Source organism: Dromaius novaehollandiae, chromosome 26, assembly GCF_036370855.1.
Source record: "Dromaius novaehollandiae isolate bDroNov1 chromosome 26, bDroNov1.hap1, whole genome shotgun sequence".
Lineage (NCBI taxonomy): Eukaryota > Metazoa > Chordata > Aves > Casuariiformes > Dromaiidae > Dromaius > Dromaius novaehollandiae.
This window is the reverse complement of record NC_088123.1, coordinates 2,732,232-2,801,316: the sequence shown is the minus strand read 5'-3', so window position 1 is coordinate 2,801,316 and position 69,085 is coordinate 2,732,232. Positions and strand designations below refer to the sequence as shown.

Below are 69,085 nucleotides of genomic sequence, written 5' to 3'. Positions count from 1 at the left end.
TCCCAGTGTTCCATATGATATCCGTCAAGTCCCAGTATGAATAGTCCTGTCTCTGCTGGTTAAATATGGCTTTTTTCATGATTCTACTGGTGGATGATTAGTGTGTGATTAGCTGATGCTCTCAGCTTTGTAGCTGCATAAGAAATTCATGGTAACGTCCCCATTTACTGAGCCCCGGGTTAGAGGAGAAATCCCTGTGGTTAATCCTGGATACCAGAATGATGTTCCTGTTCTCTCCTCCTGGAGGCTCCCTGTGGGGATCGCTGCCCTATTCTTTGAGAACTCTAGGACAGAAAGGCAAGAGAGAGTCCTATATTCCAGGAATCTCTGTGGATGTCCTGCTTTTTGTTTTGCTAATCACTTTTTATATTAAAGTACGCTTCTGCTTTCTCATTGCTGTTCTATGGAAGGGTACAAGCTTGCAACGGAATTTGCCTATTGTGAAAATAAGTAAAACTAGAGGGTTGTTTTCCAGTGCTTCTTACTTGCTTTCTGCAGAGTAGAACTGTATGCCTATCTTTTGTGTAGATGCAGAGCCTTGATAAAGTTACTCTGTAGGCCCCAGGTGTGCACGTCAGATTTTCTGCATGGTTGTGTCTGATCCTTCTTGTTTCTTGTAATTAGGAATGCCTTGGTATGGACTCGCGAGGAGGAAAGAAGAAGAAAGAAACTTAGAGAACGGATGATGAAATCAGTGACCCTGAAGATGACAGTGTAGGTTTGTTCTGGCTTTCAATTTTCTTTCCTGTGTTCTGGCCAGACCCTCGTCTTGAAGAAATGAGCTGAACTCCTGGATAGTTTTCATCTCTTCATACTGCTGTATAGCCAAAGAGCTTCAAAGCCATAGTCATGGACTCCAAGGCCCTGCTAGTAAGCTCAGGACAGAGAGTCAGCAAAAAACCCCACCCAGTCGCTTTCCAAACTGCTAAGACAAGAGAAAAGGCAGCAAATGGCTGAGGGCAGGTGGGAATCCAAAGAAATGGACAGTCCTACTCTGACCGATCAGCACTGCTCTCACTACAGCAGCAGCCTGACAGTTTTTGTGGGTTTTGAGCAGCCCAGCAAGAATTTTCAGGAGGTAAAGCAGACTGCCAGATGCGTGTGAAAAGCTCCTCTGAAGCGTGAAGATGTCAGGGGAGAAGAGAACATGCTTCTGCATGTGTGTGTTGAGCAGGCAGTCAGTGGGAGGTGCGGTCAGGGCCAGTCTGGGATTCAGAGCTGTCCTGTGGGTACTCTGTGGGAAATAATGTAGGAATGAGGAGAAATCATGAAAAGCCTTAGCAAATGTATGTTTGCTGTGAGAGGAGAAACTGGAAGGGTTTGGGGAGAATGTTCTTTGTGATTGAGGCACTAAGCTCAGATTATGATCTTCGTGGCACCTTTCTGAGTGGCTCTGAGTATGGCAAGGCTGTATTTCAGGACAGAAAAGCATCTTGCAGTAGTTGAGCTGATGAGGCCTTGAGGGAGAGATGTAATTATGCAAAACCTTGTGAAGGCAGTTCCTCGCACATGTGCTGCAGGCTGTGCAAAACTTGAATGAGGGGAATGGAAACCTACGAAACAGTTGAAGGCAAATGTCCAGGTATGAGGTCTTCCTTAGCCGTGGGGTTGTCTGTTCTTAGTCATTGAGAGGCCAGGGAACAGTCCCCGGACATATTTTATGCATTACTTTAGACATAGCCTGGGACACCCAAAGAAGCACCTTGGCATCAGGACTCCTTGTAGAACAGTGGAAGATCATTTAGAGGCAAGGAGGAAACTAGGGAAGGTAGCCAAAAGGAATCGAGGTAGGGCAAGAGCTGAATAAAAAGAAACATGGTGAAATGTGCCAAAGGCAGTAGACTAGTAAGGAAGAAGGAGAGGTGACTAATGGTCTGGAAGTCTCATTCAGAAAAGTGACCATACAATTTTAAGGAGAGTGGCTTCAGTGCAAGGCATGGGCAACCTGGAGAGTGGAGCTTTTTTTTTTTTTCGTAAACTGAGAAATAATATGAAATTATTCTTAGTTGGTAAGTAACTTTACTTAGTAAGTAAACAGAGCATGTGTGTTCCTTTCCTGGCATCTGGCGCTTTATTTGAGAAGGTGCTATTAAAAGCTGGCTAGACAAGTACACTCAGTGTTTTGCATTCTTGCTGTCATCCCTGAAAGAATGTCAAGTTCCTTTACAGAAGCTAACGGCAAAAGCCTTTCCTGTGTGCATCATAATTAATGGAAGCTCTCTGAGGAGCTCCCTTCTTTGCTTTTCCTGCTGTTTTTGGTAACCACTTTGAGCATGAAGTTCAGTGGAAATCAGGAGGACTGGATTCACAGAGACAATACAGTGACTTTGCCTGGCTCTGGCCTACTATATGCAAAAGTCAACTTGAATAGAAGGGCAGTGTTCTTTTCTAATCCCTCCAATGCCAATACTAGTTTCTTCTTGGACTGTTTCTCTGTGGAAGCATTCTTAAACAAGAAGAAATCCCAAAAGAAGCAGTCATGCTGAGTGTGGTGGCAGAGGTTGTTTTGGATTCTGTAAGCACTTGGAGCCTGGCAAGTGCTATCTGTTGTGTGATATGAGCACTTTGTTTAGCCTGCTTTAGAGCAGTCCGCTTAGGAAAGGAGAGGGGGCATCAGTTTTGGAAGACAGGTTATGATGTTAAAGTGGCTTATGTTTCAGAGGGTGGATACTTAATGCTCAGTGAAAGTGGATGCTTTTTGTGTCAGTTTTGTTGGAGAAAGTGAGCAATTGGTAGCTGAATTTTGGTTGTCAATTTGACCTTCCCAACAAAGGCCGAATTTTGCTCTCACAAGGAAAAACACGTCCTGCTTTTTGAAATCCCATGCGTGAGGAATATAATGGGTGGGACAATTCGTAGATCTCCCAGTGCATTCCAAGGTAGGCTTCGCTTGATTTTTGACATAGTGTGTTCTTAACCTTGTGTTGTTGCTCTTGAAATGCTTGCAGATGGAAACATGCAGTCTACAGCAGCAATTCCCCATCAAGCTCCTCTGAGGATGAGGAACATTTTGCAAGGCGCAGGAAGCGCAGCCCTAGCAGAGCTTGCAGAAGGTGAGTGTGATTCGAGGACAGGGGAGGAAGGAATCTGCCTGACTGTGAAGGGCTCTCCTCCCTGCTCTTGTACAGATTCTAAATGGTGTCACTCTGGAATCTGTTGGCATAATATCTGCTCTCTTGGGACTGGTAACTCTAACTGGGCTGTCCGCACCTGGCCTGTCAGAATTGATTCTTTAAGAGCAACTGGACATTGCTTGGAGGGGCTGGGAGTAAGCTCTCAACGCTTTAATGTAAAATTCTCCTGCCCCTCTGCTTTCCAGTAGTTTCTTCAGAAAGAAAACTCCCGTAACAAAAATTTATAAATAGAGGCATTGATGGAGTTTCTTTACCTTTCTTTAACCTGTGATATGTGTCCTGTTGAATTTATCTTTAGGTACGGATGATGTCTCTGGCCAAAGTTGAGATTTAAAAAGAGAGGGGGTCATTTTTCCATTGCTTTATTCAGAAGTCCTATGACAGATTCAAAGTGTGACATCCAAGGTGACAGAGACTCTGTTACTACTATGCATGCAATCTCAGCTGTTTGCAGGAGAATATTAACTTGAGGAATCAGTACATTTGTGTGCTTGGAAAACTTCTGTCAGTACTGAGCTTTTCTAGTAGTAGTAAAAAGTAATTTCTTAAGGATGGATAAAAACTTGGAATATATGTAGAATCAAACTGTATGCGATGCCTTCTCATAGTTAAAGGCTTAGTGTCCTGTGTGCTAAAAGGAGACTCTACTCCAGAAGTGTCCTGGTTTCAAAAGGTGGGTTTGGCAATTTTGGGAGGGGCTTTTTGGAGCGTTGTATGTACACTTGATTAGCTTCTAAGCAGGAGAGGCTTATGTGTTGGAAGTCAATTGTAATTTGTTGCTTGAAAGACCAGGTGTTTGCTTTTATGGGCCCAGTATCTGTAGATGTAAGGCTTACCTGTGCATCTTCTCTGTCAGCAAAATTCAGCTCACAGTATGATGAAATGTGACATTAAATTCTTTGCTTTCAGGAACTTTGAAGGGATTGCAAGGCACAAACCCAAAAGCTTGGGATGGTTTTCTTCTTTCTTCATTGTAATTCATTTCTAAACCCCAGCAGGCTAGCTTTTCTTAGTGCTATTAACATCTTCTCTGGAGATGCAGAATAGCTTTTTCTTCCCCCCAGCTTTAGGCTTTCTGCTCACCTATTGCTGACAAATTCTGGGAGAGAAAATGCAAGAACTTGCATCTTTTTCAAGAGGAACCAAAGGCTTTACTCTCCTCTCAAGTCGTGCCTGTCTGTCTTCAGACAGATTAAATACCTGGCTGAGGGTTGACTAGTGAAGGAGTTTCCTGACCTGTTAAAGGTAGGAAATGGGAATGGGAGGAGGCAGATGGACCAGGGGAAAAGAGCAATAATATGGGGAGAAGCTGCCAAGTGGTAGGCAGCAGGAGAGCATTAGTCATGCTATTTCCTGCTCTCCTTTGCAGGACCTGCACGAGTGGCTTCTGGGAGAGGCTCCAAGATGTCAAAGTTTGAGGCAGTGCTACTTGGGCTGGAGTGCTTTGAACTCTTTGAGGAGGCCAAGATTAACTCTTCTCTCCTAACACCATTTGTATTCCTCCTCTTTGGAAAAAAAAGGTAGAAACTTAGCAGCGTGGCGGCTGGACTATTCCATCAGAGAACGACCTGGCTTCTGCAGTGCTGAGGCAGCGGAGGACTGTTTCCAGGGACGGCACTGACCCCTGCGCTGGGGGCTTAGTCCTGACCTGCTGGAGCCTTCTGTGAGAAAAGGGACCTGCCTTGATGCCAGGAACTGTTGACATTGCTGGAATTGCAGTATCCATTGTAGAAGGAATTTATTAGCAGTGGGACAACTTGGTGGGCCTTCCACGTTCCGCACTTCCAAAGCATTTCAGGATGTTTTCCTGCTGAAGTGTGCTGATGGGAATTGGTGTCATTGTCTTCCTGAAGTCACTGAAACACAAGATGGAATTGAGCTTCCCAATTTTTCAAGCTTTGGGCTTAATGAAGAAAGAAGTGACATTTTAGTTAAGTCATTGAAATGCTAAGTGGATTTCTCTTATGACCCAAGTAAGAACTCTACTTTGCAATGGCAGCCTGTCAGAAGGTAGGCTTTTGGTGACCATACCTCGTTTGCCTTTTACATTGCACATATTGCATACACTGGCCTCAGGATAGAAGTAACTATCTCAGAGTCCCTGGAACTATTCTCCTAGGCAAACTTATACACCTGCCTAGTAAGCCTCTGTGTGTGTGTGTGTGTGTGTGTGTGTGTGTGTGTGGGGAGGCTGGGTCAAAGTGAATCTCTTGAGTCAGAAAAGAGTTTAGCTCAATGTTTTCAGTATTGTTTTCTGCCTAAGCAACTTTTGAGAGAGTCAGGTAGAGTGATCCTAGTGCTATCAGTATCCATTTGCTTAGGAAAGCGCAGCATTCAGGTGCTTACAAGATACCTAAATGAATCTGAAACTGCAAAGGGAAAACTACCAATGAAAGAGCTCTTTGGGGAGATTTGCATGACATACATCTGATACTGCAAGCAACAGAACTGGTGCATCCGCTGGACGTATGTTGTGTAAAAATGTAGTAAATGTAGCTTGCAGTGAGACTCCAAGAGCCTCCCACTCTGCATGGACCTGTGGAGGATAAATGGCAGTTGGTGCTGTCCTCTGGGCTTCCTGCATGCTGTGAAAAGGAAGTTTGTACGGGAATTTTGAGGCACGTGGACTAGGCTGCTATGTAACTAAAAGCTGTGTATCTCTGCAAACTAACACACGGAAAGAGGATGGAAACAGGACGGAAACTGAAAACTGTGTCTCAAGCATACAGTAGGTACAGACAGTGTCAGAACACGCCTACCAAGGCAAAACAGTTACTTAATAATAGAGTATACTTTCTGCTTTGATTAAATTATAGACCTAGCTACACAGGCAGAAGTAGACCTTAAGCTCTGCCTGACTTCAGAGCTCCTGAGAGGTCAGGTGACTCCCAAGGAACCTCCCAGCTGGATTTGTGCGGGGGTGTGCTTGAGGAAAGAAGATGAGCCCTTCGGCAAGGTGTAGGACCTTGGGTCACTGCTGCACCTCTGGGACTGCCGCGTTTTCAGTTGAGGGTGGGCTTGTGTCCACGTCAGTCTGGAGCACCAGCAGCACAACATAGGCAGGAAGGGTGAGGGCAGGCACTGTCAAAGCAGCCTGGTTCTGAATGGAGATTTCAAAGCTCACTTTCGAGGAGGTGACCAACCTTCAGCCTGTGTGAAGCTCCCCCCAGCTCACCGCCTGCTGTCTCGTTTCCAGAGGCTCCTTTGGACCAGGCTACTTGCTCGGGAAGGCCACGAGCCATTGCCTGCAGGTGGTACCTCAAGCACGGAAGCAGAGAAGCCACTGCTTCATGGACAAAGGGGCAAGCATGCCTTCACAGGATGCATTTCTCTGTGCATCTGGTCAGGTGACCAACCCTGACGCGGTTCTGGTGCCCAGGGGGAAAGTGCTAGCAATATATGTGGGCACCGACTGGACATTATTGGTAGATGACCAGAGGCAACCGTGGCATAACCCAAATGGAGGTCATCCTTCTGTGTGACAGATGGGCATCCAAGCACGTAGCATGTCTGCCCATCCTTTCACGGCTCTCAAGTGCTTCTACTAAAGGTGCCGATGCTGTAATGCAGGGAGGCCGAAGAGCAGAATGGATTTGCTGCCTAAAAGTAAAAAGGAACAAAACAGCACTAGGTCTATTTGTGCTTTATCTTTCTCATTAAGAAAAGGACACAGAGGCAGAAACAGAAATGTTCTGTGAGTCAAAATGGTTTTAGTGCCTACAAGGCAGCATTAGAGGCTGCAGGGTCGTTTACTTTAGGTAAATGTACCCAGCTAAAGGAAATGTTGATATGAATGGAGAAATGTATTATGGAATTCTTGCCGTGGAGAGAGGTTTCTGAGCAGCATCTTCCAGTTCCCTGAGCTGCCAAGAACATCCTGACTTTTAGTTTGGAGTGGAAGAGAGAGTGTGTGTGTTTGCACATATATATGCATATATAGAGATATCTACACTTCATGGCAGAGCGCTTGTGTAGAAGAAGAGAGTCACCTGACAACCACATGACCTGTGTTTGTTGTAGCTCTGTGCTGTGCACGGTTCATTTGAATAGGCTGATAAATCTTTGCTTTCAAATGCCACAGCAGTCTCTTTCTTTTAGAGTGCAAATAGTCCCAAACGAACCAACCAAATCCCTGCTTGTGTGAACTCGGGGATGAGTCTCTTCAGCGGACTCCCCGCAGCCTGCGGGATGCACGGCAGCGGGAGCCTGGCACAAGCCCCCCAGCACAAACCCCCTTCCCAGTGCAGCCTGGGGGCGGCTCAGGCCTCCCTGCAGAGCCCCAGCTGATGAGGGAAGAGCCCTGCAAGGCCAGCGCGCTTCTGGCCTCTGGTCTTCAGAGCCAGAAGTGCCCTCCCAAGCAATTTCACAGCCATGTTCCTGCTGCTCAGCTGCTCAGACTGAAGTGACCTCGGAGCCGCTTTGCTGACGCTGCTCCTGCTGCTGGCCTATCCCAACATCACACAGTGAACATCCAAGCATGTTCCTGCTACTTGCCTGTGAGGTGCTCAGGCAGAAGTGACGGCCCAATAAATTTCACGGCCATGTTCCTGCCGTTGGTCTATAAGCTGCTGCTACTGAAATGACATCGCAGCCCCTTTGCTGCCCCTGTGCCTGCTGCATCGTTCCCTCAGGCAGCAGCGACCTCGCAAACAACAGAGAGGCCATTAACCTGGTTCTGGCCTCGCAGCAGCACAGACAGCGGTGCCTTGGCAAGAGCCTGCCGATGGCCTGACAGGTACGGAGGCAGCAGTGACCTCCGAATCAGCGTTGAAGCCCTGTGCCTGGTTTGTGTCTGTCAGGTACTGAGGCAGCAGTGACCATACAGCCCCGTCTGTGAGCCACGTGCCTGCTGCAGGCCTCTGCTGTCCTCAGGCAGCAGTGCCCTCCCAAGCGCCAGCTCCAGCCCTGTCCTGCTGCTGGCCTGCCATGTTCTCACACACAAGTGACCCTGCCATTGACTGCCATGAATGTGGGGAATGCTTGTCCCCCTCCCCAGGGATTTGCTTTCTCCTGCAGTGGCTTCGCAGGAGCTGAGGGAGGGCCCAGGAGGTAGCAGGGCCTCGGCCTCAGGCACACGTCAGCACGTTCACCTTGCAAGCCATGGGACCTGTCCCTCCTGCCTCCAGTCCTCTGAGCAGCCGGCTGCTCTCCAACAGGGTGGCAAGAGCCTGAGGTCTGCTAGCCCACCTGGAGCGCATGGTCCTGACGGACTCCCACAAGCAGTGCCGGCTGCCTGCCCCCAAGCGCCGGGCGCTGGAAGCGTTTGCAGGAGGGAGCTGGTCAGTTCTCCCAGTGATGGGCATTGCAGTGCCGTGGGGATCCCTCCAGGCCTGTCCTTCCAGCACGTCCTCCAATGACGTGCTTGGGAGGTCTCATGTGTCCCCATCCAGCTGGTGGCAGGGTGGAGGTGGCCACTGCTCCCGTAGCTCTGCCACTGCGTGTGTCCAGGCTGGCTGCAGCCAGCGAGCCCCTCTGTCCCCAGAGCTGCAACAGAAAAGGAGGCATTTGCATGTCCCTGGTTTTGCTTGCTTTGGACCCTCGTTTGGTGGTCCGCTTTCCACAAGGGCTAGCCTTCCTCCAAATCTGCTGGAGCGACAGGGAATGCTCTCTGTAAACACAAGAAGGAGCTGGCTAAAGGGACAGGCTGCTGCAAGAGGGAGCAAGCTTTCAAGTGCCTGGAGTGCAGCGCAGCAGCTGGGTCTGGGAAAGAGCAAGGAGGAAGAGGAGGAGTGACAAGGTTGCCATGTCCAACTAGTGTGCTGTCAAGGTGCTGTTTGAAATTGTCAATGCAATCAGGGCCTGCGGAGAGACAAGAGAGAGCCACAGAGCTCTGGAGGGTGGCAGGCCATGCCACTGTGTGGGGCATGGCCATGTGCCAGACTAGCCTGCACGAGGCCTTCAGCTCCACAGGGTGTCACAGCTTCAAGTGAGCTCTCTAAAGCCACACTTGTGTAATCTGAAGCCGTGGCCCTGGTGCCTGGAGGAGACTTTGGGTAGACCTGCAGGAGCCCGGGGAGAGAAAGGCCAGAGAGCCCCGGGGGCAGAGCTGTGGCTCCCAGCATCAGAGAGAGGGGGCCACGGGCTGACCAAGCAAGCCAACCAAGTGAGCGAGTCCTGCTTTTTGCAGTGCCTTGCAAAGTCCCATCTCAGCACATATTGAAGGGGGACGGAGTCTGCCTTCTGCAAGAGTGGCCCAGGACTGTGTTGAGACAAGGAAGAGCAGGACGGTTGGCTGTAGGGCCGTTCTCCCACTGCGGCTGCAGCTGCAGAGCTGGGAGCTGGTCGTCTCACAAACATGTGCCTGAGCCGCAGTGCAGGTCCTGAGGCATCGCACTGCCTTGCCTTGGGCTCCCCATCCTCCCACCCAGCCCAGGAGAAAGGAGCACAGGCAGAGGTGGAAAAGGCCTGAAAAGCCTCCCCCAGTGGAGGAGAAGAAAGCAGCGGCCAAGCTGGAGACAATCCAGCCCCAGTAAGTGTGCGCTGCGCCCAGACCCAGGGGCAGCCTGGGGCAGATGAGCGGCCGTGGCCCCTGCAGGGTGTTATGGCTCCAAATCCCTGAGGCCTGGGGTTGTGTACAACACCCTTGGCGTTCTGGTGACACGGGAATGGCCTGGGTTACACCTCCTTCCTCCCAGGGGCCTTTCTGCAGCCCACAGCTAAGCCCGAACACTCCCCCCAGGTTGAAAGGGGCTGTGGGTGCGCAGGGGCCTGGGTGGGTGCAGGGGCTGGAGCAGGGCAGAGGCAGGCAGGGGCCCAGCCAGCCACTGAGACCGTTTTGCCCTGTTGTTGCAGCCACCTTTCCCCTCGAGCAGCCCAGACTCTCCAAAGACTGGAGCCCTATCAAGCCCGGCGGGAAACATTCAGGTGCATTGCCCAGAGGAAGAGACAGCAGCAAGAGGAGCAGCAGCAGTTGCCCTGGTAAATAGCTGCAAGGAGGGAGGGGGCTTCCCCCCGCTGCAATGCCCCTGCTGCCCCTGGCAGCAGCAGCCGGGCAAGGGGCTCTTTCTCTGGCAGCCCTCTGGGGACAGGAGCAGGTTGTTGGCTCTGGCCTTGACCTGGATGTCCCTGAGCTCCAAGGGGCAGTTGTCAGGCACCACCAGAGGTGTTCAAGATGGCCCATGCAAGTGCTGCCTGAGGATGAAAGGATCCCTCTGCTGTTTGGGCACAAGGGGCCTCTGTCTCACCACAGAGACAGTTTTGTCATTTAAAGTTCAGTAGTTTTGCAGCCAATTATTGAATAAAAAGCTGTTTATTATTTTTGATATATTACTTTATTATGTCTTATTGCTTTAAAACACTTAGTTTAATCCTTTGCAGGGATAGCTCTGCTTCGGCACTGCGTTTCTGAGCAAACAGTCCGAGCTGTTGGTGGTGGGGAGTGTGGCTGACTCTGCCCAAACAATATTGTCATCAAGTTCACTTCAGTTGTGTAAAGTTAATGACTAATGCTACTTATGATACCTATAACAAATAATTGACCCAAGGGCAGACGTTGGTGCCTGGCAGTCAGGGGCGGGCCAGGAGGTGCCGCGCAGCCCGGCGCTCCTCAGCCTCCAAGCCCGGCGCCTTGGGCTCGGCTGCCCCGGGCTGAGTGCCAGCCCCAGCCTGGTCTTGCTGGGGGGCCATGCCCTGGCTTGTGGGCAGCGGGGGCCTTCTGCCGGGCTAGCGCCTCCTCCTCCTCTTTGGCCCCTGGGGCAGGTCCAGGGGCTGCGGGGCGGGCTGCCCCTCCACAGGCTCCACCTGCATGGGCTCCTCCTCCTCCTCCGCGCGCTCCACCTCCATGGGCTCTGGGGCGGCTGCGGCACTCGGCAGGAGGGCGGTGCGGCGGTCCCAAACGGTCGGGCCCACCTTCCTCCTGATGCGCAGCGCCGCCTTCCTCCTCATCCACAGCCGCTCCGGCTGGTGCATGGCGGGCAGCAACGGAGAGCACCATCTTGGCCTTTCTCCCACCAACGGTCTCCCAACGGCTCTGGAACACCTCCGCCAGAGCTCTAGAGACAAAAGAAGGACAGAAGAAAGGCTTGTCACAAGGCCTTCCTCCCAGCCAGGAGGCCGAGGCGTCTCCGACGGCAGAGCCTCTTCCCCGCTCTGCGGGCACCAGCACAACCAGGGCCGAGAAACCAGGGGCCGTGACTGCGCTTCCCAACACGAAGCCAAGCTCAGCAGCAGGAATCACAGGCTCTGGCAAAGCAAACGATCCCGCTCGAACACGGGCGTTTCCAAGAGCCTCTCCAGAGCCCAGCAGCAGCACCAGGACACCTCAGCCTTCTGCCAACAGCACTCCTGTCCTTTCACAGCCTCCTCGCAAAGCCGGACCCTCTCCTGGCAAAAACTGCCCCTCCGTCCCCAGCCCGGCAAGAGCACAGGCCTCCGCCCACGGGCACCTCGCGGGCTCGCGGAGCTCCAGGCCTTACCTGCCTTCCGGAAACGCACAGGCTGCCGAGACAGCGACGGCAGAAGCGGAGCAAGGCAGAAACGGGCCGGTTCCGCGCCGTCGCCCCCAGCTCTGACGAATCCCCTCCGCGCTCAGCAAGGCTTTGGCCCAGCTCGAGCCGGCCGCACCCCCGCCCCACACACCCCGCCTGCCCGCCCCCAACGGAAGTGACGTCTCCCGCCCCTCCCTCTGCGCGCTCCCCATTGGCTGCAGCGGCGCGTGGCCTGCCGGGGCTGCACAGGCGGGAGGGCAGGGGCGAGCAGGGCAGGGGAGGGGAGGGCAGGGCAGGGCAGGGCGGGCGAGGGGCGGGGCTGCGCGCATACGCGGAGGCCGCAGGCACTGGGGAGGCAGCAGCAGCTGCGCGTGCGCGGCCTGGGGCCTGGGCGAGGCGTGGGGGGGGCTGCTGAGGTGCTGCCGCGGGGGCAGCAGCTGCCCCGGAGAGACCTTCCCGCGTCTCTGCCGGAGAGGATCCCCGAGGGCCTGGGGAGGGAGAGCTGCGCGGCCTGGATGCTTTTTGTGAGACTTCCAAAGCCAAGTGGAAGTGGGCAGTCAAAGCAGGGAGTCCCCTGCATCGCTGATGGGGAGCTCCAGAAGGCAGCTGCTGGAAGCTGCCTGGGACTGCACACGCCGGGTGAGCTGGTGTGAGCACCAGAGGGGTTTGGTCTCTGTGCCCTGCTGCCGAGCTGTGCGCCTGCCTGCGCAGCAGCAGGTGGTCCTGCAGGAGAGGGAGGTAGATGCGACTGCAGGCGTTGAAATCCACAAAGCGAGGGGCAGAGAGACAGAGGCACAAGAGGAGGCTCTAATTCCTCGTCAGGAGAAAAACGCAACCGATGGCAGAGTCTCCCCAAACCCTGGCACGCGCTTGCCCCTCCCAAGGAGACGTACCTCCCTGGGCCAGGTGCCCATCACTGTTGCCAGGTCACACAGCTGTTGTGTCCGTGGGAATCACCTCACTCCCCCATGGAGCACACGGCCCCCCTTTTCCCTGGCCCAGACTCTCCCCTGGCAGGAGGCTCTTTGCCCACCCCTTTCTGCCTGTTGCTGCCTCCAGATGCATGGCAGTTATTGCGGGTGGAGGAGGCCCCCCTTGAAGGAGGAGGTGCAGCAAAGGGCGATTCCCTTTCTGACAAGGGAAAGCCCTTGGGACCTGTGTCTCAGTGACTCTATGAGCAAGGACGCCAGGCATCCCTGCTTGCACCAGGGGTAAAGGTGTCTGCAGTGGCCATCCGATTTTCCTGAGGCCAAAGGAAAGGAAGTTTGGGCACTTTCAGACTCCTCCAAGGAAAGAGCAGTTTGCAAGGCAGGCGAGGCAGCGGATTGCCATGGGAAAAGATCCCTTGGAGGGTAGGCTTCTCTAAGTATTTGTGCTTAAAGGTGACCTGATAGGCTTCTCCGTGGAGATGCCTAGCTTACTGCCTGAGGGGAGAGCAGTGGAGGTTGTTGCCCTGGACCTGAGTAAGGCTTGCGAACCTGGAGGCTTTCAGCTTGCACAAGATGGCCAGAAAGTGTGTGGAAAGAATCAGGGACCAGAGTGGAGTAAGAGAGTGACTGTTCCCCTTGGACAACCCTGTTATTTTTCATACATGTAGCACTCTTGAAACAGTTTGTTTAAAGAACAGGATTCTCTTCTGTTGCTTGCTTTCCACAGGCTACTAGTCACATTACAGGAAGCAGCCACTCCCCTGCCCCAGCGCGGGTTCCCCCCAAGGCAGCTGTCCCTCAGGCGTGTGCCTGCTCCAGCGTGGGTCCTCCCCGGGCGGTGGTCCCTCGGGGCTGTCCCTGCCGCAGCGTGGCTCCTCCCCGGGCCACGGTGCCCTCAGAGGAGGAGCAGCTCCAGCATGGAGCACCTCCTTGCAAGAGTGCGACTCCAGCCATTTGCCTGACAATGTCCCCTGCCACGTAGCTCCTGCCTTTTGTTTCTCCAAACATGGCTCATGACAGTTCTCCTCACGGGGGCCCTCTCGTGGCTCCCGTGTCTCCTCCCATGTGCCTCCTCCTGTGTCTCCTGCCTGCAGCGTCTCCTGCCCGCTCTTCAGCACGTTGGAGCAGAGGCACCATGGGCTCCTCTGACTGCCTGAAGTCCTGCTGCGCAATGGGCTCCTGTCGTCTGTGGCAGAGTTGGCTGGAAGGGGCTGAGCCTGGCCCAGGGCAGCTCGTGGTCTCCTCGCACACAGGGCCCCTGCAGAGCCCTGCTCCCAAACCCAGCCATCTGTGCCCAGCACGGCCCTCACTCACACACACACACACACGCACACGCGCACACACCCGCACTGTGGCTCCCTCCAAGAACTGCCCTTAGACACTCAGTCGGTCCTGTAGTTGGCCCTGGATCCCTGGTTTCCCAGTTGCCTCACGCACAAACCACACACAAATACACACACACATTCAGCAAGGCCCTGCCCATGGGGGCCCCTCCAGCCCCCAGGATCCCCCCGCGGGGCAGAGCCCGGCAGGGCCCCCACAGGTGGGGACGGAACCAGGCGTGCTGTCACCACGGCCCACCTATGCCATCATCAGTGACCTCAGCACCGCTGTTCCAGAGCCGTTGGGACACCGTTGGTGGGAGAAGGGCCAGGAAGGTGCTCTCCGTTGCTGGAGAGGTAGTTAGTGTAGGTATAGTTCTTGTAGTCTTAGTGGGTTCTTAGGCAGTTAGAGAATTCTTTGAGCAGTTGTGGGGGGGGGTGGTCTTAGTTCATAGGTATTTGTCTAAGTGTAGGATAGTGTTCTTGTTTTTAGTTCCCCTTGGGTCAATTATTTCTTAGAGGCATCCTAAGTAGCATTAGTCATAGTTCTTGGTTAGAGCTATTTGGTACCAGTAGGAGCATTAGTCCTAGTTGTTAGTTCTAGTTCTTCTTAGTCAGACTTAGGGCATAGTTCTTCTTCCTGTAGGACAGTTCATGTTAGAGTGTAGTATGAGGCTGGGCAGCTCAGAGCTGGTGACAGTAATCTGAGTGTGCAGTTAGCTCGACTCAGTTACCGTATTCTTAGGGCAGCTGGAGGAGTCTTAGTTCCCAGGTGGCTCTGTTCTTCTTGGGACAGAGTTGGTGCCTTTGTATCCCTCACGGGAGAGGGAGGCAGAAGCCTGGAGGGACTAAGCTGGGCCCGACCTTCACAGAGCTGGTGCTTGCAAAAGCTCCTGTAGCAGGGAGGCGGCAGCACTGCCACCAAGGAGCATCTTGCGCACACATGCATGGGCTGCCCAGGCCCCTGGGCTCAGTCACCTGGGCTACAACTGGAGGCAAGAGTGCATCTGTGTGCAGCTGCTTGTAGGACTGGGCCCCCCAAACCACCCTCTTGCCCTCTGCGGAAAAGCAGCTGGACTCTGGCGTCTCCTGCACGGGGACGTGAGGTTAGAGAGTTTCACCAAAGAGGCCTCTAACGCCAGGATTTAGGAACAGGGGAAGGTCCCTTGCAAAGTGCCTGCGGCCACGAGGCTGTGGTTCATTTCTGCCTTCCTACAAAACCTGCTGAGGAGCCTTGGGGAAGCGCAAACAACAGGAACTTGACTCCCTGTCTCTCCTGAAACCTTGCATCTCCATCTTCGGCAGTCAACAGCACAGGCAGAAAGGACTTTTCCCCCTTCGCTGCTCCAGCATCTCCTCACAGGGCTTCCATTTTGCCTATGTGCACAGCACTTGCTGAGGATGTCTGCACCGCACACTCGGGATTTGCTCTTCTCTTCAAGACTGGTGGCAACAGGGTGGGAGCTGATGAGGCGGCAGCTGTCCCAGCCCAGCAGGCAAGACTGGGCGTCCTGGCGAGCAGAGCCCCGATCCCAGCGGGCTGCCCTGGTGCGTCCCAGCAGTCGGCAATCGCCGGGGGTGTCCACGGCCTGAGGCACCCCACTGCAGGGCTGTGTGGGACCGGAGTGCTGAGAAAGGAGATGGCCCTGCAGAAACTCTCCCCTCTGGTAGGGCAGTGGGAAAAGGAGTGATAAAGAAGTCAAGCAAGGGAATTGTAAGGCATAAATGACTCCCAGCTGCATAAGAAGATGATTCAGCTGGTGACTGCTTTAAGCTGCTACCTTCAAGGGGAACAAGGGGGAGAGCTATGAAAGAGTAATACCATCCCACCTGGTGTGGACCCTGCGCTGGACAGCTGGACTGACCCCAAGACCCCACGCGGTGAGAAGGGGATGCCTGCACTGCGATTTCTCCATGACTGATGGGGCATCAAGGGATCGGGATCCCGCAGACAGCCACTTGGGTGCAAACCTGAAGCGTGTGCAGAATAAAATGTTAGTGTTTGGCTCTAGCTCTGGCTTTAGCTCTAGACCAGCCTGTTAGACGGAGATGAACGACTAACCCAGTATGTTCTAAGTATGCAAAAAAGGTTTGAAAATCTTTTTTAAAAAAATACATGCTCGATGATATCAATCCACACCACCTGAAATACAAGTGCCTGATATACAGCCTGGGGATGAAGTGTTAGTTAAAGTATTTTCACAAAAATCCAAGTTAAAACCTAAAAAGGGGACGCCCTTAGCCAAAACTTTGGAAAACTGGAATAAGATTGATGGTACCAAAACTTAAAAAAGAACCCAACAAAACAGTTGGTCCAACTGTGTCAGGAGGATTGCCCATTCCTGACAAAGGAGGGAAACCCAGCGGAACGGTGGCCACCGCAAGGGACTTGTGATCAGCAGGAACTAACTGTCTTGTGAAATCGTCTGGAAGGCAGGTTTCCAAGTCAAATGGATTACTGGTATGTTTGGGAGAACTGGGCATGGGCGCGGGAGCATTTGAGCCAGGAGGGAGGGAGGAAAGAAACCTGCCGAAGGTAACACTCGTGTGAGCAGATACTAGGACCCCGGACTGTGCTCCAAAAGTTTCTGCTCCACCTTATATGCCTGATGATCTCTCTGTCATTACTTCTCCTCCTCCTCCTCCTTCTCCCTCTACTCCACCGGCTGCCGGACTCTGTCCTATGATCCCCAACGTGCTGACTAACCCTGCCGCTTTACAGCCAGGGGAAAGGGAGGGGCCAGTCCCCCTCCTCCTGTGCCGCAGGTATTTACTAATCGACCCCGGGACCCTGGCGATCTCGCCTGATGGGGGGGTAAAATGCAGAGATTAAGAAAAGATGCAGAACCATGTGTCCAGTTCTTTTCTAATATATGCACCGGGCACAACCCGCTCTGGAGTGATACCCAAATTCTTCTGAGGGAATTCTTTCAACCAAATGAAGGGGATAAGATAATTAAAGATGCGGAAGTAGCACAGCAAGCCGGGGGAAATAGAAACCTCTGGCTAGCAAATGATCCAAACTGGGATTGTAATAATGCAGGAGATAGAGCTGTGCGTCAAACAGGACTTTGAAATTTAGCAGAAGCAATTAGAGCATGCAGAGAGTGAGGAGTAAATTGGACTAAAGTACGAGAATGCAGACAGTGATTAGATGAACACCCCCACGACTTTTGGGGACTTCTGCGGTAAGCCCTGCTAAAATATGGAGGAATGACCCCACAAAACTTCAATGATGCTCTCGCAATGAGTGTTTTTATAGATCAAGCAGCCCCTGATACACAAAAGTCTTTTAAAGAGCATATGCCAGGCTGGCAAGGGGAGGGGGCACGGCAGAACCAGGGGAGAGAGATGGAATCAAAGTGAACGTGCTGTACAATCAAGAGTTAATGATGTTTGTCATTATTGCGGGGAACAAGGGCACTGGCAGCAGGAATGCCCAGCGAGGCCCTGTGTACTTGGGAATAGAGGGGCCAGCAGGAGAAAATCAAACACTAAGAATGAGACCAGGCAATTCCCAGTCAGTCCACAATGACAGGAGAGAGGAGGCTCAGAAAATACTGTGGAAATTGGGGTAAATATATGGGATATAGATTTGGATTTGAGGGGCAGGTAATGGCAAATAGAGAAGGTTTAGAAGTTCCCTTTCTGGTGGGTACTGGAGCCACCCTTTCCCTTTCAAATTTGGAGCCTAAAGGATGCAAGTCATCAGATAAAATAGTGACGCGAGGAGTAATGGGAAAAGGTGAACGAATGTTATCTAAGCCCTTATTGCTCACTTTTGGAGGTAAAAGAGTGTGGGGACGTTCTATAATTTCCACAGACTCGCCCTCTTGCCTCTTAGGGAGAGATCTCCTGCAAGCCTCGGATACTCACATCTGTTTACAGCCAGAAGGGATAAAATTCATAATTATGGGCTCATGTGTTCTGGCTAAGACACCAGAAGCAGAGTCGACTAATCTGCAAATTCCAATGAGTTTAGAATCAGTTCCTAAAAAGTTATGGAGCTCTTCAGGAATGGATGCTGGACTACTGAAATCAGCTAGTCCAGTCTCGATAAAAACAAAGGGGGGATTGCCTCCCACAGTTAAGCAATACCCTATCCCAAAGGAAGCAGAGAAGAGCATCCAAAACCAGCCTTTTTTAGTATGCCCATAGCTGAGGACAGCCAAGATCTCTTTGCTTTCACTGGGAAGGGACGACAATTAACTTGGATGAGGCTGCCGCAGGGATTTACTGGGTCTCCAACTATCTTTTTCGCATATACTCAAAAATGATCTCTCAGATAGCGAACTTCCAGGACATTCAGTGTTAATACAATATGTGGATGATTTGCTATTAGCAAGTAAAGATTATGAAGCATGTTTAAAAGACACTATTTCTCTATGTAATGCTCTTGCAGAAAAAGGGCATCCAGCATCTCTGTCTAAACTTCAGCTGTGTCAAGGAGAGCTAAAATAGTTGGGTTTTATTTTAAAGGAAGGACGCAGGTTAATTGATTCAGAATGAGTAAAGACAATTCTTAATATGCCTCGTCCTGTAACAAAAAAGCAACTTAGGGGATTTTTAGGAGCTGCAGGATTTTGCTGACCATGGATTCCTGGGTTAGGAGAACTTACTAAGCCTTTAGTGCAGGTAAGAAAAGAAAAAAAAAAGAGGAGATAGAGCCTTTGGCCTGGGGTCCAGAAAGGGAGAAAGCTTTTACATCTGTAAAAAAGGTGTTGGTTTCAGCCCCTGCTCTAAGGTTACCAGATTATAGCAAACCATTTGAATTATTTGTCCATGAACGACAGGGAGTAGCAAGTGGGGTACTCACCCAAAGACTAGGTCCTCACCATAGACCAGTGGCCTATTTACTCCACACAGCTAGACGTGGTAGCTAAAGGCACTCCAGGATGCATCAGAGCAATAGCAGCTACTGCAGCTCTTATTGAAAAAAACAGGACCTGTAGTTTTGGGTCACTCATTGACTGTGTATGTGCCACATGAAGTAGAACTGTTAATGAAACAATACGCGACTCAAGCACTATCCCCACAGAGAGCTCACCGCTATGAACTGCTAATATTGCATGCAGATAATGTGACTTTAAAGAGATGCAATATCTTAAATCCAGCAACGCTACTGCCTCTACCTGAGGATGGAGAGCCGCATCATTCCTGTGAACAGGTGGTCGTCAGCTCAAGCAAGCCCCGGGAGGACCTTAAAGACGAACCTTTGGGAAACCCGGACTTCGTTCTGTCTACAGATGGATCATCCTATTATTTGGAGGGAAGGCACCACTCAGGTTATCCTGACACCAACATCTTTGAGGTACTTGAGACTAATCCTTTGTCTCCGTCTGTAAGTGCTCAAGGAGCAGAATTAATAGCATTGACCCAAGCAGCAAAAATCGGTAAGAACCTGCAGGTAAATATCCATACCGATTCTAAATATGCATTTGGAGTATCTGATGTAACAGGGATGTTATGGAAAGAACAAGGATTTTTTTTTTACGTCATCAGGAAAGAAAATAGCTAATGGAGAAGAGATACGTTGTGGAGGACTGGCTTGATGGCAGAGGTCATGTGAAGATTGAACAAATAAAGGAAGCAGAACTAAGTGCATATCGCACACAGTTGATGTGAGCCAAGTCCCGTACGAGAGTAAAAACAGCTAGAGCCAAGGACACATTGTCCTTGGCTTCAATGTGTTATCAATGATTAGTCCTGGGAACTTGCGGGTGATGTAATGCAGAAGGCGTTGGGGTAAACAAAATTGCTATTACCAATAAGGAGCTCAGCCTTTGCAATATGTATGAGCCTGATTAGTCCTGTGCTATATAAAGGAAGATCACGCCTAATAAAGAGGAAGTACGCTGATCACTCATATTGAGCGTCTGGGTCTTCCCTCCGTCGGCTCCTCCCGTGCAAGTTTCCAACAAATGGCGCCCGAACAGGGACCCTGCCGGTCAGGGACTCGGTGATTAAAAACTCAGAAGTCGACGGAGTACTAGAGTCAGCTGGTCCTGCTGTGCTAAAGGCGACGAGACACAAAAGGGGGTCTACGTGCCAGAGTTACAGAGGAGGTGGAGAGGACACAAACAAAGGGGGTCCGTGCCCAGGACGAGAAGGGGTCCTGCCGGAAAGTCTCGCCGCAGGTCTTGCAAAGGTTGCAACGGTAAGTGAGTAACCACGGAGCGACAAGCGGCTTATGATTTATTAAGATGCTTTTTAGAAAAGCGGGGTACTCAAGGAATAGAATGTCATAAGGAACTCCCAGGGCTATTAGCTTACGGAGTGGCTAAGGGGTGTTTTGTTAACCCAGATAAGGAACTCCCAGGGCTATTAGCTTACGGAGTGGCTAAGGGGTGTTTTGTTAACCCAGATAAGGAACTCCCAGGGCTATTAGCTTACGGAGTGGCTAAGGGGTGTTTTGTTAACCCAGATAAGGAACTCCCAGGGCTATTAGCTTACGGAGTGGCTAAGGGGTGTTTTGTTAACCCAGATACCGTGTTCGAACAAACTGAATGGAAAAAATTTGGGGACAAGTTGTTTGATGAAGTAATAAGTGACAACAAGACAGCAAAAAAGCTGATGAAGCCGTGGAGGGCAGTTACTAATGCTCTCGTACCTCAAAAAAAAAAAAAAAAAAGAAAAAAAAAAAGAAAAAAAGTAGCTGCCGCTGCCGCGGAGCGTTTGGGAAGCCCCGATGGGTTCAAGGAACCCCCGCATGCAGAGGTGTCCCCATACCCATCGCCCCCCTCGATCCGAACCTTTACTATTGCCCAGGGAGGGTCTGGGAACACAGGCCTGCCAAAAGGAGCAACATTGACCATGCGGCTCTCTCTCTCCCCCCTCTCTCTCTCCCCCCCCCCCCTGCCCCCCCCCTCCCCTCTCTCTCTCCCCCCCCTCTCTCCCCCCCCCCCCCTTTTTTCTCCTCTCCTCCTTCTCCTCTTCCTTTGGCCACAGTTATCTGAGGACACCCATCTCAGGCTATCAATGTGAAATAAGTTTTTCTCTATGATATTAATGGTCAGAAACCACTAATAAAAGCAGTTTGAAAAAAAAAAAAATTCGGGAATAAAGGGGGAACCAACCCGACAGATGTTGGATTATATTTGGGGGACAAATATATTGTTGCCGGGGGACATACGCAGTATAATGAAGTTAATACTAACACAGCATCAGCAGCTGCTGTTTAACGCGCATTGGCACACAGTATGCCAGGAAGCGGTAGCTGTTATAAGGGCTCCAGGGGACCCGTTGTATGGAGTAACCTTAGATGAGTTGATGGGGATAGGCGCGTATTTCCGCTTAGAAGCGCAGGCCCTGCTGGGACCAGATAAAGCTAAAGAATCAATGAAACTAGCAAGGCGGGCGCTTGATCAATTAAAGGAGCCAGGGGGTATCCCATCTTATATGGGAATAAAGCAGGGCCGGGAAGAGCCTTTCGGCTTGTTTATTGACAGAGTAGCCAATGCTATACAAGCAGCAGGGGTACCAGATTATCTGAAAGGGACTATCTTGAAACAATGTGCAATACAGAATAGTAGCCCTTCAACGCGTAGTATTTTAGCCACACTCCCGGGAACATGGACTATTGAGGAGGGGCTAGAAAGAATGGCGCAGGTACCTGTAGGACCGCAAGCTATGCTAGTAGAGGCGGTGAAACAATTAGGAGAGAGCATGAGAGAGCAAGCACAGGCGTTGCGGGATAATATGCAACAGAATCAAAGACAGATATTCGCTGCCCTTGCTCCTTTGCAAAATCCCGGCGGAAATACCCCCCCCGATCGACGATCGGCACGCTGCTACCGATGCGGCGTTGCGGCACGCTGCTACCGATGCGGCGTTGTTGGTCATCTTCGCAGAGAATGCCAAGCTAGTAGAGTATGGTGTCCCAACTGCAAAAGCAACAAACATGATGGAGCGGCTTGTTGGAAGGCTGGCTCGGGAAACGCCCGGAGAAACGGGACGAGCCGCCCCGCGACGACACAAAAGGCGGCATTCACCACAACAACTCAGCAACCCCCGCAGTTAACACAACCACCTCAGCCGGCGCCCAGCTCCACTCCGAACGGCATGAACCCCTTTGTCTTCGACCAGCCACCAGAGGGAGTCTCGGACTGGACTTGGCAACAGCAGTAGACGCCACCTTATTGGATGCAAAGCCAACAAGAATCCGGACGAATGTCTACGGACCAGTAATTATTAATCATGAGCCAGTAGGTGCCTTACTGATTGGAAGATCGTCCGCTACAATGAAAGGATTACAAGTTTTGACAGGATTGATCGACAAGGACTATTTCGGGGAAATACAAATTGTGGTTTCAGCAATGTTTCCACCTATGCACATACCACAAGGATCGAGAATAGCCCAGCTTATTCCGCTTCCCCACCTGACTGTAGGGGTAGCACCAGCGAAAGAGCAACCACGAGGCTATGGTGCTTTTGGTTCCACTGCAAGTGTAGTATTACTGACTGTCGGAATGCATCAAAGGCCCCGACAAACTGTGACTGTAAAGTATAAAAAAGAATCTATACGCCTTAATGCCTTATTGGACACTGGAGCGGATGTATCAATAATTAGCACTAAGATCTGGCCCCAGCATTGGCCAACCCGAGAGACCAGCTCTACGGTAGCTGGAGTAGGCGGGGTCACCCTCGCCCGAAAATCATCGACGCTACAATGGACTATAGGGAACAAGGTGGTTAATTGCTCCGTCTCCATTTTACCCCTACCTGAAGGAGTGCAAGCATTAATAGGGCGCGATATCCTTGCCCAGATGGGTATGGTGCTTACCTCGGAACACCCTTTATAGCACCGGCCATTGCCTGGACTTTCCCAATCCCACTCAGCTGGAGGACTGATCAGCCTGTGTGGGTAGAGCAATGGCCGCTTAAACGGGAAAGTCTCATTCAAGCACATGAACTAGTAAAGGAACAGTACAAACAAGGTCATCTAAGACTACCTACCAGCCCTTGGAATACCCCAATATTTGTGATCAAGAAAAAATCCGGCAAATACAGACTTTTACACGATCTACGTGCTGTAAACAGACAGATGCATGACATGGGTGCTTTACAACCGGGGTTACCCAACCCAGCAATGATCCCAGAAGGCTGGCACCTGCTAATCGTAGATTTAAAGGACTGTTTCTTTACCATAGCCCTCCATGAAGATGATAAACAGCGATTTGCATTTACACTCCCTGCTATCAATAGAGAGGGGCCAGACCAAAGATTTGAATGGACAGTACTACCGCAGGGTATGCGAAACTCACCAACCCTCTGTCAACTCTATGTCGATGCGGCACTTCAACCGTTACGTCAACAGTGGCCAGAGACCATGATATATCACTACATGGACGACATATTGTTGGCACAAAAAACCCCCTTTTCTCCTGAACAAAAATTTGATCTAATCACACAATTAAAGAAAAAGGAACTTGTGGTGGCCCCGGAAAAGGTACAGGAATCCAGCCCCTGGCAGTATCTAGGTTGGCATATTTCGAATGCCACCATCAGACCACAGAAATTGACAATCAGGACTGACATAAGAACACTCAATGATGCTCAAAAACTATTAGGAGACCTTCAACGGATCCGTCCGGTTGTCGGCATTCCTAATGAACTTTTAAATCTGCTACGCCCCTGCTGAAGGGAACAGACCCAGCGGCTGCCGTCACGCTCACAGAGGAACAGCAACGGGTACTCCAGGAAATTGCATCGCTAATTACTACGCGTGCTACGCACCGACGCCTGGAAAATCAGCCACTTGATCTTACTATTTTATGTGGCCCACAATACCTAATGGGAGCCATTACACAACACAAAATAAAAACGGGGGAAAAAAGAGGGTTGGCGGAACCCATTGTACTAGAATGGATAGCACCACCGTTACAACCAAAACGAACTATTCAAGAAAAAATTTCAACGCTGGCCGAACTCATTAGGAAAGGAAGAAACCGAATATTACAAATTGAGGGAGCACCACCGAATACCATTTGGCTGCCATTGAAACCCAACGACCTAGAATGGTCAGGCGGTTGTTGAACGAGCAAACAGCACTGTCAAACAATATATAGAAAAGTTTAAGGACATCCTAGACATCAAGGAAAAAATTGATAAGACCCTATTCGTACTAAACTATTTGTGTGTATTCAGGGACGACAAAGAACCACCAGCAATCAAACATCATATAGAAGAAGAAAAGGCTGGTAGCCGGACCTTTAGAGTAAAATACCGGGACATGAAAACGGGAGTATGGATAGGTCCAGCAGAGGTAATATATGTAGGGCGCGGTTATGTGTGTATATCTTCTCCCACAGGACCGGTTTGGGTTCCCAGCAGATTTACGAAACCTGTGATAGACGAAGGAGCGACTGTGGACAAAGACCATGCTCGGAATCGGACAGACAACTCTGCGCAAAATTGTCCTATTGATTCTGATAATTGCTGAAGGGTCTACGATGTTGTCTCAGATTGATACTCAACAGAATATGTGGGTTACATGGGCTAACGAAACTAACCAGCGCACCTTTTGTTTGTCTCTAGCCTCAGGAAGCGATCCCTTCCGGACGTGTCTATTTGGGGTGCCTATAGGAGCTCCAAAGGAATTGGTCAAGCTGTTAGGCCCATACTCAACTTCACTCACTCTCTTAAATGGGTCCTTCTCGAGCAACCTCTCAGACGGAGTGGTTGCTGCACTGCAACATCTTAATATATCGTTGCCATGGGATCCACAAGAATTAGATTTGTTAGGGTCAGTAGCAGTAGGAAACACTAGTGATAATTGGACACAAACCTGTTTTATACTAAATAAAGGTAAACAAAATAAGACTCATTGGACGAACATAACGTCTAGAACTTTAGGGTTTAACGCCAATGGTAATTATTGTGGGTGGAATAACTCCAATAATAGTGAGCCACTTGGGGCCTATGGAGTAAATGATCACAACTCAATGTGGCCTATGAGTGCCTCTAAGGCACTGCCTCCTGGTATTTTTCTAATTTGTGGTGACAGAGCATGGCAAGGTGTGCCAGGAAACGCTTATGGGGGACCTTGTTATATAGGACGCCTGACACTCTTTGCCCTTGACTTACATGATCAGCGTTGGTCAAATCTGACTGCAGCAATCAGACATAGAAGAAGTGAGAATCGTCGAGGCAAGCGTGAATTGAAAAAACTAGGTTCAGATTGTGCTGATGATGTAGAATTATGGGGGCCTGCGGAAAGGTTTTTCGCCGCAGCTTTAGCTCCTAACGTTGCAGTTGCGCATGCCATGTCTAATCTAAATAAACTTGCTTGTTGGGCTGTTAAGCAATCAAATGTTACTACACAAATTCTCTCTGAAATGTCACAGGATATGGATAGCCTGAGACATGCAGTGTTGCAAAATAGAGCAGCTATAGACTTTCTGCTTTTGGCACAGGGACGCGGGTGTGAGGATTTTGAAGGAATGTGTTGTTTTAATTTTTCTGATCATGGACAGTCAATCCATGAGCAATTGAAATGGCTAAAGGACCACACCCAGAGAATCACCGTACAGTATAATTGGTTTGATGATCTGTTTAGAAAGATGTTTGGTAATGTGAGTACCTGGATTTTGGGCTTGATCAAAGAAGGGCTACGTATTCTATTCATAATTGTATTAATTTTAATTGCTGTAAGAGTGATTTTTGGCTGCTTAACACAAAAGCTTGAACAATTAACTAAAAAAGTCTTTCTCGCACAAAATAAAAACGGGGGAATTGTGGAGGACTGGCTTGAGGGCAGAGGTCATGTGAAGATTGAACAAATAAAGGAAGCAGAACTAAGTACATATCGCACACAGTTGATGTGAGCCAAGTCCCGTACGAGAGTAAAAACAGCTAGAGCCAAGGACACATTGTCCTTGGCTTCAATGTGTTATCAATGATTAGTCCTGGGAACTTGCGGGTGATGTAATGCAGAAGGCGTTGGGGTAAACAAAATTGCTATTACCAATAAGGAGCTCAGCCTTTGCAATATGTATGAGCCTGATTAGTCCTGTGCTATATAAAGGAAGATCACGCCTAATAAAGAGGAAGTACGCTGATCACTCATATTGAGCGTCTGGGTCTTCCCTCCGTCGGCTCCTCCCGTGCAAGTTTCCAACAATACGTAATCTGCTGGAAGCAGTCCAACTGCCCCAAAGAAATTGCTGCAATACACTGCCCAGCCCATACTAAAGACACTACAGAAATTAGTAGAGGAAATGCATTAGCTGACGCTGCTGCGAAGGCTGCAGCCCGACAACCTCTGAGAGAAGGTATGGTGGCAGTTCCAAGGATGAACCAAAGTCAGTGGCCAAATTTAATAGACCCCCAAAACCATGTATGAAAAGGACTGCTCAGTGGAAGAGAACCAAAAAAACAGTGGGAGTAGTGGGAAGCAAAACAAGATGATGATGGAATATGGACAATTGGCGGAAAACCAATTCTACCAAAAACATATTTAATTACTATAGCTAGGTGGTTTCACGATAAAGCTCATGGGGGAGCCGAGGCAATAGCTAAACAGGTACAGAAAGTATGGGCCGCTCCAGGAATTTATGTGGCTGCAAAAAGAATAACAAATAGCTGCCCGACCTGCCAGAAGTTTTCAAGTAGCAAACCAAGCTCAGAGCTAGGGGGATGACCATGGGCCCACTTCCCTTTCCAAAAGCTACAAACAGATTATGCGGGTATGCCATCTGCCAATGGGTACAAACACTTGTTAGTGATAGCAGATCAGTTATCAGGCTGGGTAGGAGCTTTCCCAACAAGAAAGGCCGATGCAGGAGGGGTAGTAAAAGCCTTACTGAAAGAAACCATACCTAGGTAGAGAGTCCCAGAAGCCATTGATTGAGACAGGGGTGCCCATTTTACGGCAAGCATAATCACTCAGTTATAGAAATCATTAGGCATAAAAAGAAACCTATGTACCCCTTATCACCCACAATCTTCAGGACAAGTAGAGAGAATGAATAGAACCTTAAAAGGAAAAATAGCAAGAATATGTACACGTGCTAGCCTAAAATGGCCAGAAGCATGAAACTTAGCTCTATGGGATGTTTGAAATGCCCCACAGCAACCCATAGGACTAACGCCAGCAGAAATTCTCTTTGGGAGACATTTAGCTGTACTAGGGACTTGTTATTCCAGCTAAGACCAGCCTGTTAGACAGAAATGAATGACTAACCCAGTATGTTCTAAGTATGCAAAAAGGATTCAAAATCTTAAAAAAAAAAATATATATATACATATATATATATATGCTCGATGATATCAATCCACACCACCTGAAATACAAGTGCCTGATATACAGCCTGGGGATGAAGTTTTAGTTAAAGTATTTTCACAAAAATCCAAGTTAAAGCCTAAATGGAATGGGCCATATACTCTCATATTATGTTCTTATTTTGCTGTTAGAGTTGAACTGTACTTGTATATGCTAAGAAAGGATGTGTATGTGTAAGAACACTTTGTAATCTTATATTCATAGATGGCATTGTTGTAGATACAAGTAACCATTCCAATATTTGTATTTGTAACTTTACCAGAATCATGGGATGTGATTTTAAGTATTTAGCTCCTATCACATCTTATCAGTTGTTACAATCTAATTATACATTGATTCAAAATTTACTACCTACCCCCATTGGAATGAATCTCACCCTGGTAAGGAAACTCCTACAACATGAGGACCTGCGTCGACTGCTAGAACGCGTCCAAAACAGTGGACAGAAAGCGCTAATCACTGTTCATCATGATGCAGAAGAGAGACACCACATCTTGGAAAGGGTAAAAAGGGACGGAGAACATCATGGCTGGGAAACTCTCCTCGGATGGTCACCAACTGCAACAGGGATTTATAATGGCATGTTGCACCCAGTAGTAGTTGTGTTAACTGTGTTATGCCTATTACTTACGATCATATTATACAGAAGATTATGGAAAGTGATAGTATGCCTCGAAAGGCTTCAAGAACTCCCTTTAAAGGATTAGCAGGGATGCTTCATAAAAACAAAGGGGGGACTGTTAAAGAATATTGAGCTGAAACTGTCTAGAGATAGCTGCTTAGCACAACTTCTATAAAACTTGCTCAGCATGAGGAGCTAAATTTGCTGAAGCCTTAGGCCGCCCTTAGATAAAATAATGAACTTTTACTCAGTCCAGTAAGAAAAGGGGCCTGAGAGCTGGTTCAAACTGGAATGATAAGGGAGTTACAAGCAGTTTGCATTCCTGTGCTTCACACTCCGAAAGGGAGGATGTCAAGGCTGTGAAATAAGGTGTCGTTGGGCGCCAGGACCCTGGGAAACAAAGCCTCCTCTCACTGCTGAAACAGGGTTAATTTGGGAGGTCTGGACTATGTCGGGGTCTGGATTATATCCCCTTCCTCAGGACCTCGGGAGATAACACCTACTGCCACTGCTGGGGCAGTGCTAATTGCTGGAACAACACCTCTCTGTCAGGGCCTTGAGAGACAAGGACGGGACCCGAAGAATTAAGACACATCTGTCAGCAGAAACCGCAACAGTAAAGATAAACAGCCTGCCTAGGGACAGGGATGAGACCCGATAAGGAGCAGGAGACCCCAGACCTAAATATTACTATTGGTCCAAACTACCGCGTGAGGGGTGGAGAGCCCAGACTGGAAAGTATAATTGCCCAGGGATTTCCTTGCTCGGGGTCCCTCTTCGGAGGCACCCAGCTCGAGCTGTAATTACTGCACGTGTGTCATTAAAATGTAATTATTTAATTTGCTTTGATTTGGCTCTGAACTTTTCTGCGGGAACCCAGGGTCGGGCCCTGTTATGGTGGCCGACAAGCCTCATTTCCATAACACCAGACACACCAAAGTGGGGAAGGGATGCAGCAAAGCGGGGCCCAGCGGGGACAGAGGGGCCGTGCCACGGCCTCGCGCAGGGGCACAGTGGCAGGCAGGCTGTGCCAGGGCCAGCACCGGGCAGCGCAGCGGGGCGGCACCCTGTGCGGCCCTGGAGCAGGCAGCCCTGCCGGTGCCCACTGGCCCCGGGCGCGGGCCCGGCCAGCCCCGGCCGAGGCGCAGGAGGCGGCGGCGGGGGTGAGGGTGGGGCTGCAGCCACCACATGCTGCGCTGTCGCCCGGGCCCTGGGGGAGCAGGGCCGGCCCGGGCCCATGCAGCAATGTGACTGGGCGCGCTGCACGTCGCTCGTGGCGCTGCCCGCCCCTGCCGCGCCCCGATTGGCTCTGTGCCTCCACCTCGCCTGCCGCTCGGCCAGCCAGCGCGGAGATGGGCGGGGCCCGGCAGGCGGCCCGCGGGGCCCGGGCAGCCTGGCGGGGCTGGCGCGGGCCTGGCTGGCTGCTGCCCTCTCGGGGCCAGCCCCGAGCCCGGAGCCTGGCGCCAGCCCGGGACTCCACACGCCAACCGCCCACGCTGCCCGCCAGTGCTGGAGGCAGGCACGCCAGGGCACACCGGGCATCCTCCCCTCCGGAGAGCTGCGCCCACGGAGGCGGCAGAGCTGGGGGCCGTGAGGGGCCCTCAGGTGAGGGCGAGGCGGCTGGCACAGCTCTGGTGAGACCCCTTCGGTTCGGCCTCCGCCCTGACTCCAACCACTACCCTGCAGCCCTACCCCGCCCCAAAACCCTTCCCCCGCCCCACCCCCCAGGCCCCTGCTCGAATCTCTAGCCCCACGCCCTCACCGCCCAGCCAAAGCCCAAAGCGGTCAGCCCTTAGCCTCCCTCTCACCCCAACTCTCAGCCTGATCCCTCACCCCAGTTCCCAGCCATGCAGTGCTCGCCCTGAGGCCTCGCCCGAACCCAGGAAGCTGGCCCATGCCCTAGCCGCTTGCCAGCCACCCTGAGCAGAGCTCGGAACCCTCCCTCAAGCCTCCCCTGACCCCTACCCCGAAAAGGCAAGTGCCAACCCATAGCCCACAGCCAAAACACTGGGCCCTAACCACAAACCCAAAGGGCAAGCCTAAACGCTAGTCCTCTCCTGGTAACCCCCTGACAGTGAATGGCGATGTTCGAGGGAAGGCGATTTCTTTCAGGTTATGCCTGATAAAGTATGCTTCCCTCTACGGTCACACTAGCCATGCGATTCGTGTTCCAGAAGGCCTTTTCCCCACCCACATCCTACTGACAGCGTTCAGAGACATGGTGCCTTTTTTTCCTCCGTTTCACAGCCAAACTGTGAAATGCAGTCTTCATTAAAGTCTGAGCGGGCAGAAGACATTGTTTAGGGAGGCCAGGACTTGAGGGAGGGAGTTACCTTTCCTACCTGCTAAGCACTTGGAATACATCCCCAGCCGCATGAGGATCTCCATTATCAAGCTCCCAGGAAACACCAGATCCACCCTCCAAGCGTGCCCCACACAGTAACAGCTCGGCCATGCTGGAACTGTGAGCGTTATCATGACCAGTTTGGTCCAAACGGAAGCTACCACCAGGTGCTTAGAGGAAGGGGGGGCGGGGGTGTGGGGGTGTGTCTCAGAGAGCCGTTCGCTCTGCACAGAGCTCCACCAAATTAAAGCAGTGTCATCCCACCAGTAATCTGTTACCATCTCTCTCCTGGGGAGATTACAGATTATGCCCCTCACTACTACGAATACGAGGGGGCTAACATGTTCAGCTGGCAGAGTCAGAGCTAGACATCTGTCCATAGTCTAAGCAGCTCCTAGTAAGACTTCACACAATGCACCTTTGCTTTAAATGACCTCCTTCCTCTTTTCTTCCTCTTCCTCTTCCCCTATTAGGAATGAAATGCTGGCTGGCTTCAAAAGCATCGCTTTGCACTTGCAGATCTGAGCCCTTCCCTCAGAGCAGCTCAGAAAGCCAAGGTCAAAGTGGAGTACCATTTGGATCCTTGGGTCCCCAAGAGGGGAAAAGACAACCCGCACCACCGTGAACATGCCAGCGCAAACTGCACAGCAGGTACGGTGACAGCAGCATGCCCGTTTTTCTGAGTAGGCTTATTCTGCCTGGGAAGGAGGTGTGAGCCGTGCCGGCGGAAGCACAGCCCCCGCCCCCGTCCCTGCCGTAAGCAGGGCTGGGCAGCAGCTGCGGCCCCGGGTCCTAAAGGGGGGCAGGGCCACGCCACCCCTGGCACCTGCCTGTCACAGACACGCTGCGATCCGATTGGCTGCGTCACATCAGGACCGGCCCACTCAGCTGCTACGAGCCTTCTCATTGGCCGAGCTGCCCGCCATCTCAATGGCCCACAGAGCTGGGGTCACTGCGGCAGAGAGGGCGGCGGCGCAGCAGCTCCTTGCGCGCTCTCTGCCCGGGTGCTCGCCGTTGCGCTGGCGGAAGCAAGCGTGGGCTCAGCGAGCCTTCTGGATAACTGGGCTCGTTCCTTTTCCAATTGGAATTGCGTGTGACAGAAATGAAGTCATGCTCTGCAAGTTGGGGTCGGGCCCCACCTGCAGGAGCTGGCCTAGAAAGGAGCTACTCCTGTGAGTAAAGACTTCAAGAGTAAAGGTGAATTTTGTGACTCCCCAAAGGCGCTGGCAGTGGCTAAGGAAAAAGGCCAGCATAACTGGACTATCAGCTGAGCGCCTGGGGATGGAAGGGACTTGGCAACAGTTCCTGAAGGCCAAGTAGTCATGGTTGCCCACGAGAAAAAGTCAAACAGATGAGTAAACTCTTCTTCCCCAACTGTGCGTTGACCAGCCAACGTGAGTGGCAGCCTTCCTGGGCTGTCTCTACTACGTGCTTGTGTTCTCCAGGGCAGCTGGTTCTTGTGGGGGCTGCTCTCCAGAACACTGCCTTTGGAACCTCCGTTCCTAAAACAAAGGCCAGCAGTCTCTTTTACAATCTAATTTCCTTGCAGTCATTACTGATGGAATTGCTCCGCCACAAAGGATGCATTTCCCACCCGAGAAGATTTCTGTGGCTTGGCGGCAAAGGCAAAGCGTTGGAGCTGGACTCCGCAACCTGGGCAATACGTGTTTCCTCAACTCTGTTCTACAGTGTTTGACCTACACGCCCCCTCTGGCCAATTACCTGCTTTCTGGGGAACACAGCCAGTCGTGTGAGTACTTGGGATCACGTTCCTTGCAAGCTGCTGGACAGCTCTGCAGGTGAAAGGACAGCAGTGACTCTGTGAAGCAGACTCTGGGTTTTCCTAGTGTCCCTGCAGGGGCTCCCTTTTAAGAGCGCATGCACGGCAGGCTCAGGATAGCTGAGGGAGTGCTTGCTTTCCTTTAATGCCCCGTGCTCCGGCGTCGAAGGAGGGTTCTTTCTTCCCTCCTGTGAATGATCAAGGGCATTGGGAAGTAAGGCGCTTCATGAATATTTGGCCTGTGGCTTTCCGGCTGCTCGAAAGACGATAAAATTTCGGAGGAGGGCATCACAGGTTCTTGGTATTCCTTCCCAGCCGGGTTTCCCTAATGCACGACCGCTGCGAGACCTGATGTGGTCACTGTTGAACCGGGAGAAGAGGAAAACTACTACAGAGCACCGTGAAAGCAATATGAGCTAGTCGGGCTATTCCCGTGCACCTCCCTGCAGAAGAGGGCTTGGCAGTAGTCCTTCAGGTGCTTCATCAGAAAATGCCTGCTAGTGCAGGCTTACTGGTTAATGCTTATGCGCACAGACTGGGCTGTTGGCACCTTTGGAGAAGAGAGCGTGGAACGGAGAGCAGAGACCGCACTTCCAACTTGGAGATTGCTGGTGCTTAAGGTTTTCCACAGGTACATAGGTATCTCGCACTAGCCAGAGGTGGTTTCTTCCTTGACTCTTCACAGGTCGTGAGCAAGGCTTCTGCATGCTGTGTACGATGGAAGCTCACGTTAAGCATGTCCTGTTCTGCTCTGACAATGCCGTCGAGCCTACGGCTGTCTTCAGTGACCTTAGACGTAAGTCATTTCAGATGGCGTTCTTTGCAGAAACGTCTGAATTTTCAGAGGGTTATTTCACGGGTGCAAAGGGCTTGGAGAGTTTAATTGTTGTAGGAGAGAGAGCTTTTAGAAAAGTAGGTTTTCTGTCCCTTTTGAAGAGATAAGCATTCTGCCCTTTGTATTTATTAGGAATAGGGGAGCATTTCTGTTTTGGCAGACAGGAAGATGCTCACGAATTCTTATGTTACACCGTGGCTGCTATGCAGACTGCTTGCTTGAATGGAAGCACCAGGTAAGCAGAACCAAGTTAACCTTGAAGTGTTCTCTAGCACTTTTGACGCCTTCCTTTCCTACCCTACGTGAAAACCTTTGTCCAGGGTTTTCATAGAAAAGAAAAGCTCTTTGAAGAAAGAGCTACCTCTCCGCCTCAGCTCTTCTGAGCGCTGATGATAATTTGTTTCCAGCTTGGACACGTCGTCGCAAGCCACCACGGTCATTCACCAAATATTTGGAGGATTCCTAAGATCCAGAGGTACTTTTGGAAACTACTACTGTCCTTGGAACTGATCTGTGCCTTTGTGCCCGTTTGTTGCAAAGAGCTTGCGGTGTGCCAAGAAGTAGCGGCTCTCAATAATGTAAACGGGCAAAGTGAGTCTCCTTCCCATTTTGTGAAGTGCTTCTGTTTGGCTTCCAGTAACGTGCTTGAGCTGCCAAGCAGTTTCAGAGTCCTATGAGGCCTTCCTCGATATCCCGTTGGAGATAAAGGTAAGACGTCTTGGAGCGGTGGCTGACGATGCCGTCGAAGGCCCCGAGCTTTCGGGGGCTGTTCTTTCTTTTTGTGGCTTTCTAAACTCGACGGAGTTCACGTAGGCATGTATGCTGTTCACGGCAAAAACGCTTGGTGGAGGCTGGGAGGTGGATTGGACTTGGTCCTCCTCTGGAAGCCCCGTGAATGGTCTCCATGTGTGTGGGGGGGTTTAAGCCGGAGAGAGAGCAATTAGCGTATCTCCGCACGCGTGCTCGTCCTATGATACTTCCCAGTTTTGGACTACCCCGATACACTTCTGATTGGTACGCGATGGCTTTTTTTGCTCTTGTGATTTACGCAAAGGCATACCACAGATAACTTGATTGTGCGCTACCGCAGACAGGTAGCTCTTGGTACCAAAGTACAGTCCTTTTCAAACAAGGTCAGTGTTCAGCATACTCTGCTTCTGCCTCCTTCTTCACGGTGTTGGCTGCTTCGCAAGTAGGTCTCCCACGTGTGCACGAGGGAGGCCCTGCGGCAAAAGAGGAGTTGCGGGTTGGCATTTGAGTTTCCAGCAACTCAGTGCCTTCCTTTCTTCCTCCTCCAGGCAGCCTCCTCTGTCCCCGGGGCGCTCAAAGAATTTGTGAGACCTGAGCTGCTGGATGGTGAGAATTGCTACAAATGTAGCAAGTAAGTAGTCTTCCTAATGCCATCGGACTAGGAGATAGTGGCCGAACCCATTGCCCGCCTCAGAGCAGAAGTTACCCTTTGCTTTGCTTCAGAAAGACAAACGAGACGAGGAGACGCAGCTCTGGGTTGTGCAGCTAATGAACCCTGAAGTCACCCAAAGCTTGGAAAAGAGTACCTTTGCTTCTCAGAGCGGAATCTGTGTCATTCTGTTCAGCTAGTTGGAAATCTTTGATAAGAAGCGCAGGCGCTAGCTCGCATTCCGGAACCGCGCTCCGGTGAGAGAGTCACGTTCCTGCTGCCTTGCACGTTGTCGGCAAGCCTTACTTTTGGGCCCAGGAAAGATACATGCTCAGGCATTTGCTTGGCTACCGAAAGACAACGTTCCCGATCCGTATCGAGCTGGCCTCCTACATCCTGCCAGGTTCTCTGCAGGAGCAAGGCTGAAATGCAGGGTGTGGCTTTAAGGAAAGAAGCCCCGTCTTAGGCAAGGAAGTACCATTCAGCTAGGATGAGCGTGAGAGAGACATGGAAACTTGCTTGACTTTTGGCGTGAGGGGGAGGGGGGAAGATGCCTTGAAACAATTGCCTGTGCTTGCTTTGAAGGTGTGAGAAGATGGTTGCTGCGTCCAAGAGGTTTACAATACATTGCTCTTCCAACGTTCTCACCATAGCCCTGAAAAGATTTGCCAACTTCACTGGTGGAAAGATTAGCAAGGTATCTATGCAAGTGTAATGCCTTCTTGGGAAGGGAGATTTCCCAAGGCGGAACACTCTCTTCAACGTTGTTAATGTCGGCCAACTGTAACCGTAGCAATGGGAGATGTCTAGGCAAAATCAGCGCAAGAAGTAGGTCTGACTCTTTCTCTTCCAGTAACAGCAAAGCTCCCTTGTGACAATAAGCGTATGCTCCGCTCTGAAAGAGCTGGTTTTGCGTTGAGCAGTTCTCTGCAATGGAAGTGATTAAACGTTGTCTCTGGGAAGACTGATTTCTGAGGAGGCAAAACATGTCTGTCTAAGCTTCCAGCAGTGTTCTTCCCCGGCTCTTTCATGAAGTGTTCCCAGATGAGTTTTGAATCCTCTTGCTCTGTCTTCAGGATGTGGAATATCCAGAGTATTTGGACCTGCGAGCATACATGTCTCAGCCAGTTGGAGAACCAGTCCTCTACGCCTTATATGCAGTCCTGGTGCACAGAGGTGCCAGCGGTCGTGCAGGACACTATTTCTGCTTCACCAAGGTAAGCATCAGCTTCATTTCTTGCAGGGCAGAATCTGTGCTGGTGAAGAGAAACTTGTCCCAGCATGTTACTGACAACCATTGTTTTGAAGGGGAAAGAGCTCGTTACATGTCTCCTTTGACTAGTCTTGGTGTCTCCTTTGTCTGCTAGTGTTCTGTCTGGGTTTTCCTGTAGAGAGCACGCTCTAGAGTTGCTCTAAAGGCATCGTTGCCTTTCATTGCAGGCCAGTAATGGACTGTGGTATGAGATGAATGATGCCTCGGTAGTCCTTTGCGACCTCCAAACCGTTCTCAGTCAGCAGGCATATTTACTTTTTTATATCTGGTAAGAGCGAGCATTCAGATGGGTTTGGGGTACCTTTCCTTTTCGCGCTGCTGAAACCTCTCTTCTGCTCCTCTGACGTGTTTTTCCTTCTGTCCTGGGCGGAAAGGACTATTGGTAGAATTGCGTTCTGTCCAGTCTGGAATTCGCCATGTCACGCAGTGTCTTTCATTGCTTGGCCTTCACCTGCTGCACTTGCGTAACTTGCTACGTACGTGCTCTGTGGAGCTGGCGAATGCCATAAAGGAGGAGAAATTCAGGCCAGAGGTGGTGTAAGGATGAGTTCTTGCTCTGCAAGGGACGGCCGTGGTAGGAAGAGCAGCATCTAATTTTCAGCTTGTAGTCTTGGTTACGTTCTCAGTATGACGTATCAGCTGCTCCTAGATGATGGCAGGATGGGATTCAGCCCAAGAGGAGGCTGACAGGGCATGTCTCAACTGAGATCGCTGTTGTTTCCCAAGGTGCGATGGTGAGACACTTGGAGAATGCACTTCTGATGCGCCCGTGCCATCTGATCCCCCTTCGTGCCTTGGTCAGCCGGGGGCTAATAAGAAGGGGGCTGGATTTCTGAAACCGCAGCTTGCTCCTCATATGCTGAAGGTAACTGGGAGGGGGGAGGGGGGAAGAGAGGGAAGGAGAGAGGCAGCAAATGGGTAGTGGGAATTGCCTTTTTCTTCCTTTTTTTTTTTTCTTTTTTGGTAGCGTCTGCATTGCATTTTCCCTCCCACCCTGCAGCTTTCTTCACAGCTCTCCTGCTGCAGCCGGAATCACTCAAACAGTGGCTGCTGCTGAATTGCGTGCAGCCCTGCTGCTTCTTTACTTGCAGCTCCGCTTCCTGAAGCACAGTGAGACATTGGAAGTAGAGCCTAGTCATGCTCAAATCCTGGGAAAAAAAAGGGAAAGACTGCTTGGTTTATTGTTAGTGCTGTCACTTGAGCTGAGACAGCAAAACCAGAATGGCTTATTCCTGAGCACTGGAACAAGTATGCTGGGGGTTTCAGGGAAAGTTGAAAGGGGAAAAATGGATGCAGGTACATAGCTAGAGACAGAGAGAGAGAGCGAGCGCGAGAGCGAGCGCGAGTGATTTGGGGCCATCTTTAATCCGTGCTCAGCTGTTTGGATGGGCTTTCAAAAATGATGCTCATTTGCTTCCAGTCGGCCAAAAACCAAAAGTAGGAATGAACAACACTTGCTGGCCTTGCACTTCGAATTAAAGCAGAGTGGGGCATTTTTTGTTGTTGTTTTTTTCCTCTTCATCTCCTGAGGCAATCTGTGGGACTCCCTGGTAGGAGGGGTTTGTGTTTGGGGCTTCTCCAAGCTGTGTGTTTGCACATAGCCATCTCACGATCTCTTCTTTTGAAATACAGAGCTCAAGTCATTTAAAGAGAAATGGAGCCCTGAAAGAGGATCCCAGTACCATTGGCGTCACAGAAATGGGCGGTGATTCCCACAAGAGGAGGTGCTCTCGCAAGCTGGAAAGAAACAAGCAAAACTGCCACCTGCAGCAGGATTGCCCTGGAAGCAGGCGCACATCTTCCCGTAGTGACAGAAACTGCCTGGATAAGGGCAGAAGCTCCGGAAAATGTCCTCCTTACCGATCCCGAAGCAGAGGACAAACAGAGCAAGAGAGGTCACACGAGCATTCTTGCAAAAGCAGGTGGCTCCACCTGTCATCACACGCCAGAGGGGAAGGCGGGCATCACTTCAGCAGCCACCGAGCAGATGCACACTGCTGTCCAGTCCCGGAGCAGCAGTCTGAAAACTATTCTCCTCAACGACGAGCACCTTCAGCTGTGTCAGTTCCTTCCGGTTTTGAGGGCTCTTCCCGGAAGACTGAAAAGCAAAGAAACAGAAAAAGAGGACATCCTCACGCCGGAGGGAGCAACAACAAAATAGAAGGGAAACGGAGAAAGACCGAGAAAAGCGATTTCCCCAGTTTGCTCCTCGTTCTTCTCTGGCTGTTCCTCCTGTTTGCCAGTTGGCTTTAAAGAGCTCTCAGTAGCGTGGCGTCTGTCTGGAGATCACGTGGGTAGGTCGATCAAGTGAAGGCAGGAAAGATAGTGCTGAGCACTTCAGAAGGGGACTGCTAACGGTGCTGACTGCTGCTTGGAATACGCAGGGGTAGAAGACACCGCTCTGGAATAAAGTTATTAGATGTTTATTACCTTGAAATCCCCAAACCACAAGGGGAACCCCAGGAACCTTGCGGGCAGACGACTGGGCTGCCCCAGGCACCATAGAGCATCGGCCCCTGGCGAGGTTCGGGGGGGTGGGGGTTTGAGGCAAAAGAATAGGCTACAATGTGGCGTAGTGTGCATGCGCTGGAGATAACAAGGAGAGCGGTAGTTCTTTAGATGTACAGATAACAAGGGAAGCAATAATTCTTTAGGAATACGTGAGTCCAGGTTGATGCCTGTGTGGTGCACCTAAGGGTCGCGACCTGCTGTTCCCCTTGGAGTCTGAACACCAAGTGTTTTGGCAGCTGGAATAGTTGGCTGGCCAGCATGCTCCTGTCTCCTCGCCAATATTCCGCTTTTATTTACCCACTAACGGGACCAATTTACCCACTAACGGGACCATACAGTTAGAGGCACATGTGCACACGCTTCTGGATCAGGCTACGAGAATGATTGTTTTCTTTGGCACCTCTTCCAGAACTAGCCTCAATTAAGGATGTGTGTACAAGCCAGGACCTAATGTCCGCTCGACCTCTGAGGGTGTGCGTTTCTTAGTAAGGCAGACGTTCAGAAATTACCACAGAGCAGCTGCAAATCATCCCCTGCAGTAGACTTGATAAAATACAGTCCCATGTAGGCATCGAGTGCCACATCTGTTTTTTCTGTTCTTAACTTGCCCCTTTCCTTCCGACAGTATGATTTGGATTTCTCTGCACTCCACATGGACAGTCGCAAGCATAAGAGCAAGAAGAAAAAGAGCAGACCCATCAAGAAGCTGGAAAGCTGCTTGGAATGCTCAGATCCTCCTTTCCAGAAGTACCCACGGGAGGAGAAGGAAGAAGCCCATCCTCCAGACAGCTCTCTACGGGAGCAATACAGCAACCGTGGCAGTAAACAACTCCACGGGGACGGGCAGCCTTCCCGTGCAGCTGGAAGCCAGCAATAGAGCTCCATCACATCCCGCGGGGAGCTGGAAGGTAAGGGGCCGGAGGAAGTTTGCAGGATTCCTTTTGATTCAAGCAGAGAGTAGTCTTTCAAATACTTTTCAAGGGGTTGCGTCAGGAAGGCTGTGCAGTACGCCCTGGCTTCCAAATATTCTGCCTCAATTCGAAAAAGACACAAGTTTTCCTCGTGTGTGTGTTTGTTTCCAGTTTTGAATGGCCGCTAGGAAAGGAGGCAAAACTGCCACCAAATGTCACGTCCCTAAGGTCTACCGTCGGCCAGGGGAGCAGGTAGCCGTGTCCTGCTCTTCTGCACAGTACACCCGTCCTAGCACGCAACCGACAGGCAATGGCTTTTCCTGGGAGGCTTTTGGAAGCCTCCTTCTCGAGGTCGCTCCAGTCCCGGAGTCACAGCGCACGTCAAGCTGCGGGCAGGCTCAGCTCTTTGCTGTTTAGAAAGCAAACCGCTGAGCAGATGGGTTTGTGCTGAATGTCATGACAGGGAGTGAGCCTGCTTCCTTTTGTTGTTCAGATGCAGAGCTTGAGGACGGGATCCATCAAGACTCTGACTAACCTTCCCATCTACACCACCACTTACCATCCAACCCAGCAGAGAGCCGTTCTCCAAACAATGCTAACCAATCCGAGCTTGAAGAGTGTTCTCAGAGCAATAAAGTTGCCGTGAAAACAAAACCCAGTCCTTGGCAGTGCTTCAGATTTCTGTGCGGAATTTCACCATGAAAAGCAGAAACACTTTTTTCCCAGTCCTTTTCCCTTAGGCGTCCTTTTCTAACAGGTGCCAGTAATGCCGACGGGCGGCAGAGATCGCGCTGGCGCACTGGGCCTGGCAGTAGCCAAGGCGCGAATGGGGCGCCGCAGGAGCGCCCGGCAGCAGTGCGGCAAGCAAGTCGCTCTGTTGCTCGGGCAGGTGAAGTGTCAGCACGGCTGCTCAGAAGCTGCTAGCGCTTCCCTGGGCCTGGGTGGCGGGAGCGAGGCTGAAGGGAACTAGTGATGTCTAGCAACTGCCTAAGGTAAAGGGAAATCGGCGGAGGCCCAGCTGGAGAACGACGTGGTGTGTTGGGGTGCAGGGCCACTCACAGGCAACTGGTGCTGACAACACAGCCCCGTGCGGCCATCGCAGCCAAAGCAGAGGTGCCAGACACACCAAAGTGGGGAAGGGATGCAGCGAAGCGGGGCCCAGCGGGGACAGAGGGGCCGTGCCACGGCCAGAGTGAATGGCAATGTTCGAGGGAAGGCGATTTCTGTCAGCTTATGCCTGATAGAGCGTGCTTCCCTTGTTAAAGAATAGCGAACTGAAACTGTCTAGAGGTAGCCGCTTAGCACAACTTCTATACAACTTGCGCGTCATTAAAATTTAATTATTTAATTTGCTTTGATTTGGCTCTGAACTTTTCTGCGGAAACCTAGGGTCGAGCCCTGTTATGGTGGCTGGCGAGCCTAATTTCCGTAACATTAGTAGCGCAATGGCCTTGGCTGTGTTTGTTCTTCCAGAGGCACACCCAGTCTTTGGGCTGAAGGCATACCATGAATCTTTGGAAGGGCCTCATGCAATTTCGTGCTTGGCTTCTCTGTTCCTTTTCTAATAGCATTTGCTTTGCTTCTTTTGACTTCTTCAGAGCAAGGAGCATGTGCTTTCATGGCCATGTCTGTCTGAGTGGTTGGGTCTCCTTGACCAATAACCATGAGGTGTCACAGTGCATGTAAAGGTAAGATTTGGGGTTTTTCTGCCCCAGATGCTTTACTTGCCCTGCAGTGAATGTCCTGTGACACTTTATTGCCCAGCCAGGCAATGTCCTCTGATTTTTTCTGTTGGCCTGAGATAGGGAGATGAGTGAGTCGGGGGGGGGGGTTGTTTGTTTTTGTTTTTGTTTTTGTTTTAAGCAGCCACTCGCTGCCAGAAGAAAGGAAGGCGCAAGGGCATCTGGGGCTGTCTTCTTCAGAGGGGGTTCTTCCCAGCCTGGAGTCACATGCATGTGAGCACTACTTGGCTTGGGAAAGGAACGCCTGGAAAGCCTCCTCCTAAGGCCTGAACCCATGCTAATGAGGCTAAGCCATTAGAGAAAGCCCAAAGGCATCTCGTCTTGTTCTTGATGTACCAGCTGAGAGGACAAGAGGGCCAGGAAACCAAGAGAGAGGAAAATTCTCCCTCTGTTTTCCACTCCTTAGGAAATTCCACCACAGCAGAATGGAAGTGACTGGGGTTTTTTCTGTGCAAGCAGGCAGCTTGTGTGTCCAGAGACAAGCGAGGTGAAGGAGAGCAGAGACTCGCCGAGGTGAGTGAAGCTGCTCCACAGCTGCAGATGTCTTAGCCCAGTGCAAGGAGTGGGGAAGTGGTGTAGCTGTGAAGTGTGTGGGGCAGGGGCTGGGGTTTTGTAGCTCTGTCCGTGTGTGGTGTGTAGGAGGAGGGCTGGGAGCTCCCGAGGCCTCTGCAGGTCAGAGCTGTGCTGTCTGTCTGGATTTCTGAACCTTCTTGCCAGCAGAAGCTGGCAACGGGCACAAAGTGAAACATAGGGAGTTCCGACTGAGCATGAGGGAAAGCTCCTTTAGTGTGAGAACAGGAACAGGTTGCGCAGAGAGGTTTGTGGAGTCTCCTTCCTTGGAGATATTCTAAAGCCATCTGGACGTGGTCCTGGGCAACGTGCTGTCGGTGCCCCTGCTTGAGCAGGGGGGGTTGGACTAGGTGATCTGCAGAGGTTCCTTCCAACGTCAACCGTTCTGTGATTCTGTAATCCAGTGACGGGGGTGAGGCTTCCCTAGGTTTGCTGCTCTCTATAAGGGAAGGATGCTTTGTGTTTTGCTGCTGGGGGCTGAGGATGATGCTAGTCAGTGAAGCTGCCTGTGCTCTCTCTGCTGCGTGTAGGCAACCTGCAACATGCTTGGTCGGTCACTGCAGAGTCGCACGTGGATGTTTGGGAGCCTGGCGTGTCGGCATCTCTGAAGTACGGATGTGCTTCTTGGCAAGAGCCTGATCTTCATGGTAGCAGAATGTCAGCAGGTACTGTGTAACCTTTCCGGGGGCTTTCCCCTCAAGTTATGTCAAGGAAGGCTTGTCAGACCTCGGGAATGACAGTGCCATTACAAGATCCCCCAGGAGACGAGGGGCAAAATGTTACTCTGGTCCTTCTCTTGCTGGTGCTCTCCAGAGCACACTGGGCACTTTCTCGTGCTGTGGACCGAGTTGCTGGAGAGGGGCAGATCTGCTGTCAGTACAGGCAAACTGAAGAGTAGGCCCGGCATTTCAGGTAAAGGCATGATGTAATGGACTGTACAGCTTGTTGATGTTTGCCAGGAGCTTGATGCAACTTGTCCATTGGGTGTGAAAATATTTTTTCCCAAATGAAGCAGGCCAGTTGATTTCTTGTCTTTCAGAGCACCTTGTTCCTGAAAGTCCAGCTCATTGTGATGGAGGCCATGGGCACTTTCTTTTTGCATTCTCTCAGCCTGCCTCAGGAAAGGTGCTGCAGAAGTGACAGAAGCTTACCACAGTACAGATCTCAGGGTAAGTCCAAGGATAACTTGTATTTTGCTCTGCTGGGTGTCTAGGTCTGACCGTCATAATGCCTCTAACATCCCTTGCACATTGCACTGAGTAATGCCAGTAGATGAGACAGCCTGAGAATAATTTCATGTGTGGACACCTTTAAAATTCCTGATTCTTCTTTTTTCCTCCTTCTCTTCCCTTGTCTTGTTGCTTCACACCTTTTGAGTTGCTTGTCTGCTGACACGTGGCTGTGGTTTGATGGACTCAGAATTCATGGAGCGGTGCAAGTGGCTTAGTCGCCAAGACACCTGCTGCAGTTGGTTTGGAGCAAGAGAATTGAGTGTTAAATGGGTGTGTTGCAGAAGCAGGCAGGATGCTGTGGCTAAGGATGCCCCTTAAGAGCTGTGAGTGGGAATGGGGAGGAGAAACCTATCATCTGCACCATGGATGCTGCACACAGCCCTGCTGCACACACATGCCCCAAGAGAGCGGCGCGTGCACTCCCCCATTGCCCAGAGAGCACAGTGCCGAGCCCAGAGCTGCGCCTGCTGTGCCCACAGCCCTGGGGCAGCAGGGCTGTGTGTGGGGGTGGTGTGGGGGCTGGTGCACAAAGCCTGCCCTCCTCCTGTGAGGTTTGGGTGGGAAGGGGAAGGGCAGGGGTGTGTGGGGTGGAGGAAGGGAGGGGCTGCCTGGGAGCCCGAACCCTGGGTTCTCTCCCAGCTCCAGCGCACTGCTGGCAGGCAGGTCTGGGGAATGTCGCTTGTCCCCTGTGGGCCTCAGCCAGTCCCTGGGCTGTGGAGTGTTGGCCCTGGGGCAGTGCTTACCTTGGGGGAGGGTGCCTGTGGGAGGGCCCCTACAGCACCCAGAGACCCTCGATTCCCCAGTCCAGGGTCTGGCTTGCAATTCTTGCTCTTGAGCTTCCTAGCTGAAAGGGGAGGTGATGCAGAGAGAGCTATGCATGCTGCAGTGGCCATAGAAATGCCTGTGGGATAGCCCATGGGGTTGACCAGCTCTTGCCTTTTCCTGCAGGGAAATCCAATGCAAGGAAAAGGCTGGTTGCTGCAGGTGGGAAGAGGCAGGAAACCATCTTTCTTTTGCATTTGTAGGTGGAGTTGAGCAGCTGGGAAGGTACCTCCCCCAGACGCGCTTTTGAACAAGGCCGATGCTACAGAGGGGCCAGCAGTGACAGCAGCGGTGGGAGCTCCCATGGGAGATGGGAGATGCCAACTCCAATAGCCCAACAGAAGCAAGGCTGCCGCAGCTTCATGTCCCCAGCTCCAGGAGGCAGTGAGGCCAAGCATGTTTTCCCAACAGGCAAAGAAGCACCCCTACCCACACCACAGGGACTGAAGGCGCAGGGCTGATGGTCAATGAAGCCTTGGGCTGCTGGGAAGAGGGTGTGGGTGGTCAGGGCCCTTCAGGGCTGTCCATGCCCTCAGGGCCCTGACCCTCACGTGCAAAGACATACCCAGGCTACAGGGTCTCCCCCCTAGCTGGTGCAGGCCAATGGCCTTTCCAGTAGCTGACCCCCAGGCTCCAGCATGTCTCCAGTTGCTGTCTTGGACCCCCCCCTAGTCCCTGCAGTGGCCAACTTTCAGACCCTCTGCTCCAGTATGCAGCCCAGATGTAAGGCCACTCCAAAGCTTGGCTCCAAAACCTCGTCTCCTGCTCTCCACCTTGTCTGGCTTGATGCTTGCTAGCGATTGCACACGCTGGCATACACACCCGCACAGCATGGACACAATATGCACGCACGCTGGTCTCTCCATTTGCTGGCAGCCCAGCCCCTGTGACTAGTGTCGCCTTCTCCAGTGGCTGGCACTTTGACCTCCACTCACACACACACGCACAGGGTAGAGAGTCCCCTCCGCCTGGAGAATAGTTTGCAAGGGAGTTAAGAAGAAGTCAAGGCGGGCTGCAGTTATGAGGCACAGGGCATGGCCACAGAAGCTTCCTGTCCAGACACCTGTCCACAAGCAACCTTGTGGCTTGGTTGAAGAGCCCGGTGTGGGTGTTCTTTTGATTCTGATGAGGTTATGGGGGTTCCTTGGCCTGTCCTTGTTCCTCTGCTCCTTTGTGTCTGTGGAGATTAGCCTTTTGTCCTGTAGCCTAACACAAAGCAGGAAGGAGAAGAAGAGCTGACTGTTTCAGCAAGACATGCTTGGAACAGCTGGAACTTGGTGCATTGCACTGCAGACTGAACAGTCCGGTGATAAACCTAATTGCAACTAAATACACTTGGGAAACCAAACCAAGGTGAAGAGGTTTCTGGCACTTAAGTACCAGTCTCCCTAGCCTCCCTTTGGTCACTCGTGCCACTGTGCTGGTGTGTTCATGCTCCTGCCCTGATCTTGATCCTCTTGTAATCCAAGTACCTCTAGCTCTTCCGGTTCCCAAGGAAGTGTCAAGAAGTAGAAGAATCTTGCCTATTTTCTGCCTTTTTCTGGGGGGGTTTTAGTCTGACATGCTCTTGCTGAAACTCCACTTTGTACACTGGGCAAGACTCTGTTCTCCAGGTCACTGTGGCTTTCCTCATTGTAGAAGTGATAGCCCTCCTCCGTCCTGTGGAAATAGCAATGTGAGCAAGATCAACAGGAACAGTCCCAAGTGCTCTAAGCCTGTAGTGAGTCTTCTGACCCATTTCTTTGGAGGTGGCGAGAGCTAATTCCTAGGTGTGTACAGCAAGGTATGTGAGCCTTGGCAACCATGTTTCTGCACATTAGGAGAAGGAAAGGTTACTGCTGCTACAAGCTGGTGTCTGAAGTTCCCTTTTGGCTTCCTGTGGAGAAATGCCATCCTTCTGGAGGGAATCTTTCAGACACTTCTAAGTGCCAGCATGACGGGGAGAGAGCAAGGAGAAAAATTCTTCTATGGAGAATGTAATTGTGGGCCATAGGAGGTCAGGCTTGACTGTCCTTCTGCAGCAGTTATTTTGAAGGGGAAGGTGGCTTTTTTCCAGGAAACCCTAAGTTATGTGACAGACGCTGCTGCAATACCTTTTGGAACAAATACGATGATTAAGTTGTCCACAAGAAAAGCAGGGTTGGGATCCTTATCTTTGGACAGTGTTTCTTTCTGCTTTTTTCCTGAAGGCTGCCTCTCAGCTGAGGAGTGGATCAAGGCTTTCTTGCTGACAGTTGCTCCACTGTCAAGCCCGAAGAGTTCTAGAATATAAATGGATAGCTAAGGCAGAATTTCCTTCTTAGCAGAGCATGCATGGTTCAGAGACCTGAGTTCATATTTCCTTCTTTTCTTCAGAGTTTTCTCCTGGCAAAATTGAGTATTTCACTGGACGTTGTGTAAGAGCAATGAGAAAAGCCATCATCTCCAATCTGAGCTTCCAAATGGATAGGCATGGCCATAGTAGAGGTATTGTCTGGGCAGAGAGGACATACCTTCTTCCTCAGAAAGGGTGAAGTAAGAGGGGCAGGTTGGCATGTACACCTTATGCTGCATTCTCTGCATTCCCTTTTTGTGATTTTTTTTGGAATGGACACTCTGTTTCCAAACAGCTGTTTCAGGACCTGCTTTTCTACTCTAAAACTTCTCAAAGTGATGCCTGAGGTTGAAATGTGCCAGAAGATGGCCTGATGCCTTTCGTGGCATGGGCACAAGCAGCTGTCCATCTGTCATGGCTTTGCTCCTCAGTTCCTGGCTCTTACTGTTCATCACGCGCTGAGGACTGATGTGTGCTTGGGAAGCGTGGTTAGCCTCCAGGCTGGAAAGGCAGTGTATCGTTTCCTGTGCTTCTCACTGAACCTCAGGTTGGGATTCCCGTTTGCCTGTTTTCCCTTGACATCTCCTCACCTCCCAAAGAATCTCCTGTGTGCAGGAGTTTAGTCACCTGTTACAGGCAAATGTATCCTGGAAGGGTTTTCATAAATGGCCTTGAGCTCCCCTGTGAAAGATTCCCTTGACTGAGAGCTCCTTCCAGCATTTTCTTGTCAGGGCTTTGAGCCCTTCTCAAATCCAGATGACATTTATTGGTGGCAACTTGAGGGATGTTTGTTCTGGTGCCAGCCTTTCCTGTGATGGCCAGCATTTCAACTGGTTCTCTGGCCCTAGAGCACCTTCTGTTCCACGTAACAACCATGTTTCCTCTGTCTTCATTTTGCTCCGTTACATTACGTTCTTTTTCCCGTGTCCTTTTGACTGACAGGCACTTCATTTTTGGAGCATCTTCACAGCCTGCCTTTGTTGCTTTTTGTTTGAATATCAATTCCTTTTTTTTCCCCCCTCCAAAGAGACCAGGATTTTTCCCAGTGTTCCATATGATATCCTTCAAGTCCCAGTATGAATAGTCCTGTCTCTGCTGGTTAAATATGGCTTTTTTCATGATTCTACTGGTGGATGATTAGTGTGTGATTAGCTGATGCTCTCAGTTTTGTGTCTGCATAAGAAATTCATGGTAACGTCCCCATTTACTGAGCCCCGGGTTAGAGGAGAAATCCCTGTGGTTAATCCTGGATACCAGAATGATGTTCCTGTTCTCTCCTCCTGGAGGCTCCCTGTGGGGATCGCTGCCCTATTCTTTGAGAACTCTAGGACAGAAAGGCAAGAGAGAGTCCTATATTCCAGGAATCTCTGTGGATGTCCTGCTTTTTGTTTTGCTAATCACTTCTTATATTAAAGTACGCTTCCGCTTTCTCACTGCTGTTCTATGGAAGGGTACAAGCTTGCAACGGAATTTGCCTATTGTGAAAATAAGTAAAACTAGAGGGTTGTTTTCCAGTGCTTCTTACTTGCTTTCTGCAGAGTAGAACTGTATGCCTATCTTTTGTGTAGATGCAGAGCCTTGATAAAGTTACTCTGTAGGCCCCAGGTGTGCACGTCAGATTTTCTGCATGGTTGTGTCTGATCCTTCTTGTTTCTTGTAATTAGGAATGCCTTGGTATGGACTCGCGAGGAGGAAAGAAGAAGAAAGAAACTTAGAGAACGGATGATGAAATCAGTGACCCTGAAGATGACAGTGTAGGTTTGTTCTGGCTTTCAATTTTCTTTCCTGTGTTCTGGCCAGACCCTCGTCTTGAAGAAATGAGCTGAACTCCTGGATAGTTTTCATCTCTTCATACTGCTGTATAGCCAAAGAGCTTCAAAGCCATAGTCATGGACTCCAAGGCCCTGCTAGTAAGCTCAGGACAGAGAGTCAGCAAAAAACCCCCACCCAGTCGCTTTCCAAACTGCTAAGACAAGAGAAAAGGCAGCAAATGGCTGAGGGCAGGTGGGAATCCAAAGAAATGGACAGTCCTACTCTGACTGATCAGCACTGCTCTCACTACAGCAGCAGCCTGACAGTTTTTGTGGGTTTTGAGCAGCCCAGCAAGAATTTTCAGGAGGTAAAGCAGACTGCCAGATGCGTGTGAAAAGCTCCTCTGAAGCGTGAAGATGTCAGGGGAGAAGAGAACATGCTTCTGCATGTGTGTGTTGAGCAGGCAGTCAGTGGGAGGTGCGGTCAGGGCCAGTTTGGGATTCAGAGCTGTCCTGTGGGTACTCTGTGGGAAATAATGTAGGAATGAGGAGAAATCATGAAAAGCCTTAGCAAATGTGTGTTTGCTGTGAGAGGAGAAACTGGAAGGGTTTGGGGAGAATGTTTTTTGTGATTGAGGCACTAAGCTCAGATTATGATCTTCGTGGCACCTTTCTGAATGGCTCTGAGTATGGCAAGGCTGTATTTCAGGACAGAAAAGCATGTTGCAGTAGTTGAGCTGATGAGGCCTTGAGGGAGAGATGTAATTATGCAAAACCTTGTGAAGGCAGTTCCTCGCACATGTGCTGCAGGCTGTGCAAAACTTGAACGAGGGGAATGAAAACCTACAAAACAGTTGAAGGCAAATGTCCAGGTATGAGGTCTTCCTTAGCCGTGGGGTAATCTGTTCTTAGTCATTGAGAGGCCAGGGAACAGTCCCCGGACATATTTTATGCATTACTTTAGACATAGCCTGGGACACCCAAAGAAGCACCTTGGCATCAGGACTCCTTGTAGAACAGTGCAAGATCATTTAGAGGCAAGGAGGAAACTAGGGAAGGTAGCCAAAAGGAATCGAGGTAGGGCAAGAGCTGAATAAAAAGAAACATGGTGAAATGTGCCAAAGGCAGTAGACTAGTAAGGAAGAAGGAGAGGTGACTAATGGTCTGGAAGTCTCATTCAGAAAAGTGACCATACAATTTTAAGGAGAGTGGCTTCAGTGCAAGGCATGGGCAACCTGGAGAGTGGAGCTTTTTTTTTTTTTCGTAAACTGAGAAATAATATGAAATTATTCTTAGTTGGCAGGTAAGTAAACAGAGCATGTGTGTTCCTTTCCTGGCATCTGGCTCTTTATTTGAGAAGGTGTTATTAAAAGCTGGCTGGACAAGTACACTCAGTGTTTTGCATTCTTGCTGTCATCCCTGAAAGAATGTCAAGTTCCTTTACAGAAGCTAATGGCAAAAGCCTTTCCTGTGTGCATCATAATTAATGGAAGCTCTCTGAGGAGCTCCCTTCTTTGCTTTTCCTGCTGTTTTTGGTAACCACTTTGAGCATGAAGTTCAGTGGAAATCAGGAGGACTGGATTCACAGAGACAATTCAGTGACTTCGCCTGGCTCTGGCCTACTATATGCAAAAGTCAACTTGAATAGAAGGGCAGTGTTCTTTTCTAATCCCTCCAATGCCAATACTAGTTTCTTCTTGGACTGTTTCTCTGTGGAAGCATTCTTAAACAAGAAGAAATCCCAAAAGAAGCAGTCATGCTGCGTGTGGTGGCAGAGGTTGTTTTGGATTCTGTAAGCACTTGGAGCTTGGCAAGTGCTATCTGTTGTGTGATATGAGCACTTTGTTTAGCCTGCTTTAGAGCAGTCCACTTAGGAAAGGAGAGGGGGCATCAGTTTTGGAAGACAGGTTATGATGTTAAAGTGGCTTATGTTTCAGAGGGTGGATACTTAATGCTCAGTGAAAGTGGATGCTTTTTGTGTCAGTTTTGTTGGAGAAAGTGAGCAATTGGTAACTGAATTTTGGTTGTCAATTTGACCTTCCCAACAAAGGCTGAATTTTGCTCTCATAAGGAAAAACATGTCGTGCTGTTTGAAATCCCATGCGTGAGGAATATAATGGGTGGGACAATTCGTAGATCTCCCAGTGCATTCCAAGGTAGGCTTCGCTTGATTTTTGACATAGTGTGTTCTTAACCTTGTGGTGTTGCTCTTGAAATGCTTGCAGATGGAAACACGCAGTCTACAGCAGCAATTCCCCATCCTGCTCCTCTGAGGATGAGGAACATTTTGCAAGGCGCAGGAAGCGCAGCCCTAGCAGAGCTTGCAGAAGGTGAGTGTGATTCGAGGACAGGGGAGGAAGGAATCTGCCTGACTGTGAAGGGCTCTCCTCCCTGCTCCTTTACAGATTCTAAATGGTGTCACTCTGGAATCTGTTGGCATAATATCTGCTCTCTTGGGACTGGTAACTCTAACTGGGCTGTCCGCACCTGGCCTGTTACTATGACAGATTCAAAGTGTGACATCCAAGGTGACAGAGACTCTATTACTACTATGCATGCAATCTCAGCTGTTTGCAGGAAAATATTAACTTGAGGAATCAGTAGATTTGTGTGCTTGGCAAACTTCTGTCAGTACTGAGCTTTCATAGTAGTAGTAAAAAATAATTTCTTAAGGATGGATAAAAACTTGGAATATATGTAGAATCAAACTGTATGCGATGCCTTCTCATAGTTAAAGGCTTAGTGTCCTGTATGCTAAAAGGAGACTCTACTCCAGAAGTGTCCTGGTTTCAAAAGGTGGGTTTGGCAATTTTGGGAGGGGCTTTTTGGAGTGTTGTATGTACACTTGATTAGCTTCTAAGCAGGAGAGGCTTATGTGTTGGAAGTCAATTGTAATTTGTTGCTTGAAAGACCAGGTGTTTGCTTTTATGGGCCCAGTATCTGTAGATGTAAGGCTTACCTGTGCATCTTCTCTGTCAGCAAAATTCAGCTCACAGTATGATGAAATGTGACATTAAATTCTTTGCTTTCAGGAACTTTGAAGGGATTGCAAGGCACAAACCCAAAAGCTTGGGATGGTTTTCTTCTTTCTTCATTGTAATTCATTTCTAAACCCCAGCAGGCTAGCTTTTCTTAGTGCTATTAACATCTTCTCTGGAGATGCAGAATAGCTTTTTCTTCCCCCCAGCTTTAGGCTTTCTGCTCACCTATTGCTGACAAATTCTGGGAGAGAAAATGCAAGAACTTGCATCTTTTTCAAGAGGAACCAAAGGCTTTACTCTCCTCTCAAGTCGTGCCTGTCTGTCTTCAGACAGATTAAATACCTGGCTGAGGGTTGACTAGTGAAGGAGTTTCCTGACCTGTTAAAGGTAGGAAATGGGAATGGGAGGAGGCAGATGGACCAGGGGAAAAGAGCAATAATATGGGGAGAAGCTGCCAAGTGGTAGGCAGCAGGAGAGCATTAGTCATGCTATTTCCTGCTCTCCTTTGCAGGACCTGCACGAGTGGCTTCTGGGAGAGGCTCCAAGATGTCAAAGTTTGAGGCAGTGCTACTTGGGCTGGAGTGCTTTGAACTCTTTGAGGAGGCCAAGATTAACTCTTCTCTCCTAACACCATTTGTATTCCTCCTCTTTGGAAAAAAAAGGTAGAAACTTAGCAGCGTGGCGGCTGGACTATTCCATCAGAGAACGACCTGGCTTCTGCAGTGCTGAGGCAGCAGAGGACTGTTTCCAGGGACGGCACTGACCCCTGCCCTGGGGGCTTAGTCCTGACCTGCTGGAGCCTTCTGTGAGAAAAGGGACCTGCCTTGATGCCAGGAACTGTTGACATTGCTGGAATTGCAGTATCCATTGTAGAAGGAATTTATTAGCAGTGGGACAACTTGGTGGGCCTTCCACGTTCCGCACTTCCAAAGCATTTCAGGATGTTTTCCTGCTGAAGTGTGCTGATGGGAATTGGTGTCATTGTCTTCCTGAAGTCACTGAAACACAAGATGGAATTGAGCTTCCCAATTTTTCAAGCTTTGGGCTTAATGAAGAAAGAAGTGACATTTTAGTTAAGTCATTGAAATGCTAAGTGGATTTCTCTTATGACCCAAGTAAGAACTCTACTTTGCAATGGCAGCCTGTCAGAAGGTAGGCTTTTGGTGACCATACCTCGTTTGCCTTTTACATTGCACATATTGCATACACTGGCCTCAGGATAGAAGTAACTATCTCAGAGTCCCTGGAACTATTCTCCTAGGCAAACTTATACACCTGCCTAGTAAGCCTCTGTGTGTGTGTGTGTGTGTGTGTGTGTGTGTGTGTGTGGGGAGGCTGGGTCAAAGTGAATCTCTTGAGTCAGAAAAGAGTTTAGCTCAATGTTTTCAGTATTGTTTTCTGCCTAAGCAACTTTTGAGAGAGTCAGGTAGAGTGATCCTAGTGCTATCAGTATCCATTTGCTTAGGAAAGCGCAGCATTCAGGTGCTTACAAGATACCTAAATGAATCTGAAACTGCAAAGGGAAAACTACCAATGAAAGAGCTCTTTGGGGAGATTTGCCTGACATACATCTGATACTGCAAGCAACAGAACTGGTGCATCCGCTGGACGTATGTTGTGTAAAAATGTAGTAAATGTAGCTTGCAGTGAGACTCCAAGAGCCTCCCACTCTGCATGGACCTGTGGAGGATAAATGGCAGTTGGTGCTGTCCTCTGGGCTTCCTGCATGCTGTGAAAAGGAAGTTTGTACGGGAATTTTGAGGCACGTGGACTAGGCTGCTATGTAACTAAAAGCTGTGTATCTCTGCAAACTAACACACGGAAAGAGGATGGAAACAGGACGGAAACTGAAAACTGTGTCTCAAGCATACAGTAGGTACAGACAGTGTCAGAACACGCCTACCAAGGCAAAACAGTTACTTAATAATAGAGTATACTTTCTGCTTAGATTAAATTATAGACCTAGCTACACAGGCAGAAGTAGACCTTAAGCTCTGCCTGACTTCAGAGCTCCTGAGAGGTCAGGTGACTCCCAAGGAGCCTCCCAGCTGGATTTGTGCGGGGGTGTGCTTGAGGAAAGAAGATGAGCCCTTCGGCAAGGTGTAGGACCTTGGGTCACTGCTGCACCTCTGGGACTGCCGCGTTTTCAGTTGAGGGTGGGCTTGTGTCCACGTCAGTCTGGAGCACCAGCAGCACAACATAGGCAGGAAGGGTGAGGGCAGGCACTGTCAAAGCAGCCTGGTTCTGAATGGAGATTTCAAAGCTCACTTTCGAGGAGGTGACCAACCTTCAGCCTGTGTGAAGCTCCCCCCAGCTCACCGCCTGCTGTCTCGTTTCCAGAGGCTCCTTTGGACCAGGCTACTTGCTCGGGAAGGCCACGAGCCATTGCCTGCAGGTGGTACCTCAAGCACGGAAGCAGAGAAGCCACTGCTTCATGGACAAAGGGGCAAGCATGCCTTCACAGGATGCATTTCTCTGTGCATCTGGTCAGGTGACCAACCCTGACGCGGTTCTGGTGCCCAGGGGGAAAGTGCTAGCAATATATGTGGGCACCGACTGGACATTATTGGTAGATGACCAGAGGCAACCGTGGCATAACCCAAATGGAGGTCATCCTTCTGTGTGACAGATGGGCATCCAAGCACGTAGCATGTCTGCCCATCCTTTCACGGCTCTCAAGTGCTCCTACTAAAGGTGCCGATGCTGTAATGCAGGGAGGCCGAAGAGCAGAATGGATTTGCTGCCTAAAAGTAAAAAGGAACAAAACAGCACTAGGTCTATTTGTGCTTTATCTTTCTCATTAAGAAAAGGACACAGAGGCAGAAACAGAAATGTTCTGTGAGTCAAAATGGTTTTAGTGCCTACAAGGCAGCATTAGAGGCTGCAGGGTCGTTTACTTTAGGTAAATGTACCCAGCTAAAGGAAATGTTGATATGAATGGAGAAATGTATTATGGAATTCTTGCCGTGGAGAGAGGTTTCTGAGCAGCATCTTCCAGTTCCCTGAGCTGCCAAGAACATCCTGACTTTTAGTTTGGAGTGGAAGAGAGAGTGTGTGTGTTTGCACATATATATGCATATATAGAGATATCTACACTTCATGGCAGAGCGCTTGTGTAGAAGAAGAGAGTCACCTGACAACCACATGACCTGTGTTTGTTGTAGCTCTGTGCTGTGCACGGTTCATTTGAATAGGCTGATAAATCTTTGCTTTCAAATGCCACAGCAGTCTCTTTCTTTTAGAGTGCAAATAGTCCCAAACGAACCAACCAAATCCCTGCTTGTGTGAACTCGGGGATGAGTCTCTTCAGCGGACTCCCCGCAGCCTGCGGGATGCACGGCAGCGGGAGCCTGGCACAAGCCCCCCAGCACAAACCCCCTTCCCCGTGCAGCCTGGGGGCGGCTCAGGCCTCCCTGCAGAGCCCCAGCTGATGAGGGAAGAGCCCTGCAAGGCCAGCGCGCTTCTGGCCTCTGGTCTTCAGAGCCAGAAGTGCCCTCCCAAGCAATTTCACAGCCATGTTCCTGCTGCTCAGCTGCTCAGACTGAAGTGACCTCGGAGCCGCTTTGCTGACGCTGCTCCTGCTGCTGGCCTATCCCAACATCACACAGTGAACATCCAAGCATGTTCCTGCTACTTGCCTGTGAGGTGCTCAGGCAGAAGTGACGGCCCAATAAATTTCACGGCCATGTTCCTGCCGTTGGTCTATAAGCTGCTGCTACTGAAATGACATCGCAGCCCCTTTGCTGCCCCTGTGCCTGCTGCATCGTTCCCTCAGGCAGCAGCGACCTCGCAAACAACAGAGAGGCCATTAACTTGGTTCTGGCCTCGCAGCAGCACAGACAGCGGTGCCTTGGCAAGAGCCTGCCGATGGCCTGACAGGTACGGAGGCAGCAGTGACCTCCGAATCAGCGTTGAAGCCCTGTGCCTGGTTTGTGTCTGTCAGGTACTGAGGCAGCAGTGACCATACAGCCCCGTCTGTGAGCCACGTGCCTGCTGCAGGCCTCTGCTGTCCTCAGGCAGCAGTGCCCTCCCAAGCGCCAGCTCCAGCCCTGTCCTGCTGCTGGCCTGCCATGTTCTCACACACAAGTGACCCTGCCATTGACTGCCATGAATGTGGGGAATGCTTGTCCCCCTCCCCAGGGATTTGCTTTCTCCTGCAGTGGCTTCGCAGGAGCTGAGGGAGGGCCCAGGAGGTAGCAGGGCCTCGGCCTCAGGCACACGTCAGCACGTTCACCTTGCAAGCCATGGGACCTGTCCCTCCTGCCTCCAGTCCTCTGAGCAGCCGGCTGCTCTCCAACAGGGTGGCAAGAGCCTGAGGTCTGCTAGCCCACCTGGAGCGCATGGTCCTGACGGACTCCCACAAGCAGTGCCGGCTGCCTGCCCCCAAGCGCCGGGCGCTGGAAGCGTTTGCAGGAGGGAGCTGGTCAGTTCTCCCAGTGATGGGCATTGCAGTGCCGTGGGGATCCCTCCAGGCCTGTCCTTCCAGCACGTCCTCCAATGACGTGCTTGGGAGGTCTCATGTGTCCCCATCCAGCTGGTGGCAGGGTGGAGGTGGCCACTGCTCCCGTAGCTCTGCCACTGCGTGTGTCCAGGCTGGCTGCAGCCAGCGAGCCCCTCTGTCCCCAGAGCTGCAACAGAAAAGGAGGCATTTGCATGTCCCTGGTTTTGCTTGCTTTGGACCCTCGTTTGGTGGTCCGCTTTCCACAAGGGCTAGCCTTCCTCCAAATCTGCTGGAGCGACAGGGAATGCTCTCTGTAAACACAAGAAGGAGCTGGCTAAAGGGACAGGCTGCTGCAAGAGGGAGCAAGCTTTCAAGTGCCTGGAGTGCAGCGCAGCAGCTGGGTCTGGGAAAGAGCAAGGAGGAAGAGGAGGAGTGACAAGGTTGCCATGTCCAACTAGTGTGCTGTCAAGGTGCTGTTTGAAATTGTCAATGCAATCAGGGCCTGCGGAGAGACAAGAGAGAGCCACAGAGCTCTGGAGGGTGGCAGGCCATGCCACTGTGTGGGGCATGGCCATGTGCCAGACTAGCCTGCACGAGGCCTTCAGCTCCACAGGGTGTCACAGCTTCAAGTGAGCTCTCTAAAGCCACACTTGTGTAATCTGAAGCCGTGGCCCTGGTGCCTGGAGGAGACTTTGGGTAGACCTGCAGGAGCCCGGGGAGAGAAAGGCCAGAGAGCCCCGGGGGCAGAGCTGTGGCTCCCAGCATCAGAGAGAGGGGGCCACGGGCTGACCAAGCAAGCCAACCAAGTGAGCGAGTCCTGCTTTTTGCAGTGCCTTGCAAAGTCCCATCTCAGCACATATTGAAGGGGGACGGAGTCTGCCTTCTGCAAGAGTGGCCCAGGACTGTGTTGAGACAAGGAAGAGCAGGACGGTTGGCTGTAGGGCCGTTCTCCCACTGCGGCTGCAGCTGCAGAGCTGGGAGCTGGTCGTCTCACAAACATGTGCCTGAGCCGCAGTGCAGGTCCTGAGGCATCGCACTGCCTTGCCTTGGGCTCCCCATCCTCCCACCCAGCCCAGGAGAAAGGAGCACAGGCAGAGGTGGAAAAGGCCTGAAAAGCCTCCCCCAGTGGAGGAGAAGAAAGCAGCGGCCAAGCTGGAGACAATCCAGCCCCAGTAAGTGTGCGCTGCGCCCAGCCCCAGGGGCAGCCTGGGGCAGATGAGCGGCCGTGGCCCCTGCAGGGTGTTATGGCTCCAAATCCCTGAGGCCTGGGGTTGTGTACAACACCCTTGGCGTTCTGGTGACACGGGAATGGCCTGGGTTACACCTCCTTCCTCCCAGGGGCCTTTCTGCAGCCCACAGCTAAGCCCGAACACTCCCCCCAGGTTGAAAGGGGCTGTGGGTGCGCAGGGGCCTGGGTGGGTGCAGGGGCTGGAGCAGGGCAGAGGCAGGCAGGGGCCCAGCCAGCCACTGAGACCGTTTTGCCCTGTTGTTGCAGCCACCTTTCCCCTCGAGCAGCCCAGACTCTCCAAAGACTGGAGCCCTATCAAGCCCGGCGGGAAACATTCAGGTGCATTGCCCAGAGGAAGAGACAGCAGCAAGAGGAGCAGCAGCAGTTGCCCTGGTAAATAGCTGCAAGGAGGGAGGGGGCTTCCCCCCGCTGCAATGCCCCTGCTGCCCCTGGCAGCAGCAGCCGGGCAAGGGGCTCTTTCTCTGGCAGCCCTCTGGGGACAGGAGCAGGTTGTTGGCTCTGGCCTTGACCTGGATGTCCCTGAGCTCCAAGGGGCAGTTGTCAGGCACCACCAGAGGTGTTCAAGATGGCCCATGCAAGTGCTGCCTGAGGATGAAAGGATCCCTCTGCTGTTTGGGCACAAGGGGCCTCTGTCTCACCACAGAGACAGTTTTGTCATTTAAAGTTCAGTAGTTTTGCAGCCAATTATTGAATAAAAAGCTGTTTATTATTTTTGATATATTACTTTATTATGTCTTATTGCTTTAAAACACTTAGTTTAATCCTTTGCAGGGATAGCTCTGCTTCGGCACTGCGTTTCTGAGCAAACAGTCCGAGCTGTTGGTGGTGGGGAGTGTGGCTGACTCTGCCCAAACAATATTGTCATCAAGTTCACTTCAGTTCTGTAAAGTTAATGACTAATGCTACTTATGATACCTATAACAAATAATTGACCCAAGGGCAGACGTTGGTGCCTGGCAGTCAGGGGCGGGCCAGGAGGTGCCGCGCAGCCCGGCGCTCCTCAGCCTCCAAGCCCGGCGCCTTGGGCTCGGCTGCCCCGGGCTGAGTGCCAGCCCCAGCCTGGTCTTGCTGGGGGGCCGTGCCCTGGCTTGTGGGCAGCGGGGGCCTTCTGCCGGGCTAGCGCCTCCTCCTCCTCTTTGGCCCCTGGGGCAGGTCCAGGGGCTGCGGGGCGGGCTGCCCCTCCACAGGCTCCACCTGCATGGGCTCCTCCTCCTCCTCCGCGCGCTCCACCTCCATGGGCTCTGGGGCGGCTGCGGCACTCGGCAGGAGGGCGGTGCGGCGGTCCCAAACGGTCGGGCCCACCTTCCTCCTGATGCGCAGCGCCGCCTTCCTCCTCATCCACAGCCGCTCCGGCTGGTGCATGGCGGGCAGCAACGGAGAGCACCATCTTGGCCTTTCTCCCACCAACGGTCTCCCAACGGCTCTGGAACACCTCCGCCAGAGCTCTAGAGACAAAAGAAGGACAGAAGAAAGGCTTGTCACAAGGCCTTCCTCCCAGCCAGGAGGCCGAGGCGTCTCCGACGGCAGAGCCTCTTCCCCGCTCTGCGGGCACCAGCACAACCAGGGCCGAGAAACCAGGGGCCGTGACTGCGCTTCCCAACACGAAGCCAAGCTCAGCAGCAGGAATCACAGGCTCTGGCAAAGCAAACGATCCCGCTCGAACACGGGCGTTTCCAAGAGCCTCTCCAGAGCCCAGCAGCAGCACCAGGACACCTCAGCCTTCTGCCAACAGCACTCCTGTCCTTTCACAGCCTCCTCGCAAAGCCGGACCCTCTCCTGGCAAAAACTGCCCCTCCGTCCCCAGCCCGGCAAGAGCACAGGCCTCCGCCCACGGGCACCTCGCGGGCTCGCGGAGCTCCAGGCCTTACCTGCCTTCCGGAAACGCACAGGCTGCCGAGACAGCGACGGCAGAAGCGGAGCAAGGCAGAAACGGGCCGGTTCCGCGCCGTCGCCCCCAGCTCTGACGAATCCCCTCCGCGCTCAGCAAGGCTTTGGCCCAGCTCGAGCCGGCCGCACCCCCGCCCCACACCCCCCGCCTGCCCGCCCCCAACGGAAGTGACGTCTCCCGCCCCTCCCTCTGCGCGCTCCCCATTGGCTGCAGCGGTGCGTGGCCTGCCGGGGCTGCACAGGCGGGAGGGCAGGGGCGAGCAGGGCAGGGGAGGGCAGGGCAGGGCAGGGCAGGGCGGGCGAGGGGCGGGGCTGCGCGCATGCGCGGAGGCCGCAGGCGCTGGGGAGGCAGCAGCAGCTGCGCGTGCGCGGCCTGGGGCCTGGGCGAGGCGTGGGGGGGGCTGCTGAGGTGCTGCCGCGGGGGCAGCAGCTGCCCCGGAGAGACCTTCCCGTGTCTCTGCCGGAGAGGATCCCCGAGGGCCTGGGGAGGGAGAGCTGCGCGGCCTGGATGCTTTTTGTGAGACTTCCAAAGCCAAGTGGAAGTGGGCAGTCAAAGCAGGGAGTCCCCTGCATCGCTGATGGGGAGCTCCAGAAGGCAGCTGCTGGAAGCTGCCTGGGACTGCACACGCCGGGTGAGCTGGTGTGAGCACCAGAGGGGTTTGGTCTCTGTGCCCTGCTGCCGAGCTGTGCGCCTGCCTGCGCAGCAGCAGGTGGTCCTGCAGGAGAGGGAGGTAGATGCGACTGCAGGCGTTGAAATCCACAAAGCGAGGGGCAGAGAGACAGAGGCACAAGAGGAGGCTCTAATTCCTCGTCAGGAGAAAAACGCAACCAATGGCAGAGTCTCCCCAAACCCTGGCACGCGCTTGCCCCTCCCAAGGAGACGTACCTCCCTGGGCCAGGTGCCCATCACTGTTGCCAGGTCACACAGCTGTTGTGTCCGTGGGAATCACCTCACTCCCCCATGGAGCACACGGCCCCCCTTTTCCCTGGCCCAGACTCTCCCCTGGCAGGAGGCTCTTTGCCCACCCCTTTCTGCCTGTTGCTGCCTCCAGATGCATGGCAGTTATTGCAGGTGGAGGAGGCCCCCCTTGAAGGAGGAGGTGCAGCAAAGGGCGATTCCCTTTCTGACAAGGGAAAGCCCTTGGGACCTGTGTCTCAGGGACTCTATGAGCAAGGACGCCAGGCATCCCTGCTTGCACCAGGGGTAAAGGTGTCTGCAGTGGCCATCCGATTTTCCTGAGGCCAAAGGAAAGGAAGTTTGGGCACTTTCAGACTCCTCCAAGGAAAGAGCAGTTTGCAAGGCAGGCGAGGCAGCGGATTGCCATGGGAAAAGATCCCTTGGAGGGTAGGCTTCTCTAAGTATTTGTGCTTAAAGGTGACCTGATAGGCTTCTCCGTGGAGATGCCTAGCTTACTGCCTGAGGGGAGAGCAGTGGAGGTTGTTGCCCTGGACCTGAGTAAGGCTTGCGAACCTGGAGGCTTTCAGCTTGCACAAGATGGCCAGAAAGTGTGCGGAAAGAATCAGGGACCAGAGTGGAGTAAGAGAGTGACTGTTCCCCTTGGACAACCCTGTTATTTTTCATACATGTAGCACTCTTGAAACAGTTTGTTTAAAGAACAGGATTCTCTTCTGTTGCTTGCTTTCCACAGGCTACTAGTCACATTACAGGAAGCAGCCACTCCCCTGCCCCAGCGCGGGTTCCCCCCAAGGCAGCTGTCCCTCAGGCGTGTGCCTGCTCCAGCGTGGGTCCTCCCCGGGCGGTGGTCCTTCGGGGCTGTCCCTGCCGCAGCGTGGCTCCTCCCCGGGCCACGGTGCCCTCAGAGGAGGAGCAGCTCCAGCATGGAGCACCTCCTTGCAAGAGTGCGACTCCAGCCATTTGCCTGACAATGTCCCCTGCCACGTAGCTCCTGCCTTTTGTTTCTCCAAACATGGCTCATGACAGTTCTCCTCACGGGGGCCCTCTCCTGTCTCCCGTGTCTCCTCCCATGTGCCTCCTCCTGTGTCTCCTGCCTGCAGCGTCTCCTGCCCGTTCTTCAGCACGTTGGAGCAGAGGCACCATGGGCTCCTCTGACTGCCTGAAGTCCTGCTGCGCAATGGGCTCTTGTCGTCTGTGGCAGAGTTGGCTGGAAGGGGCTGAGCCTGGCCCAGGGCAGCTCGTGGTCTCCTCGCACACAGGGCCCCTGCAGAGCCCTGCTCCCAAACCCAGCCATCTGTGCCCAGCACGGCCCTCACTCACACACACACACACACGCACACGCACACGCGCACACACCCGCACTGTGGCTCCCTCCAAGAACTGCCCTTAGACACTCAGTCGGTCCTGTAGTTGGCCCTGGATCCCTGGTTTCCCAGTTGCCTCACGCACAAACCACACACAAATACACACACACATTCAGCAAGGCCCTGCCCATGGGGGCCCCCTCCAGCCCCCAGGATCCCCCCGCGGGTCAGAGCCCGGCAGGGCCCCCACAGGTGGGGACGGAACCAGGCGTGCCGTCACCACGGCCCACCTATGCCATCATCAGTGACCTCAGCACCGCTGTTCCAGAGCCGTTGGGAGACCGTTGGTGGGAGAAGGGCCAGGAAGGTGCTCTCCGTTGCTGCCCGCCATGAGCCAGCCGGAGCGGCTGTGGATGAGGAGGAAGGCGGCGCTGCGCATCAGGAGGAAGGTGGGCCCGACCGTTTGGGACCGCCGCGCCGCCCTCCTGCCGAGTGCCGCAGCCGCCCCGGAGCCCGTGGAGGTGGAGCGCGCGGAGGAGGAGGAGGAGCCCATGCAGGTGGAGCCTGTGGAGGGGCAGCCCGCCCCGCAGCCCCTGGACCTGCCCCAGGGGCCAAAGAGGAGGAGGAGGCGCTAGCCCGGCAGAAGGCCCCCGCTGCCCACAAGCCAGGGCACGGCCCCCCAGCAAGACCAGGCTGGGGCTGGCACTCAGCCCGGGGCAGCCGAGCCCAAGGCGCCGGGCTTGGAGGCTGAGGAGCGCCGGGCTGCGCGGCACCTCCTGGCCCGCCCCTCACTGCCGGGCACCAACATCTGCCCTTGGGTCAATTATTTGTTATAGGTATCATAAGTAGCATTAGTCATTAACTTTACACAACTGAAGTGAACTTGGTGACAATACTGTTTGGGCAGAGTCAGCCACGCTCCCCATCACCAACAGCTCGGACTGTTTGCTCAGAAACGCAGTGCCCAAGCAGAGCTATCCCTGCAAAGGATTAAACTAAGTATTTTAAAGCAATAAGCCATAATAAAGTAATATATCAAAAATAATAAACAGCTTTTTATTCAATAATTGGCTGCAAAACTACTGAACTTTAAATGACAAAACTGTCTCTGTGATGAGACAGAGGCCCCTTGTGCCCAAACAGCAGAGGGATCCTTTCATCCTCAGGCAGCACTTGCACAGCCCATCTTGAACACCTCTGGTGGTGCCCGACAACTGCCCCTTGGAGCTCAGGGACATCCAGGTCAAGGCCAGAGCCAACAACCTGCTCCTGTCCCCAGAGGGCTGCCAGAGAAAGAGCCCCTTGCCCGGCTGCTGCTGCCAGGGGCAGCAGGGGCATTGCAGCAGGGGGAAGCCCCCTCCCTCCTTGCAGCTATTTACCAGGGCAACTGCTGCTGCTCCTCTTGCTGCTGTCTCTTCCTCTGGGCAACACACCTGAATGTTTCCCGCCGGGCTTGATAGGGCTCCAGTCTTTGGAGAGTCTGGGCTGCTCGAGGGGAAAGGTGGCTGCAACAACAGGGCAAAACTGTCTCAGTGGCTGGCTGGGCCCCTGCCTGCCTCTGCCCTGCTCCAGCCCCTGCAGCCACCCAGGCCCCTGCGCACCCACAGCCCCTTTCAGCCTGGGGGGAGTGTTCGGGCTTAGCTGTGGGCTGCAGAAAGGCCCCTGGGAGGAAGGAGGTGTAACCCAGGCCATCCCGTGTCACCAGAACGCCAAGGGTGTTGTACGCAACCCCAGGCCTCCGGGATTTGGAGCCATAACACCCTGCAGGGGCCACGGCCGCTCATCTGCCCCAGGCTGCCCCTGGGTCTGGGCTCAGCGCACACTTACTGGGGCTGGATTGTCTCCAGCTTGGCCGCTGCTTTCTTCTCCTCCACTGGGGGAGGCTTTTCAGGCCTTTTCCACCTCTGCCTGTGCTTCTTTCTCCTGGGCTGGGTGGGAGGATGGGGAGCCCACACCGGCAAGGCAGTGCGATGCCTCAGGACCTGCACTGCGGCTCAGGCACATGTTTGTGAGATGACCAGCTCCCAGCTCTGCAGCTGCAGCCGCAGTGGGAGAACGGCCCTATAGCCAACTGTCCTGCTCTTCCTTGTCTCAGCACAGTCCTCGGCCACTCTTGCAGAAGGCAGACTCTGTCCCCCTTCAATATGCGCTGAGATGGGGCTTTGCAAGGCACTGCAAAAGGCAGGGCTCGCTCACTTGGTTGGCTTGCTTGGTCAGCCCGTGGCCCCCTCTCTCTGATGCTGGGAGCCACAGCTCTGCCCCCGGGGCTCTCTGGCCTTTCTCTCCCCGGGCTCCTGCAGGTCTACCCAAAGTCTCCTCCAGGCACCAGGGCCACGGCTTCAGATTACACAAGTGTGGCTTTAGAGAGCTCACTTGAAGCTGTGACACCCTGTGGAGCTGAAGGCCTCGTGCAGGCTAGTCTGGCACACGGCTGTGCCCCACACAGTGGCATGGCCTGCCACCCTCCAGAGCTCTGTGGCTCTCTCTTGTCTCTCCGCAGGCCCTGATTGCATTGACAATTTCAAACAGCACCTTGACAGCACACTAGTTGGACATGGCAACCTTGTCACTCCTCTTCCTCCTTGCTCTTTCCCAGACCCAGCTGCTGCGCTGCACTCCAGGCACTTGAAAGCTTGCTCCCTCTTGCAGCAGCCTGTCCCTTTAGCCAGCTCCTTCTTGTGTTTACAGAGAGCATTCCCTGTCGCTCCAGCAGATTTGGAGGAAGGCTAGCCCTTGTGGAAAGCGGACCACCAAACGAGGGTCCAAAGCAAGCAAAACCAGGGACATGCAAATGCCTCCTTTTCTGTTGCAGCTCTGGGGACAGAGGGGCTTGCTGGCTGCAGCCAGCCTGGACACACGCAGTGGCAGAGCTACGGGAGCAGTGGCCACCTCCACCCTGCCACCAGCTGGATGGGGACACATGAGACCTCCCAAGCACGTCATTGGAGGACGTGCTGGAAGGACAGGCCTGGAGGGATCCCCACGGCACTGCAGTGCCCATCACTGGGAGAACTGACCAGCTCCCTCCTGCAAACGCTTCCAGCGCCCGGCGCTTGGGGGCAGGCAGCCGGCACTGCTTGTGGGAGTCCGTCAGGACCATGCGCTCCAGGTGGGCTAGCAGACCTCAGGCTCTTGCCACCCTGTTGGAGAGCAGCCGGCTGCTCAGAGGACTGGAGGCAGGAGGGACAGGTCCCATGGCTTGCAAGGTGAACGTGCTGACGTGTGCCTGAGGCCGAGGCCCTGCTACCTCCTGGGCCCTCCCTCAGCTCCTGCGAAGCCACTGCAGGAGAAAGCAAATCCCTGGGGAGGGGGACAAGCATTCCCCACATTCATGGCAGTCAATGGCAGGGTCACTTGTGTGTGAGAACATGGCAGGCCAGCAGCAGGACAGGGCTGGAGCTGGCGCTTGGGAGGGCACTGCTGCCTGAGGAGAGCAGAGGCCTGCAGCAGGCACGTGGCTCACAGACGGGGCTGTATGGTCACTGCTGCCTCAGTACCTGACAGACACAAACCAGGCACAGGGCTTCAACGCTGATTCGGAGGTCACTGCTGCCTCCGTACCTGTCAGGCCATCGGCAGGCTCTTGCCAAGGCACCGCTGTCTGTGCTGCTGCGAGGCCAGAACCAGGTTAATGGCCTCTCTGTTGTTTGCGAGGTCGCTGCTGCCTGAGGGAACGATGCAGCAGGCACAGGGGCAGCAAAGGGGCTGCGCTGTCATTTCAGTAGCAGCAGCTTATAGACCAACGGCAGGAACATGGCCGTGAAATTTATTGGGCCGTCACTTCTGCCTGAGCACCTCACAGGCAAGTAGCAGGAACATGCTTGGATGTTCACTGTGTGATGTTGGGATAGGCCAGCAGCAGGAGCAGCGTCAGCAAAGCGGCTCCGAGGTCACTTCAGTCTGAGCAGCTGAGCAGCAGGAACATGGCTGTGAAATTGCTTGGGAGGGCACTTCTGGCTCTGAAGACCAGAGGCCAGAAGCGCGCTGGCCTTGCAGGGCTCTTCCCTCATCAGCTGGGGCTCTCCAGGGAGGCCTGAGCTGCCCCCAGGCTGCACTGGGAAGGGGGTTTGTGCTGGGGGGCTTGTGCCAGGCTCCCGCTGCCGTGCATCCCGCAGGCTGCGGGGAGTCCGCTGAAGAGACTCATCCCCGAGTTCACACAAGCAGGGATTTGGTTGGTTCGTTTGGGACTATTTGCACACTAAAAGAAAGAGACTGCTGTGGCATTTGAAAGCAAAGATTTATCAGCCTATTCAAATGAACCGTGCACAGCACAGAGCTACAACAAACACAGGTCATGTGGTTGTCAGGTGACTCTCTTCTTCTACACAAGCGCTCTGCCATGAAGTGTAGATATCTCTATATAGGCATATATATGTGCAAACACACACACTCTCTCTTCCACTCCAAACTAAAAGTCAGGATGTTCTTGGCAGCTCAGGGAACTGGAAGATGCTGCTCAGAAACCTCTCTCCACGGCAAGAATTCCATAATACATTTCTCCATTCATATCAACATTTCCTTTAGCTGGGTACATTTACCTAAAGTAAACGACCCTGCAGCCTCTAATGCTGCCTTGTAGGCACTAAAACCATTTTGACTCACAGAACATTTCTGTTTCTGCCTCTGTGTCCTTTTCTTAATGAGAAAGATAAAGCACAAATAGACCTAGTGCTGTTTTGTTCCTTTTTACTTTTAGGCAGCAAATCCATTCTGCTCTTCGGCCTCCCTGCATTACAGCATCGGCACCTTTAGTAGGAGCACTTGAGAGCCGTGAAAGGATGGGCAGACATGCTACGTGCTTGGATGCCCATCTGTCACACAGAAGGATGACCTCCATTTGGGTTATGCCACGGTTGCCTCTGGTCATCTACCAATAATGTCCAGTCGGTGCCCACATATATTGCTAGCACTTTCCCCCTGGGCACCAGAACCGCGTCAGGGTTGGTCACCTGACCAGATGCACAGAGAAATGCATCCTGTGAAGGCATGCTTGCCCCTTTGTCCATGAAGCAGTGGCTTCTCTGCTTCCGTGCTTGAGGTACCACCTGCAGGCAATGGCTCGTGGCCTTCCCGAGCAAGTAGCCTGGTCCAAAGGAGCCTCTGGAAACGAGACAGCAGGCGGTGAGCTGGGGGGAGCTTCACACAGGCTGAAGGTTGGTCACCTCCTCGAAAGTGAGCTTTGAAATCTCCATTCAGAACCAGGCTGCTTTGACAGTGCCTGCCCTCACCCTTCCTGCCTATGTTGTGCTGCTGGTGCTCCAGACTGACGTGGACACAAGCCCACCCTCAACTGAAAACGCGGCAGTCCCAGAGGTGCAGCAGTGACCCAAGGTCCTACACCTTGCCGAAGGGCTCATCTTCTTTCCTCAAGCACACCCCCGCACAAATCCAGCTGGGAGGTTCCTTGGGAGTCACCTGACCTCTCAGGAGCTCTGAAGTCAGGCAGAGCTTAAGGTCTACTTCTGCCTGTGTAGCTAGGTCTATAATTTAATCTAAGCAGAAAGTATACTCTATTATTAAGTAACTGTTTTGCCTTGGTAGGCGTGTTCTGACACTGTCTGTACCTACTGTATGCTTGAGACACAGTTTTCAGTTTCCGTCCTGTTTCCATCCTCTTTCCGTGTGTTAGTTTGCAGAGATACACAGCTTTTAGTTACATAGCAGCCTAGTCCACGTGCCTCAAAATTCCCGTACAAACTTCCTTTTCACAGCATGCAGGAAGCCCAGAGGACAGCACCAACTGCCATTTATCCTCCACAGGTCCATGCAGAGTGGGAGGCTCTTGGAGTCTCACTGCAAGCTACATTTACTACATTTTTACACAACATACGTCCAGCGGATGCACCAGTTCTGTTGCTTGCAGTATCAGATGTATGTCAGGCAAATCTCCCCAAAGAGCTCTTTCATTGGTAGTTTTCCCTTTGCAGTTTCAGATTCATTTAGGTATCTTGTAAGCACCTGAATGCTGCGCTTTCCTAAGCAAATGGATACTGATAGCACTAGGATCACTCTACCTGACTCTCTCAAAAGTTGCTTAGGCAGAAAACAATACTGAAAACATTGAGCTAAACTCTTTTCTGACTCAAGAGATTCACTTTGACCCAGCCTCCCCACACACACACACACACACACACACACACAGAGGCTTACTAGGCAGGTGTATAAGTTTGCCTAGGAGAATAGTTCCAGGGACTCTGAGATAGTTACTTCTATCCTGAGGCCAGTGTATGCAATATGTGCAATGTAAAAGGCAAACGAGGTATGGTCACCAAAAGCCTACCTTCTGACAGGCTGCCATTGCAAAGTAGAGTTCTTACTTGGGTCATAAGAGAAATCCACTTAGCATTTCAATGACTTAACTAAAATGTCACTTCTTTCTTCATTAAGCCCAAAGCTTGAAAAATTGGGAAGCTCAATTCCATCTTGTGTTTCAGTGACTTCAGGAAGACAATGACACCAATTCCCATCAGCACACTTCAGCAGGAAAACATCCTGAAATGCTTTGGAAGTGTGGAACGTGGAATGCCCACCAAGTTGTCCCACTGCTAATAAATTCCTTCTAGAATGGATACTGCAATTCCAGCAATGTCAACAGTTCCTGGCATCAAGGCAGGTCCCTTTTCTCACAGAAGGCTCCAGCAGGTCAGGTCTAAGCCCCCAGGGCAGGGGTCAGTGCCGTCCCTGGAAACAGTCCTCCGCTGCCTCAGCACTGCAGAAGCCAGGTCGTTCTCTGATGGAATAGTCCAGCCGCCACGCTGCTAAGTTTCTACCTTCTTTTTCCAAAGAGGAGGAATACAAATGGTGTTAGGAGAGAAGAGTTAATCTTGGCCTCCTCAAAGAGTTCAAAGCACTCCAGCCCAAGTAGCACTGCCTCAAACTTTGACATCTTGGAGCCTCTCCCAGAAGCCACTCGTGCAGGTCCTGCAAAGGAGAGCAGGAAATAGCATGACTAATGCTCTCCTGCTGCCTACCACTTGGCAGCTTCTCCCCAAATTATTGCTCTTTTCCCCTGGTCCATCTGCCTCCTCCCATTCCCATTTCCTACCTTTAACAGGTCAGGAAACTCCTTCACTAGTCAACCCTCAGCCAGGTATTTAATCTGTCTGAAGACAGACAGGCACGACTTGAGAGGAGAGTAAAGCCTTTGGTTCCTCTTGAAAAAGATGCAAGTTCTTGCATTTTCTCTCCCAGAATTTGTCAGCAATAGGTGAGCAGAAAGCCTAAAGCTGGGGGGAAGAAAAAGCTATTCTGCATCTCCAGAGAAGATGTTAATAGCACTAAGAAAAGCTAGCCTGCTGGGGTTTAGAAATGAATTACAATGAAGAAAGAAGAAAATCATCCCAAGCTTTTGGGTTTGTGCCTTGCAATCCCTTCAAAGTTCCTGAAAGCAAAGAATTTAATGTCACATTTCATCATACTGTGAGCTGAATTTTGCTGACAGAGAAGATGCACAGGTAAGCCTTACATCTACAGATACTGGGCCCATAAAAGCAAACACCTGGTCTTTCAAGCAATAAATTACAATTGACTTCCAACACATAAGCCTCTCCTGCTTAGAAGCTAATCAAGTGTACATACAACACTCCAAAAAGCCCCTCCCAAAATTGCCAAACCCACCTTTTGAAACCAGGACACTTCTGGAGTAGAGTCTCCTTTTAGCACACAGGACACTAAGCCTTTAACTATGAGAAGGCATCGCATACAGTTTGATTCTACATATATTCCAAGTTTTTATCCATCCTTAAGAAATTACTTTTTACTACTACTATGAAAGCTCAGTACTGACAGAAGTTTGCCAAGCACACAAATCTACTGATTCCTCAAGTTAATATTCTCCTGCAAACAGCTGAGATTGCATGCATAGTAGTAATAGAGTCTCTGTCACCTTGGATGTCACACTTTGAATCTGTCATAGTAACAGGACAGGTGCGGACAGCCCAGTTAGAGTTACCAGTCCCAAGAGAGCAGATATTATGCCAACAGATTCCAGAGTGACACCATTTAGAATCTGTAAAGGAGCAGGGAGGAGAGCCCTTCACAGTCAGGCAGATTCCTTCCTCCCCTCTGCTCGAATCACACTCACCTTCTGCAAGCTCTGCTAGGGCTGCGCTTCCTGCGCCTTGCAAAATGTTCCTCATCCTCAGAGGAGCAGGATGGGGAATTGCTGCTGTAGACTGCGTGTTTCCATCTGCAAGCATTTCAAGAGCAACACCACAAGGTTAAGAACACACTATGTCAAAAATCAAGCGAAGCCTACCTTGGAATGCACTGGGAGATCTACGAATTGTCCCACTCATTATATTCCTCACGCATGGGATTTCAAACAGCACGACATGTTTTTCCTTATGAGAGCAAAATTCAGCCTTTGTTGGGAAGGTCAAATTGACAACCAAAATTCAGTTACCAATTGCTCACTTTCTCCAACAAAACTGACACAAAAAGCATCCACTTTCACTGAGCATTAAGTATCCACCCTCTGAAACATAAGCCACTTTAACATCATAACCTGTCTTCCAAAACTGATGCCCCCTCTCCTTTCCTAAGTGGACTGCTCTAAAGCAGGCTAAACAAAGTGCTCATATCACACAACAGATAGCACTTGCCAGGCTCCAAGTGCTTACAGAATCCAAAACAACCTCTGCCACCACACTCAGCATGACTGCTTCTTTTGGGATTTCTTCTTGTTTAAGAATGCTTCCACAGAGAAACAGTCCAAGAAGAAACTAGTATTGGCATTGGAGGGATTAGAAAAGAACACTGCCCTTCTATTCAAGTTGACTTTTGCATATAGTAGGCCAGAGCCGGGCAAAGTCACTGAATTGTCTCTGTGAATCCAGTCCTCCTGATTTCCACTGAACTTCATGCTCAAAGTGGTTACCAAAAACAGCAGGAAAAGCAAAGAAGGGAGCTCCTCAGAGAGCTTCCATTAATTATGATGCACACAGGAAAGGCTTTTGCCATTAGCTTCTGTAAAGGAACTTGACATTCTTTCAGGGATGACAGCAAGAATGCAAAACACTGAGTGTACTTGTCTAGCCAGCTTTTAATAACACCTTCTCAAATAAAAAGAGCCAGATGCCAGGAAAGGAACACACATGCTCTGTTTAC

At 51.7% G+C, this 69,085-nt stretch overlaps 2 protein-coding genes and 1 long non-coding RNA gene across 3 annotated transcripts; all 3 read left to right on the top strand.

Moving 5' to 3' along the window:
• Positions 1-19,269: 19,269 nt before the first annotated feature.
• Positions 19,270-25,877, top strand: LOC135323668 (uncharacterized). The gene is made up of 2 exons (XR_010385143.1): positions 19,270-19,968; positions 20,760-25,877. It is a non-coding gene; the product is annotated as an uncharacterized LOC135323668 (long non-coding RNA).
• Positions 25,878-31,360: 5,483 nt separating this feature from the next.
• LOC135323654 (ubiquitin carboxyl-terminal hydrolase 36-like) lies at positions 31,361-34,273 on the top strand. Its single transcript, XM_064497682.1, has 6 exons — positions 31,361-31,809; positions 32,525-32,635; positions 32,807-32,909; positions 33,082-33,149; positions 33,312-33,377; positions 34,119-34,273. The coding sequence occupies exons 1-6, from the start codon at positions 31,641-31,643 to the stop codon at positions 34,271-34,273; spliced, it is 672 nt and encodes a 223-aa protein (XP_064353752.1). The 5' UTR covers positions 31,361-31,640.
• LOC135323677 (ubiquitin carboxyl-terminal hydrolase 42-like) lies at positions 34,157-39,445 on the top strand. Its single transcript, XM_064497744.1, has 7 exons — positions 34,157-34,770; positions 35,150-35,290; positions 35,514-35,614; positions 36,073-36,211; positions 36,979-37,640; positions 38,483-38,765; positions 39,262-39,445. Exons 1-5 carry the CDS (start codon positions 34,669-34,671, stop codon positions 37,597-37,599), a joined length of 1,104 nt encoding a protein of 367 aa, XP_064353814.1. The 5' UTR covers positions 34,157-34,668; the 3' UTR covers positions 37,600-37,640; positions 38,483-38,765; positions 39,262-39,445.
• The last annotated feature ends 29,640 nt before the right edge of the window (positions 39,446-69,085 follow it).

What these genes read in the sequence shown, in the direction of transcription:
- LOC135323654 (XM_064497682.1), top strand. Translation starts at nt 31,641, where the DNA reads ATGCATTTCCCACCCGAGAAGATTTCTGTGGCTTGGCGGCAAAGGCAA. An exon ending in TGGGGAACACAGCCAGTCGT is followed by an intron (nt 31,810 to 32,524) that starts GTGAGTACTTGG and finishes GACTCTTCACAG; the next exon opens with GTCGTGAGCAAGGCTTCTGC. An exon ending in AGGATTCCTAAGATCCAGAG is followed by an intron (nt 33,150 to 33,311) that starts GTACTTTTGGAA and finishes TTTGGCTTCCAG; the next exon opens with TAACGTGCTTGAGCTGCCAA.
- LOC135323677 (XM_064497744.1), top strand. Translation starts at nt 34,669, where the DNA reads ATGGTTGCTGCGTCCAAGAGGTTTACAATACATTGCTCTTCCAACGTT. An exon ending in CTGGTGGAAAGATTAGCAAG is followed by an intron (nt 34,771 to 35,149) that starts GTATCTATGCAA and finishes CTCTGTCTTCAG; the next exon opens with GATGTGGAATATCCAGAGTA. An exon ending in TTGCTCCTCATATGCTGAAG is followed by an intron (nt 36,212 to 36,978) that starts GTAACTGGGAGG and finishes TTTGAAATACAG; the next exon opens with AGCTCAAGTCATTTAAAGAG.